The sequence below is a fragment of the Triplophysa rosa genome, linkage group LG18 (genome assembly GCF_024868665.1).
Source record: "Triplophysa rosa linkage group LG18, Trosa_1v2, whole genome shotgun sequence".
Taxonomy (NCBI): domain Eukaryota; kingdom Metazoa; phylum Chordata; class Actinopteri; order Cypriniformes; family Nemacheilidae; genus Triplophysa; species Triplophysa rosa.
The window spans coordinates 19692662-19764750 of NC_079907.1; the positions used below are offsets into that span (position 1 = coordinate 19692662).

At 39.8% G+C, this 72089-nt stretch overlaps 2 protein-coding genes across 2 annotated transcripts in view; one reads left to right on the forward strand and one right to left on the reverse strand.

Moving 5' to 3' along the window:
• Positions 1–13518: 13518 nt before the first annotated feature.
• Positions 13519–43444, reverse strand: ace (angiotensin I converting enzyme (peptidyl-dipeptidase A) 1). The gene is given in 25 exon segments (XM_057358694.1): positions 13519–14017; positions 16219–16406; positions 16494–16616; positions 16887–16985; positions 17069–17213; positions 17356–17579; positions 17788–17960; positions 19527–19624; positions 23488–23679; positions 23810–23953; positions 26799–26886; positions 28517–28675; positions 28749–28885; positions 28984–29195; positions 29473–29595; positions 30025–30123; positions 30204–30348; positions 30424–30647; positions 31929–32101; positions 32178–32272; positions 32774–32965; positions 33056–33199; positions 34900–34987; positions 35066–35233; positions 43090–43444. Coding segments are annotated over 25 exon segments (3846 nt in total). The 5' UTR covers positions 43300–43444; the 3' UTR covers positions 13519–13814.
• A 20366-nt stretch (positions 43445–63810) lies between these two features.
• abi3b (ABI family, member 3b) overlaps positions 63811–72089 on the forward strand; it is a gene marked incomplete at its 5' end in the record, with an annotated part of 8285 nt that continues 6 nt past the window's right edge. Inside the window, 6 exons of the mRNA XM_057357826.1 lie at positions 63811–63960; positions 65648–65815; positions 66101–66301; positions 66554–66606; positions 67529–67636; positions 71334–72089. The exon at positions 71334–72089 is cut by the window's right edge and continues 6 nt beyond it. Coding sequence (XP_057213809.1) covers positions 63811–63960; positions 65648–65815; positions 66101–66301; positions 66554–66606; positions 67529–67636; positions 71334–71991 — 1338 coding nt within the window. The remainder of the gene's footprint in view (positions 63961–65647; positions 65816–66100; positions 66302–66553; positions 66607–67528; positions 67637–71333) is intronic.

Here is a 72089-nt window from a genome sequence, read left to right on the forward strand (position 1 = left end):
TGTCGAACCGACAGATGGGGTTCGTCCTTGAGAACCAATCGCTTCCGACTTCTCTAGAAAAGGCCAATGAAAATTGGCGAATGAAATTTGCATACCGGACTCCGCCCCCGGATATCCCGGTATAAAAGGGAGACGGCGTGCCTCATTCATTCACCTTAGTTCTGAGGAGCCTGAGACCTCTCACAACTGCTGCAGTGGACAGCACGTGTTGTGGCAAGAGGANCACAACGTCTCGTTCCCTCCATCAGGAAACCGAGGTTACAAACGTAACCGAGACGTTCCCTTTCTGTCGGTCTCTCGACGTTGTGTCGAACCGACAGATGGGGTTCCAATGGAAAACGCCATAACACTGTGCCCTGTCACAATCTCAACGAAGCAACGGTGACTGCCTATCACCGCGAAATTGTAACCTACCAGTGGGTAGGTAGGGGGTCCCAGAGCTTTCTTGAAAGGTGGGAAGGCCCCTACCTTCGGCCTCACAGGCGGCGGCCTTGTTTCTCTAACAGCGAGAAGCCGCCCGTAACCGTAAGGCCACTGGGTAAGCGCTACTTCCTCAAGCGGGGATGCGCTACAGAGACCACTTCCTACCACAGGGAGGAGACTAGTGGAGATACCAACATGGTCTCACTGATGGGGGAGAACTCATGGGAAGAAAGTACGGACTGAAGGAGTTAACCGCGAGGTGGAGGTCCACCTAAAGAGGTCATGGGTTACCAAGGTGGGAACCAGCATGAGGATACATCAGACGGAAACGCCCTGCTGGGGGGTTGCAACGTCTGGTAGCACTAGGTCCGGTTAGAGCTATGTTGCGAATAACTCAGGTGATACCTGGCCTAAGGGGCAGGGCTGCTCTGCCCAGCCCGCCCGCAGGAGGTGCTTGCTAGTGATGGATGGAGTGCCTGTTCTTCACCCAGTGGGGGAAGAAGGGAGGCTAGTAGTACGCTGACCCCCTAGGGTGAGATACTGTCATAGGCGTACACCCTACCGGTCGCCGGTCTTGCCTGATGCCCGCAAGACTCGCCGGCCGGTTTTACGCGAAGGCTGTAGGACCTCGCGAAGGTGATGGGTGTAGCCCAACCCGCAGCTCTGCAGATGTCTGCCAGAGAGGCGCCTCGAGCCAGTGCCCACGAGGAGGCTGTACTCCGTGTGGAGAGAGCTCTCACCCAGTGGGCGTAGGTGAACTAGGACAGGTACGCCATAGTGACGGCGTCCATGATCCAATGCGCCAATCTCTGTTTCAGACAGCCCTCCCAGCTGATCTCCAAAACAGACAAAGAGCTGCTCAGAGCTACTGCGGCTCTGCATGCGGTCCAAGCAGAGGCGCAATGCGCGTACTGGACACAACACAGATGGGTTTGGGTCTTCCTCCCCGGTGGGGAGCGCCTGTAAGTTCACCACCTGGTGTCTCGGGGGAGTGGTGGGAACTTTGGGCACGTAGCCAGGCCGGGGTCTCAGGATAGCGTGAGAATAATCGGGCCCGAGTTCTAGGCAATCTGTGGACACGGAGAATGCCTGTAGGTCCGCTACCCTCTTGAGTGTCCTCCCGAGAGCCGTCTTCATCGTGAAGTGAGAAAGAGCGGCATCTCCGAGGGGCTCCAGGACTGCATCAAGGTCGTAAGAGGGTACGGAGCGTAGGTGAGGTGGTAGCCTTCCCGCGCCCCTTAGGAACCAAATGATCAGGTTGTGCTGTCCTAGAGACTACCAGCAACTGGGTCGTGATGAGCGGCAACAGCGGCTACATACACGTTCAGTGTGAAAGGGGAGAGATTATTCTCGAATCTCTGGAAGGACCGCACCCACTTGATCAAGCAACTCCACGGGTCTTCTCTTCAAGAAGAGCACCAGAATGAGAAGAGGCACCACTAGGCGTATCGTCACCTAGTGGCCAGGGCCCTAGCCTGAGTGATGGTCTTAACCGCCGCAGGGGTTAGGCCACTCAGGATCTCCTCGTTCCATCCAGGGGCCAGACATGGAGGTTCCAGAGGTCTGGCCTGTGATGCCATAACGTGCCCTTCCGCCTGGGAAAGCAGGTCCTTCGATCAGGGGAATTGGCCAGGGGGGGGGAGGCTGTCGTCAAGAGCATTTAGCTTCCGAGAACCAAGTCCGGTTGGCCCAGTATGGCGCCAACTTATTACACTTGATGCTTCTCTTCCGTTGACCTTGCACAGGGTCTGTGCAATGAGGCTCACTGGGGGAAAGATGTACTTCTGCTTGTCCCACGGCCAGCTGTGCGCTAGAGCCTCCGTGCCGAGGCAGGGAGTACCTTAGCGGCAATGGGTGGTGTCCAGGGAGGCGAAGGGGTCTACCTGAGCCCGCCCTGACTGTCCCCAATGAGCTGGCTACGCGGGGGTGGAGTCGCCACTCTCCGCGAGGCGTCAACTGACGAGAGAGCACATCGGCTGTCTGGTTCAGGTCATCTGGGATATGTGTGGCCCTGCGGACTCCACAGGAGGAGGTGTCGGGCGAGTCGTGTTAGCTGCCATAAGCGAACGCCACCCTGGCGGTTAAAAACGCTACGGCAGTTGTGCAGTCCGACAGGACCAGCACGTGCTTGTTCTGCACGAGAGGTTGTAACCCCTTCAGTGTGGGTAGCACATCCAACAACTCTAGGCAATTTGATATGCCTGCGCAGGCGGGGGCCCGTCCATCGCCCCGACAATGCGTGCCCATTGCACACGGCACCCCAACCCTGCAGGGAGGCGTCTGTCGACCCTGACGCGTCTCCTGCCCGAGAGGGACAGCCGTCCGTAGAAAGGTCATTGAAGACCAAGTGGTTAGGGTGCGTTGGCAGAAAAGCGTATTCACCATCCGCCTGCTGCCGGTGTGCCACGCTCTCCAGGGAACTCGACCCTGTAGCCAGTGTTGGAGCGGTCTCATGTGCATCAACACGAGGGGTATCACCACCGTCGAGGATGCCATTTGCCCAGGAGCCTCTTCCCGCTGACTGCTTGAAATATTCCAGGAAGTTCAACACTGACTGAGCACAGTCGCGCTGTAATGGAGACAGAGTTGAGTTCCATACCAAAAAAGAGGATGCTCTGCACAGAGGAGAACTTGCTCTTTTTCGGTTGACCTGTGGTCCCAATCGATTCTAGGTGGCTGAAAGCACTAGGGTCCGTGTGGTGTTACATAACAGATCTCACGAGTGTGTCAAAATGAAGCAGTCATCAGAGATAGTGTTTAGTTACCCGCAACACCTCTCTGCCCTGAGGGGGAGTGAGGGGCGGCTTCCACGATCTTCGTGGAAGACTCGTGGGGACAGGGGACAGACTCGCAGAGGGAGGGACCTCTGGTAATAAGTATGCCTGACCCTCGAAAAGCGAACCCGTAGGGAACGGAGCGATGATGAGGGGAGAATAGAGACATATAAGTAAGCGTCCTTCGGGTCGATTGCCATGAATCCATCTTGACATCTGACAGATGCCAGGATGCGCTTCTGCGTGAGCATCCTGAACGGCAGCTTGAGTAGGTGCCTGTTCAGGGTACGCAGATCTAGCGACCCCCGCTCTTTTGGGGACGATGAAGTACGGGCTTGTTTCTGTTTTAAAAATACAGATCATCTTTTCTGTTTCTCCAGTTCATTTTCTCCAAATAAATAAAAAGAAATTATATGAAATTTGGGAGAAATGTTGTCAGAAGTTCACAGAAATAAACAAAAATGATAATTTTACCAAAACAGAAAAAAAGGAAAATACTTTTTAAATGGACTCTTAATTTTGTCTGCAGCTATACTGTCTGTGTGGTTGGGGTATATTCCCACCCAGGATATCTGCTAGTCCACCCATCTGCACCTGGCAGGAACCGGGCCTGGTTTATATGTCAATTTTTTAATAAGATTTCAGTATGGTATTCTGCGCTCTTTCTGAGATGCGACTCGGTTTTTAGTGATTTTTCTGCATGAAAGTTGCATTGATACATATGTTTGATTTTTATCCATAGCAACTCATAAATAAAAAGTATTTAACATTATGTCTAAACACTATGGCATTAGTAGAGAGTTTTCTAGGCTATAAAAGATGAAAAAGCAAATAAATCGTCGTGGCAGTTGATTCAGTCAGTCGTCTACATTGTTTGGTTACCATTAGTGTCAGGGTTGCGGACAGAGAACCCAGACGCAGACAGCTAAGTAACCAAAAAATACTTTTATTAAACGTAAACACAAAACACACAATGGGGCAAAACAGGAATTCTTAATAATAAAACAAACAGAACACTTCCCACGAGGGGGAATAAACTCAAGCACTCAAAAAGAAACAAAAACGTATACTTCACGAAACACGACAGGGCAGAATCACAGCAAGGACAAAGTTCCAGATGAGAGTAACGCAGGGCAAGACAAGGAATGGCAAATACAACAATGATCTGACACAGGACGAGGAATTCACTGGGCTTATAAAGGGGAACACTAACATGGGATGATGACGCAGGGAGGGTGACGGCTAGGTGACGGGGATAAACACTAACGGGGAGATTACCGGGAAACAAGGGGGGCGGGGCCAAGGCAAGAGACAGGAGGACACACGGCGCAATGTCAAAACAAACTGCCACGTACCCCCACACAAGACGTAACACACACAAGACATGGTACTGTCACGACCCTGTCCACAAGGCTCGAAAACACCGGACAGGATCCTGACAATTAGCCTATTTAGGTTTAAAATGAATGCTGCTATTTTTTTGGCCATTTCAAGCTAATTGGGCAATTTTTTACAATAAAATAAACCAGCACAAAAAAACTGTAATATAAATGTAAGTCAAACAATTGAACTATCTGCTGTTTTGGGAGAAGTTGCATAAGTGAGAAAATCTGCACGATCACATTTGTGAGAAAATCTGGACGTCACGTTTGTGAGAAAATCAATCTGAGAGAATCTCATAAAATGGTGAGACTTAAACAGTACATTTATATGTTACACCTTTGCATTTTCTCTCGAATTTTATTATGTATTTGTAAAACGCTTTCTGTTTGTTTCAGAGTTTAGTTTCTTTTGCAAAAAAGGTTGAGTTTTTTTGCAAAACGCTTGATTTTGTTTGTTAAGTTTTGGCACAATTTTCGCTCCATAGACCATATTAACAGGTACATATGCTGCATCATTTATAATTGTTGTTTGTACTCTGTAGATATACAGTTATAAATCGTCACAATTCATTTTTTATATTTCAGTAAAGTTCTATTCTGACGCCCAATGTAGTTGCGTGTTTTTGTATTTTTTTATCTTTAATGGGGGAACCACAAAACAAGTTCGCTTGGGGCTTCCATTTGGTCAGCAGCAGCTCTGCATATCTCTCACATACACTGAAAGAGCGAGTGGGAGTCAAAAAAAGACTCATGAAAACAACTTTTTGGGTCTATATTGTGTTAATTGACATCTGACTGTTGCAAGTCAATCTAATCAAATAATCTTCCTGCATCTCTGATTTGCCATGCTCATAACTGGTCTAATCAATGTGTACAGCAATGTCTGACCGCTGTTTTTCTGTTTTGCTTTTGTTATTCTGTCAGCAGCAGCTATAAATTCACCCCAACGTTTTTTTTTTAGAGCTACAGTATAAATAATAAAACAAAGTAATTTGAAAAGAGCCGGACTTCCCATCACTAGCTGACTGATAAACCCTTCTCCCAAACATCATAAAATAGAGACTGTGTCTGTCCCCCGGATTAAGCACTTTTTGTTAACGATATGATAACAAATGCTCTGTTTGATAGAAACATGGCTAAAACCAGATGATTATATTACTTTAAATGAAATTGTCCCCAAGATTATTATTATAAACATGAGCCTCGTCTAAAAGGCAAGAGGGGGAGGTGTCGCAGCACTTTACAATAACTCTTTTAGCATTTCCCAGAAGTCTTAACTCTAAATACAATTATTTTTTAGTCATGGTACTTCATGTTTCAACACCTAATACTAAGGATAAAACACTTTTAAATGTATTCTGGCTATTGTATATAGGCCTCCAGGGCACCACACAGATTTTATTAAAGAATTTGGTGGGTTCTTATCAGAACTAGTTCTGGCCGCAGATAGACTCCTTGTCGTTGGTGACTTTAACATCCATGTAGATAACAATACAGATGCCTTAGGAATGGCTTTCAAAGACACTCTTAACTCCATGGGCATTAGTCAACATGTGTCAGGACCCACTCACCTTCGTAATCATACTTCAGATTTAATACTGTCTGACGACGTTAAAATCCTTCAGCAGAGTGAAGACATTTCGGATCATTATCTGGTATTATGTTTGCTTCACTGGCCTACGGCTGCAGATCAAACTCCTTGTTACAAATATGGTAGAACAATAACTGCAACTACCAAAGATGCGTTTCTCGATAAACTGCCTGAACTGTCTAAAATCTCTAGCATTAGAAATAACGTTGAAGATCTTGATATTACCATTGAAAATTTTAACTCCACTTTCTCGGAAACACTAGACACAGTCGCTCCTCTGCGTTTAAAGAAGATTAAAAATGGCAGCCAAAAACCGTGGTATAATGAATACACTCAGGCTCTAAAGAAAGCGGCCCGAAAAATGGAGCGCAACTTTAAGAAAACTAAATTAGAGGTATTTCGTACAGCATGGAAGGATACTATTCGAAAATACAGGAAAGCCCTAAAAACATCTAGATCCGCCTACTTTTCATCACTAATAGAAGAAAACCAGCACAACCCTAGGTTTTTATTTAACACAGTGGCTAAATAAACAAAAAATAAATCGTCAGTGACTTCTGATCCTGTATATCAGCATAACAGTGATGAATTTATGAACTACTTCACATATAAAATCCAAGATATTAGAGAAAAAATTATAACAATGCAAACAGAAGTTAAACCCACTGAACAAACTAACTACAGCGCCCTTAAGGAGAAAATGCAATTATTTTATACCGTAGATCACGATGAACTGTCTAAAATCATTAGATCATCTAAATCAACAAAATGCATGCTAGACTAGAGGTCTGCACGGGCTTTAAACGAAAGCCCGAACCCGGCCCGTACCCGAGATTGTTTAACCCGGCCCGACCATTACAGTTACATTTTAAGCCCGAACCCGAAGTGCGTTTAACAGCAAGCTTTGTTGAAATGTGCTGCATTTTATGATTGCTTGCGATGATAATTAAACAAATACCTACATGTAAGCAAACACAGTTTCATCAAGGCACGGTGGCCCCCTCAGCAGTGAAAACACAAGAAAAAATAAGAAATAGCACAGACTTACCAATAACGAAACTTTGCTGTGGGTGAACAGGTGTAAAAGTCAAAAATCTTTTTTGAACCCTCTGGAACTGTTGGTTTAAGTGCCGTCCTCCTCTGATTAAAAGTTAGCCCAGCTACACTGAAGTTCCTCACTTGCAGGGATGCTGAGGATACAACGGGCCAGTCTTGACAGTAATGACAAGATCACTATTCTCCCAGAGTGCAGCTTTCCCTGCATCATTTAGAACTGTAATACGTTTTCAAAAGCAAAAAATAATATTTTGCTTTATCGCACTCATTTTACCATCACCTGCTGTGTTGTGACAACGAGGACAAGAGCAGGAGCACATGCGCAGAACAGTTTATGCGAAAAGTGTGTGTTTTCTCTCGTGTTTTTTTGTGGTCACAACGCAGCAAACACGCAAGCACACGCCATGGCACGCAAACTTGTTTGTATATAGCCTATATATTTTTTTAGTTACAAACCCGACCCGAACCTGAGGCTATTCATTAAACAATAACCCGACCCGAAGCCCGCAAGTTTTTCGGGCTCGGGTCGGGTTGCAGACCTCTATGCTAGACCCTATACCTACAAATCTACTGAAAGTGATGCTCCCAGAAATTATAGATACCTTCTTAGTATTATTAACTCATCTCTGACATTAGGACATGTGCCTAAAACATATAAGGTGGCTGTTATAAGGCCCCTTGTCAAAAAAACCCAACTCGACCCTAGAGAACTAAGGAACTACAGGCCTATATCGAATCTACCTTTCATATCTAAAGTTCTGGAAAAAGTAGTTTCAACTCAATTATGCTCCTTCCTCCAAAGGAATGACATCAATGAAAAATTCCAGTCTGGATTTAGAGCATGTCACAGTACAGAGACTGCTTTGATCAGAGTTACAAATGATCTGCTATTGGCGTCTGACCGAGGTTGTATCTCGTTATTGGTGCTGCTAGACCTTGGTGCTGCTAGACCTTAGTGCTGCATTCGACACCATTGACCACAGCACACTCCTACATAGACTCGAAAATTACATCGGCATTAAAGCCACAATATGGAATATTTGGACCGCTTGGCGCACTTTCGAAACAACAACAAAAGGCGAAGCTAAATGACGTTATGTAGGAGAGTGGAATTATGAGACATGTCATCCAGAGGCGTATGGAGAATGAAGATCGCCCATCATGTTCACGGATGAGGTAATGAATTAATTGTATTTTATGTCATCGTAATGAATTAGCTTACAAGAAACGTGGAATGTAATGCTACGTTAGCCTGCGACTGATATTGGACTTTCTCAATTGATTTGGTAGTCAATGCTACACAGTTTTAAGTGTTTAAAACAGTCATACAGTCGTCGTTTAAACAGCATTTACAAGTAACGTTATTGGCTACATATTTTTGTGCGACATATACTGTATTTCATAGGGTAAATGCATTCTTATAAAACGGTCAGTTCTGGTCCTTGATTCTGATTGGCTGAGCGGAGTTCTAAGCCGTTATAAAATACCTCATTATAAAACGGTCAGTTCTGGTCCTTGATTCTGATTGGCTGAGCGGAGTTCTAAGCCGTTATAAAATACCTCAATATATAACGGCTGACCGCACCACATAGCCTAAATATCATTTTATTTACTTTATTTTATGAAACCTTGCTAAGCATATGGAATAACCGTTTTATAAAAGCAATAAGCCCCACGAAGCAGTGGGTTACAGTGCATTTTATAACAGCTAAGGGTGTTGTGGCACGACGCGAAGCGGATCAATCAACTTTGATAAGAGCAATAAGCACTGTTTCGCGGGGCTTATTGCTTTATTAACTATTCCAATAATCTGCATTATCTGAGTATTTCGTGTACAATAAAAAAAATGTGCTTACCTTTCTATTAAAACACATGCGAGAGCGGAGTCTCTGTCGAGTCCAAGTTGGTCGCGAAGCTCTCTTCATTTAGAAAACGCTTTTATTTATATTAAAATTATATTTCTTTGTTTGTCCATAAGCCTGCTTGCCTCATTTGGACTATGTTTACACTTTTTTGGGTTTCATTTACTCGCCGAAGAGTAATCGTGATCCATAATAACAGAACAACAGGTGCTGCGTCCCAGATGCTGTATAACCACTCCCGCATTAGCGTGTTGCCGTAGTTTCTACAACCGGAAACTGAGGGTAGTGCGGAGCACCGGATATTAAGTCACTTGTATGCGACAAATACAAGGGAGACAAGGGACGAGCCATTATTTTAAATAGGAATTTCTCTGGATTTGCACATTCTTGGGAACATTTGCGATAATGTAAGTACACAACTGCATGAAATATATCACACTTTGCAAGTGATTTTTGGATATTTCATGACAAAATTCTTCCATATTGTGGCTTTAAGGGAATAGCTTTGAAATGGTTTAAATCTTATTTATCTGACCGTTTTCAATTTGTAGCAATAAACAATGAGGTGTCACGCAAATCGCAAGTTCAGTACGGTGTACCACAGGGCTCAGTCTTAGGGCCTCTGCTCTTCGCATTATACATGCTACCTCTAGGAGATATAATAAAGCGACACGGAGTTAGCTTTCACTGTTATGCTAATGATACTCAACTTTATATTTCCTCGAGGCCTCATGAAACACAGCAGTTCCATCGAATAATGGAATGCATAGTAGATATAAAAAACTGGATGAGTAACAACTTTTTATTACTGAACACAGACAAAACAGAAGTGTTACTTTTTGGACCGAAAACCGCCATACGTAACAACCAAGAATACTGCTTAACTATTGACGGATGTTCCATAAAACCCTCGTCGTAAGAATTTTGGTGTTCTATTCGATAGTAATCTGTCATTTGAGAGCCATGTCGCCAACACATGTAAAATTGTGTTTTTCAATTTTAAGAATATATCTAAACTACGTCATATGCTGTCAATGTCAGATGCAGAGAAGTTAATTCATGCATTCATGACATCAAGACTAGATTACTGTAATGCACTGTTAGGTGGTTGGTTGCCCTGCAGGCTTATTACAAAAACTCCAACTGGTCCAAAACGCAGCAGCTCGAGTTCTTACACGTACAAAAAAGAATGAACATATTAGCCCGGTTCTGTCAACCTTGCACTACCTATAAAGCATCGCGTTAACTTTAAAATCTTGCTTATTACCTATAAAGCCTAAACTTTGGAATAGTCTTCCCTGCACTGTCCGGGAGGCAGACACACTTTCAGTTTAAATCTAGACTAAATACGCATCTTTTTAATCTTGCATACTCTACACTTCCTTAATATAAATCCTCTGAGGGTTTAGGCTGCATTAGTTAGATCAACCGGAACCAGGAACACTTCCAACAACAACTGACTTGTTGCATCAAAGAGTGCAGAACAGTACTCTACTCTCAGATGTCTTGTCTCAAAGGTTACGACAGCGAGCAGGATGCAGTTCATGCCCAGACCTGATGGTTGAGCGGAGAATGGGAAGTGGCGACCTGACAAGAGCTGAGATGATAGAGCTGGATAAAGAAGGATGCGGCGACTTGACACGTCTTCACTACAAAATTTCAAAAGCTATTAGATTATTAATGATAATCTTAAATCTATAATTTACCTTATTAGTAAGTTTATTTATTTTTATTTAGCCTTGTTGTGCAAGAACTGTCGAGCTTGTGCAGAGGCAGCAGCTTTTGCCAGAGGGGAACTGGAATCCCCTGGTTGGGCCTGGGTTCTCCTGAGGTTTTTTTTCTCCATTGGAGTTTTGGGTTCCTCGCCACCATTTGCATACTGTTTTGCACCAATTGCCTGGCCGGGGGGCTGCTTTAGAATTAGAATTTTAAAGTTTTACTTAATTAATATTGCATATAGGAATTTATAGTCAGTTTAATATTTGACCTGTGTTTCTCTTTCACTCTGCTTTCACTGTGTGTGCATATGCGTGTGTGTGTATGCATGCTTGTGTGTGTGTGTGTGCATGTTTGCGTGTGTGCGTGCGTGTCCGTGTGTCTGCGCGTCCGTGTGTGTGTCTATGTGTGTTAGTACATGTGCATATTGTGTGTGTGGAGTGTTTTGTATGTGGGTATGTCTGTCTCCTGTTTTCACCTTTTTCTTGTTTTTACAGGTATAACTTTAATTGTTTTTCTTATAGTCAATATGTCTCATGTACAGCTGCTTTGTAACAATGAAAACTGTAAAAAGCGCTATAAATAAAGTTGAGTTGAGAAAGAGAAGGTAATACTGGTCGTGCCCTGTCAAAGCAAATTTTTCAAATCACGCTTAAATGGTTTAAAGGGCTTTACATGAATAAGAGTGTGATTATAAAATGTAACGCTAGACAAAGGATGACAAAATAAATGGATGCTGCGTTAATTGCATTAAATATTTTAACATGTTAATCTGAAAAAGATAATTGCATGTGTTAATGCGTTAACGTTGACAGCCCTAATTATATTGTAGTAATACATAAATTATGAATCAATTCAATAATAAAGTAATATTTTAAAAGGTGCAATGACACATATCGCGATATTGTATTTTGGTCGCCACCCCATCCTAAGGTTACAGTAAAACATTAAACATGAGTTATTGAGTTATATCCCAGATGTACATGACTTCCTTTCTTCAGCTGAACACAAAGTAAAGGAAGTCATGTACATCTTGAATTACATGAGGATGAGTAAATTACGAGAGATAATTCATTTTGGGGGTTTATCAGGTTTATTGCTGTAGGAATCTTTCTTCCTGTATGTAGACATCATTATGTAAAGTTGCACCCGTGCACAATAGTACAGTACAGTTTTAAAGACTTACATTATTTTTTATTTATTTTTGTTTTCTTGAGCAGTGCTGTTTCTTCAAGAGGGCTGTTTACTACAGGATAATGCCAAAGTACCACGGTGTGAAGGTTCGCAGAGAGCAGCGCTTTCAGCCCGAGCAAGAACTCGGAACTCTGGGTCACCAACTGGACAGAAATGCACCAATAATATTACTACTGAACTTTTCAGAAAGAGAGCCTCTCTTTCTTCACAGAGCCAGGGGCACGAGCCATTGGGAAGATTTATTTTATTGCCTTTAACACTGGATGTTGGCTTTCAGAGATGTCGATCGCGCAATGAGCTCTAAAGAACAAAGTTCAATATTTGTGCAATATCGCCTCTGTTTTACAGATCAATCAACTTTGATAAGAGCAAACATGTTTTTGATGAACCTGGGACATCTTTGATTTAGCTGTAAAGAATTGCTTTATTTTCCTATTGCCACAGTACACTTAGTAAATATTTTTTGGCCTTTTGAGGTTCCATGTGTGTGTTCTGTTGAATCAGGATTCCTCATTACACTGTTAAACATTTTACACACATTTAAACAAGGTGATTTTGACTCATCAGCATACAGAGATGATGATACACTGTGTTTAATACTGATCTGAGACCAGCGCTGAGGACATGCTTTCCAGTTCAGTTCAGTCCTCTCGTGATTTTCAGGTACTGAAACGGTCTGTGTTGACTGGGACATCCAGCCCTCCCATGGAGGAAGTGTGATATATTCAGCATTATTCATTATGACTAGAGATGCACCGATATACCGCCCAATAATCAGTATCGGTCGATAAAAGCATTCTTTCACGTAGTTTAAAAACAGCCGATATATCCTGTCAATCAAAAGACAGGAAAATGAATTTGTTCTTTGTATACAGAAAATCGCCAGTTTGATGTTCAATGTTAATAGTCATTATATGAATTAATAACATTCAGAAAGTAAAGAAATATTCATTTAATCTTCAGGATCAGTATCGGCAGATATCACTCTTGAATAATTGTATCGGTGGAGAAATTTAGGATCGGTGCATCTCTAATTATGACCCAAACATTTCTTGATCATTTTACTGTAATTCAATCACTCATGTTTACCAGTGTGTTGAAACTAACAGTGTTCTTGGGTTATTTTCACTTTTGATGGTTAGTACTGTATGTAAAATATGTTTCTGTCTTGTGGAGCTTCACTGTTGCTTTAATCTCAAATGACTCCACTTACATGTGAAAAATCAGTCCTGTTTTCCTCAGGTTTGCAGTCGACACACTGGACAAACTGCACTTGTCTCTTAATCTTAATCCAGCATTGGTCTATTTTAATCAATGATCAATGATGTCAATGATGACGTTTGTGGGATGGTTCAGAGAGCTGAAGGGCTGGAAAACCACAAGACTTCATGTAATAAAACTACACAATGAGTGTTTTCACCTCAGCAGAGAAAAAGAGATTTTCATGAGCTGTTTTTTATGATGTACTCGCATTAAACTGTTTTGTGAAAGCAGAAGGCCACTGTTTTTGTGAAAAGTCAAACCAAGACAACAAGCGAAGCCAAAACGTCAGATCGTTCGTTTATATTCTAAAAAGTCCAAAGCAGTAAAATTAGTCATAAATGCACAAAGTACAAATACTGGAAAACATTCAACATCTGTCAAACAGTTAAAATTTGTACAAATAAATTACAACAGTCACCATTCATTGCATAGTCAAACAAATTTGACCAGAAATAAATATACATTACATTCAAAAAGAATTTGATTTTTTCTTTCATAAGATAGACCCAATTTAATGACTGCAAGGTAAGAATAAAACACTCTTTTTTTTGTTTTACTTGAGCTCCATCTGAGACATGGATTTGTCCTGTAAGCGTCTGGATTTGCTGTATTTGTATGCCAAAGATATGATGGCGATGAGAAAGACGACAGACAGCACGAGGAGAATCCACTGACCGGCGGCCGCACCCGATTCACTCGCGCTTAAACCCAGAAAGTTGACTGGCTTTGGCGTCTCATCCTCCACTACGGTCACTGCTGATGACGAGACACAGGAAAAAGAGTCTGTTAGTGCTTGTGTAAATGTAAATAATATTTACAGGTAATTTTACATTCAAGGACAAAGTTGTCATAATAAGCTTTCCTGTGGCTCAGTGGTTAGAGCATGGCACTAGCAATGCCAAGGTCATGGGTTCGATCCCAGGGGATTTCACATACAGTGCATCCGGAAAGTGTTCACAGCACTTTTTCCACATTTTGTTGTTACAACCTTATTCCAAAATGGATTAAATTCATTATTTTCCTCAAAATTCTACAAACAATACCCCATAATGTAAGTTTGTTTGAAATCTTTGCAAATTTATTAAAAATAAAAAACGAAAAAAGCGCATTTACATAAGTATTCACAGCCTTTGCCATGACACTCAAAATTGAGCTCCGGTGCATCCTGTTTCCACTGATCTTCCTTGAGATGTTTCTACAACTTGATTGGAGTCCACCTGTGGTAAATTCAGTTGATTGGACATGATTTGGAAAGGCACACACCTGTCTATGTAAGGTCCCACAGTTAACAGTGCATGTCAGAGCACAAACCAAGCCATGAAGTCCAAGGAATTGTCTGTAGACCGCCGAGACAGGATTGCAGCGAGGCACAGATCTGGGGAAGGGTACAGAATCATTTCTGCAGCATTGAAGGTCCCAATGAGCACAGTGGCCTCCATCATCCGTAAATGGAAGAAGTTTGGAACCACCAGTACTCTTCCTAGAGCTGGCCGCCCGGCTAAACTGAGCGATCGGGGGAGAAGGGCCTTAGTCAGGGAGGTGACCAAGAACCCGATGGTCACTCTGACAGAACTCCAGCATGTCTCTGTGGAGAGAGGAGAACCTTCCAGAAGAACAACCATCTCTGCAGCACTCCACTAATCAGGCCTGTATGGCAGAGTGGCCAGACGGAAGCCACTCCTCAGTAAAAGGCACATGACAGCCCGCCTGGAGTTTGCCAAAAGGCACATGAAGGACTCTCAGACCATGAGAAACAAAATTCTCTGGTCTGATGAAACAAAGATTGAACTCTTTGGCCTGAATGGCAAGCGTCATGTTTGGAGGAAACCAGGCACTGCTCATCACCTGGCCAATACTATCCCTACAGTGAAGCATGGTGGTGGCAGCATCATGCTGTGGGGATGTTTTTCAGCGGCAGGAAATAGGAGACTAGTCAGGATTGAGGGAAAGATGAATGCAGCAATGTACAGAGACATCCTCAATGAAAACCTGCTACAGAGCGCTCTGGACATCAGACTGGGGCGAAGGTTCATCTTCCAAGAGGACAATGATCCTAAGCACACAGCCAAGATAACAAAGGAGTGGCTACAGGACAACTCTGTGAATGTCCTTGAGTGGCCCAGCCAGAGCCCAGACTTGAACCTGATTGAACATCTCTGGAGAGATCTGAAAATGGCTGTGCACCAATGCTCCCCATCCAACCTGATGGCGCTTAAGAGGTCCTGCAAAGAAGAATGGGAGAAACTGCCCAAAAATAGGTGTGACAAGCTTGTAGCATCATACTCAAAAAGACTTGAGGCTGTAATTGGTGCCAAAGGTGCTTCAACAAAGTATTGAGCGAAGGCTGTGAATACTTATGTACATGTGCTTTTTTTCGTTTTTTATTTTTAATCAATTTGTAAAAATTTCAAACAAACTTCTTTCACGTTGTCATTATGGGGTATTGTTTGTAGAATTTTGAGGAAAATAATGAATTTAATCCATTTTGGAATAGGGCTGTAACATAACAAAATGTGGAAAAAGTGAAGCGCTGTGAATACTTTCCGGATGCACTGTAGATAGAAACAAAATGTATAATGCAATGCAACGTAAGTCGCTTTGGATAAAAGCGTCTGCCAAATGCATAAATGTAAATGTCATAATAGTTCAAAAATTCAATATAATAAAATCAATTATATTTCTGATCAATCTGATCTTTAGTTGTACAGTGGTAATAACAAAAGTGGAATTTAAAACTGTAGCGATAAATACCAAATAAATATAAAGTACATTTTAAATCAATCCATTTCAACCTTTTTATACATTTATAAAAGAGTTGGAATTTCCCCATTCATATTTGATTCAAGAAATAAGTCAAATGACTTCCGCCAGACTGACCTTCTATTCACTGTATTTTATTTTCAAACAAATACCAAAAATGCACGCAAACCAATACATTTATTCACAAACTTATTTACATTTGTATGGTGTCCAGTCATATTCAGGCCATCCCAGGACTTCATTGTTCTTCTTATTCTCCGCCTCCAGCCACTCAATGAGCGGTTGGAAATACTCCATCAGAGGCTGGACGGACATCTTGGGCTGGCCGGTGATCAGAGTCATGGCTTCTGGCCAAGGCTTACTGAAGCCCATCTTCATCACATCACTGCGGGACAGATCAGAGACGTCAGACACTGCTCATTCATTCCTCTGTGTGCATGTACAGAACAGAGAGAGAGAGAGTTCCACTGACCCCAGCAGTTTTCCGGCTTCTTTGGATTGGTAGATGTCACAGTTGTGGAGTGGACCTGACTGACCCGCGGCTTCACACAAAGACTTGTGGAACTGGAACTGGATTACAAAGCTCACAAAGTACCTAATGCCAAATGAGATCAACGGACGATCAATGTACAGTATCTTTAGAAATATCCCGGGATTAAACATTCTGAGGTAAAAACAACCTCATTAATGACTGATAATATCAAATGCTAATGTAGATGTCAACTCTGTTAGACAGTTTGGTTTCGGGGTGGGACTTCATTCTTCTTTCTCTCTACATTATTGTACGAACTCATACAAAATCGGCACCTCGCTTTCCTGTAAAATCAGACTGAAATTCATTAATTCTGAGCTATTTGTACTGTACCTGACATAAGGCACATTAGCTGGAATGTGGAACTTTGCGCCGGGATCGAAGTCTTCCTCAGTGCGAGAAACAGGTGGACACAATCCCTGGTACTTCATTCTGAAAGAGCAAATATGGTTCAAGTTTGAGAAAATACAAAACCGGTGCTTGTTTCTTTCAGAAAGCAGCAGAAGAATTGTTACCGGAGGTTCCACCACTCTTTGTTGTATTCTGTGCTTGAGATCCGGCCATCAAACACTTTCCACCTCCACTGGTCCATCAGGTAACCGAACGGCAGGAAAGCGATCTTATCCAGAGCGATGCTCATCAGAAAGTTAATGGTGCTCTCTACAGACGCAGTGAAGACCAGTTACTGACCACAGGGCTTATGCGCAACATAATCATGCGTAATAACAATGTTATTAACAACCAGGTGTCTGAAGAATTCATTTGAACATGTAAGCGTAAGTGGATTTGGGGTTGGCGGTACCTTTGTTGTCCTCCACCTTATCCAGCAGGCCAATGCTCTGAAGATGTTTGGGTGTGGACACTGACAGGGCCAGAACATCACCGATGGCCTCATGGAATCCAGGGTTGGCGCCGTCACGGAAGGAGATGTGTTGATCTTTATACTGCAGGAAGTACTGAATGTGTCCCATCTCGTGGTGGACGGTGATGAGGTCGTCCATGGTCACCACCGTGCACTGCTTGATCCTAGAAATGACAGGAGGATGGAAAGGTTCACGGTGAGGTTGGCAAGATAACACGTGGGAAGGAAAAGGCTAGAAGCGGTTGTTGTTCCAGTGCTAACATCCTCTGTTTATGATATGGCCAGGAGACATGAGATTGTGGCAGGCGGTTAATGATGTGATCTGAAACACAGCGAGCTGGTGTGTGGGACAGTCTGATACCACACACACACCTGAAGTCTTTGCGGTTGTAGAAGTCCCAGGCAGAGGCGTGACACACCACCTCACGGCCGTCTGTTGGTTTCTCCAGCATAGACTTCTCCCAGAACTCAGGCGGCATGGGCAAAAGACCCAGAGAGGTAAAGAACCGGTCGGATTCGTTGAACATGCGTAGGGGGGTCCAACCCTTGAATAATGAAACATCACATATATAACAATTAAAAAACACCTTAATTTTACACAAATTATACATATGCCACAGTATTAGAATTTGAGGTTTTGTCTTTCTGATTTTAAAAAAGTTGGCATAATGTATTATAACAACAATACAAGACATTTGTGTCTAGGTTAACCCTGTTACCATCACATTTAATTTTTGCATTACTTCAAAATCAGGAGACATCAGCCTTAAAATAAGGAGAAGGTAAAATCTCAGTTTGTCACTGTCTCTAATGTTTTGTCAAGTGATGATCTTCCAATGTCAACCCTGTTACTATAATTTAGTATATTACACAGGGTTGGGAGGGTTACTTTAAGAATGTATTCCGGTACAGTTACAAATTACTCAATAAAAATGTAACCAGTAACGTAATCCAAGTATCACAATATAAAAGTAATGTAGTCCGACTGCTTTTGGATTACGTTAGGGTCACATATGTAAATAAACAGAAAAGCAACATGATTTTAAAAATTATTTTCATTTACACAGAAGCAAAGCAGCATTAGAATAGTCTTGAGGTGGCTCAAAGAAGAGTATACAGTAAAAAAACGGATATACAGTAAAAACAGGAACTTATTAGAAAGGGCTGCAAGATTAAAATTAAGTAATTATTGTTGATTATTCACTTTTATAATGTAATCATGAATATTAATGTCAGTTAACACAATAAATGATAAATGTCATATTTTTATAGGCTATGTAGATAAAACAAGCTGAGAAGCATTTAAGAATGTTTTATGCATTAGAAAACATTTAATTGTATATAGAAATTGGTTGCAGAGCACAAAACACCTAACGCTTCCACATTTTAAAACAATTACTTTAGTTTTGAAACAGTTATAATCCTGATAGTAATCTAATTTTTTACTAATTGTAATTGTAATCTGATTATTTTGTTTTTTCATGTAACTGTAACGGATTACAGTTACCAAATTTTTGTATCCTGATTACTGTAATCCTGTTACATGTAATCAGATACTCCCCAACCCTGATATTGCAGTAACGATCATTTCAAATAGTAAACGTAGCATTAAATTCTCCTTTTAATAGACATTTTGCAGTTTCAAGACTTGGTCACAAGCCAGTGTGAAAGCTATACAACATAGGTTTACCTTTCTGAAGGTATATTATTTGAAGAGTTTGCAAAAACAACTCTATTTTTTAAAATGTTCAAAAATCATGTTTTAATTGTTATCATGTTTTTTGTGTGTTTTATTGTGTTAGTTACTGTAGTTGTATTTTTTTGTTATTATTACTTAATAATAATAAAAAACTGCAGTCTGATTGATATTACTCTAAATGCACAGTAAACAACACGATTAACAGAGTTATCTGTTTTGCAAATTAACTCTTTATTTCAACGTATTATATCAATATACAATGTCATTTTAACAACACAGAGACACAATTTAGTGTATTAACTTTTAAACATTGTCAATATATTTAGCAAGTTATTATTTTTCACATTTTACTTTAATATCTTGCAGCCCCACTAAAGATGATAAAAATTGTGTTTTTTCATGTTGATCTTACTTGGGCAATCATGGCTGGTGTGGCATCTACTTGTGTAGCATCAGGGTACGGGATGACAAGGTCCATGATACTGGACCATGTTTGTGCCCACATGTTTCCTGAAAAAAGCAGAACAGAGATTTCTCTGACCACTAAAGAAAACCATTGCGCTTGATTACAGACCATTTCCTCTCCAGTCATGTGGAACCATCACAAACACACATATACAACAACACCCAATTTCCAAGGTGTTCTTCACTGAACATACACACTAACACACATTTAGTCATGCCTGGTGATTTTGAAAGCACATTAAATTGATTAAAAAGATTATTTTGGAGTTGCCACAAACAACAGCAGAATGTCTAAGCAGATGAGAAGGAGAGAGAACCGCACTGTTCTGTACGACCAAAACACTGTCAACTTTGCTTTGCTCAAACAATATCACATATCAGGTTTGTGTTACTTTGCCACAGTCCAATGAGCAATGACAGGAGGATTTAGGTAAAGGATTGTGGGATCTTTGATGTAGCAAAGATAATTCAGAATTGCAATCCTATTTCAGCAAAATAACATTCAAAAGAATTAAAGTTCAGAAAGTTCACATCAGCAAGTGCTGTGCACTCATTAATACATCTAATTATAAATTACCCATAAACATAATGTACAGTCTTTTTACAGCCTGGGTTGGAGAACTGCAATTTATGTGGCAGTGTGTGAATTTATTTAAATTAAATCCTGTATATTTTTATTTTTGTATAATACTTTATTTTTGTTTTATTTCAAAATCAATTAGCCAACTCAAATCAAATTCTATTTTAGTATCCTGTGGGGTGTGGCCAATTGTATGTTAGTATCCTGTTGGGCGTGGCCAATTGTAAGTTAGTATCCTGTGGGGTGTGGCCAATTGTATGTTAGTATCCTGTGGGGTGTGGAAAATTATATGTTAGTATCTTGTGGGGCGTGGCCAATTGTAAGTTAGTATCCTGTGGGGTGTGGCTAATTGTATGTTAGTATCCTGTGCAGTGGCGGAGCCAGACAATTTTCATAGGCGTGGCCAGACTGAGACCATAGCTCACACAGGGGTAGCACAGAAACTGATATCATCTTTTTTTTCCCTATGTGGCAAGTCACTGTGGATCTAGTAGTGTTTCTTAGTCACTCACTCATTTACTTAATCAGGCAGTGATTGCCATGTAGAATTACATCATGAAGATCCACATAAGCTTTTGAATGTATTACTAAACGGATTAAAAAAAAAGATCTGAAACAGTGTGGCATTGCAGAAGGTGGTGTCTTTTTAATTGGTGATAAAGCTCACACCATAATAAACAAACATTACAATATCACAGAACACACTCAAACTTACATAAGTACTACACTGACTGACGAAGTAGGAAGTAATTTTCCTCTTCATTTTGCCTGAGAGGTGCAAAACCAAAATGTAGTAACCTTATCATTAGGGCTGGGCGGAATGACGGAATATTCCGTTAACGCGGAATAAAATGTCAACCGTAAGAGATTTTTCTATTCCGTGTATTCCGCGGAATGTAAATAAGTAGGCGTGGTTAACTCGGCAAATTAGGCGCTATTCTGAAAAAAAACTAATGAATTAAACCACCCGTAACAAATGAACGTATCAAACATTCTTTTGACCTTCTTTCAGTCTGTAGTTTAGTGATGCGCTACAGTCCGGCGCTTCTCTCACCCGCAGTGCTCGTGCAGGGATATTTAAAAAAGCTCATTCTCAACACGTATTTCAGAAGTCAGGTTGTTTTGAAAACCTGTTAATAGTTTTATAAAGTTTAACTTCAGGAGAGCCAAGGCGAAACTTGCGTTGAAATGCGCGATGATGCTCGCGAGCGCGTGAGCGTGTGAGCGCTTTGTGACGCGCTTCTACCTCCATTTGGGAGACGCGTGAGGAGTCACCAGAGACTTGCAGTGCAAAAACAAGCCCAAGAATAAACAAACCTGAAGACAGAGAGTCGCAACACACTAAAAGTGCTCATCTAATAGAGAGTGAAGAGCGATAAAGACCCACACAGACCCCATGAACACCAGTTTATAACACTAGTCATACTGTACTCTCATTGTTTTGCATATTCATACTTTATTGTTATATATGTTGTCTATCTTCCTACTGTATACATATGATATAGCCAGAAGATAAATATGAATAAATAATACAACTGATTATCAGAACTTAATTTGATATCTTTAGTACATTTTCATAACTTGCCTACATTTTAACTATGGTGAGCATTTAAATGAACTGTAATAAATAAATTAGTTAAATCAATCTAAGAAAAATGAGGTATAAAATATAGAATTTTAATGGCAGATTGTTTCATGAAATATATCGTTACCATGAAAAAAAATTACTCATTCCGTGAAATAGATTTTTGGCCATTCCGCCCACCTCTACATAACATTATGGGCAAGCATTTCAAAAATATTCCTTTGCAATACTTTGCATATTATCATTTGGCTGCCAACTGCCAACAAAACATTTTAATTCCCTTTCAAGGATATATGACACAGACAGACCACCACCATTAAGCTAAGTCAGCACTGAAAGTTGACTTTACTTTTAATGGCCTTCTACAACGCTCTTTTAAATGACACTGACACAGTGAAACTGTTCATAGCTTGCGACTTTCATACTGCTAAGTTATCAGCCTAAATTAACTTAGCAAACTTTACCATGTCTGTTTCAACTTCAGCACGCCAGCCATAATATACATTCATTAAGACAAGAAACATTTCAAACATAGCGAATAAACTTAATTCTTCTTGTTAACTTACCTGTGACCTCTTCTCTCGCGGCGGGAAACAGACAGTCCTCCTACTGCACGCGCAAAGTCCGTTGGAGCACACGCGAACAACAACAACACTACTTCTTCTGTAATTGTGTTGGTGGTTGAAATTCAAGTTGAGTGTATTACCGCCACCTTCAGTTTGGGTGGAGAAGTACTTCTTTGAGGTGCGCTGTTGAAATGCGTCCATATGGGAACAACTGTGTACAAAAATGGTTCCGCAAAAAAGTTGCCGGCAAAGCGGTGGTGGGGGGGCCGGGGGTTGCCAAAGATTAATTTATGGTGGCCTTGGCCACCATTGGCCACCCCCTGGCCCCGCCCCTGATCCTGTGGGGTGTGGCCAACTTGAATCAAATTCTATTTTAGTATCCGGTGGGCGTGGCCAATTCAAACAAATTCTATTTTAGCATCATGTGGGGGCGTGGCCAACTCAACTCAAATTTTATTTTAGCATCATGTGGGGTGTGGCCAACTCGAATAAAATTCTATTTTAGAACCATGTGGGCGTGGTCAAATTGAATCAAATTCCTTTTAGTATCCAGTGGGCGTGGTCAACTCAACTCAAATAAAATTATATTTTAGCATCATGTGGTGTATGGTCAACTCGAATCAAATTCTATTTTAGCATCCTGTGGGGTATGCCAAGTTTAATTAAATTTGATTTTAGCATCCTGGGGGGTGTGGCCAACTCGAATTACATTCTATATTAAAATCCTGTGGGCGTGGCCAACTCAAATCAAATTCTATTTTAGCATCATGTGGGGTGTGGCCAAATAAAATAAAATTCTATTTTAGTATCCTGTGGGGTGTGACCAACTCGAATCAAATTCTGTATCAGAATCCTGTGGGCATGGCCAAATTGAATCAAATTCTTTTTTACTATTCCGTGGGCATGGCCAACTCAAATTACATTCTATTTTAACATTATGTGGGGTGTGGCCAACTCAAATCAAATTCTTTTTTAGCATCCTGTGGGGTGTGGCCAAATTGAATGAAATTCTTTTTAGTATCCTGTGGGCATGGCCAACTCAAATTAAAATTTCATTTTAGCATCATGTGGGGCATGGCCAACTCCAATTAAATGAGTTGGTTAGCTGTAGATTCACATATAAACTTTCCTTGAGGACAAACAAAACAAATCAACGCAATATTGTTTAAATTCTTACCAAGAAGATGAGCTGGAATGGGTGCTTTAAGATTGATGTGCTCCGCTCCGTATTTTTTAAATAGGGATCTACGCACGTAGGCATGAAGATTAACGTAGAGCGGTTCTAGATCTTTCCACAAAGCTTCTAGATCCTGCTCAAAAGTAGGGGTCTCATACAGAGACCGCCAGGACGCCCCGTTATCTGTGTGACCTGAAACACATTCAAAGCTCTCGTGAAGTTTCTGAAAGTGACTTTTAACACCCACAGAAATATGAAAGATCTGCCTCTTGTGTTGCATCAGATCTTCATACACAAAGTGCTTTTATCAGGAGGCATTTACCATTGCTCTGTGCAGCTAAGTTGGCGAGCTCCACATATCTTTTGTAGCTGGAGCGGAGTTCTCTGCCCGAGGCGTTACGCCAGCCCTGCCAGGCGAACAGCAGCTCACCATAGTCCCTGGACTGTGCCATGATCTTATTCAGATCTGCCAAACACAAGACACATATATGAAGACAGGCCAGTAAACATGAGCCATAGACTCTGTGAGAGCTTTCATTCTTTACTGTACCGCTGTCAATCCAGCACAGTTAGATACAACACAACAGGGAAAAAATGTAAAAACAAATACCAGTTTTGTATACTTTTAACTTTCACTCTGTACTGTATGATCTTCAACACATACTTTAATATTGTCGCTGCTGGGCGAACACTTTGTTTTTCCAAAAAGACTGCCTTTTATGATTTTTTTAAAGGACCAGTCTGGGAATTTTAGCAGCATCTAGTGGTAAGGTTGCGAATTGCAACCCATGGCTAGAAGCACTACGGTGGCTGACAGAGAATTAAGATGTTGTCACATTTTAGCTTCTTTGACGAAGGAGATAACGTATTTAGATTAACGCATTCTGTAGAGCAGTTTGTCCGTTTAGGGCTACTGTAGAAACAACATGGCGAATTCTATGCAAGGAGGCCCGCCGTGTGTGTAGATAGAAATAGCTCATTCTAATGTAATAAATTCATAACGCTTCATTATGTAAGGTCTTTATACACCTCTGAACACACAGTTATGTATATTAGATTGCATTTCCGTCAGTAGATCCTCCCAAAAATTACACATAGCACCTTTAAGAATTGAACACACATTAAGGATGACCAACAATAAGGATTTCATCCAAAAAATAATGTAAGTACAAGGTTTTTGAAGTTGAGGAAGGGGATTTCAATTTCCCAGAATGCTTAGCTGAGGACCGAACGAAGTAAGTTCATTCAGACTGTAAAATATTATTTTTAAAATAAACAAGACAAGACTATTTAGAGGAGTTTGTAACAGTAATTGTTTTACTAACATTTATCATGCCACCTCAATGTTTCACCTCAGTGTCCTGGTACAGTTGTCAGGGTATCAGTACAGTACAATGCCTTGAGTCAACAGAGCCATTCTCATATTCATGCTCAGGTACTTAGATAAGGCTGGGTAATGTTAATATAAGTATAATGCCCCATTTACATTACAAGCGACGAGAAGAATCACATTAGCTCCCATCTTCTCTCCTGTCGGCTGTCGCTCCTGAAAGTTGCTCCTCATTTGCATAAAGTTAAACTTTGCTCAACTTTGTCGCATCGCTAGATGCGAAGAATCCAGTGCCAATGATGGCTGTCTCTTGTGTCGCCAGCTCTCCATTGAAACGAATGGTATCATGTCGCTTTGTCACTTATAGTCTGAAAGCGGCATTAGGCTACTCTAACTGGTTGATATCTAAGGAATATAGAACATTTAGACAGTTGTTATTGCTAAATAAACCCTGACATGGTGATCATGACCCCAATATACTCAATATATTGATTAAAACATTTATCAGTTCATTTATAACAAATTAAAACTGGGTAAGAAATAGAGAAGCGATACAATAAACATATAAGATCAAGCGGTGAAGATGACTTGCAGTACCTGGATGAGTCGTGTTATCAATTTTAGCAGTTGTTATCACGTCTGACCAATAAAAAGTATTTCAGCAAGCCATGTAATAAGGTGAGATAGGCAGTTACCAGGGAAATATTCAAAGACTGCTTATATCCATTTGCATTATATTTATTCATTTGGCAGACTAAATGTCATGTAAATGTAACCCTAACGCTAATCCGTTTCAATGTAAGTCTGGGCCCCTGGCAGTGGGTGTTCGCGGCCTCGACCGCGTTCAGGGTCCGGCGTGGACTGCAGAGGTTCCTGTTACAGATTATGTAACCTGACGGGCGACCATTGTACACCTGTAATGATCTGTTCTGTGTTCCCCTGTTATTTTGGACTTTTAGGTTACTTCCTGTTTGCATACCATGTTTGTAGTCTTTTGTAGTGTTAATTAGTTTCCCCAGGTGTTTCTTGTTTCCTTGTCATCCCAGTGTATTTAAGCCCTACTCTGCGTCCAAAATTGCATACTGTGACAGTACAGTATGAATTTAAATAAGTACCTAGCTATCGACCGTTAAAACAGTACGTTCTATATAGTATGAGTGGGTGTAGTATGAATACATTTCGGATATACTGCGCCCGCCATGTTTTATGGTCATGTGATCCGTATGCTCTTTGACCTTATGACGTTTTAACAACAACCTACACGTGAGAGTTGATAAAAACATAATTTAGTCACGAGAAATTAATTTATTAGAACTTACATTAAAAACGGACGTCCGCCTTAAAGTTTTCCGCTATATTTATTTGATTTACTTTTGAAATTTGAACGTTTCTCAGCTCCCGTGGCATCATGGGATAGATAAGTGTCCATCCGATCCGCACTCACGAATCTCGGCGGAAGTAGTAGACCATCCGGGTATTTCTCGCATACTGGTTTTTGCATACTGAGGTTTCGGACATACTATTCATGACTCATACTCATTTTCACCTACTATGGAAGTAGGCGATTTCGGACGCAGCAATAGTGTTTCCTTTGTTTGGTGTCGGTCTTTGTTATTATGTTCCTGTTCAGTTCTTGGATTACATTGGTTTGTTTTTGTCTTTGTTTATGTCATTAAATTCAATACTGAACGTGAATCTACTCTCTGTCGGGTTCTTCTACGTTACAACATCTAATCACTTATACACTTCAGCCCAACTCTTCTCAATAAGCCACATGATTCGAGGCATATTTTGAAGCATAAATGGTGTGGAATCAGTTTTGTCCAGAAGCTTGACAAGCATCTAATAAATTCTGCAATGCAATGATCAGGCTTTTCTATTCACCCACATCCGTCAACACCATACTACAGTATACGATCAGCTCTTAAAACTAATTCAGATCATGTTGTTTAAGTGAATAATTCAACTTAAGTGAACTTACCTGGATCCAAAGGCAGACAGTTCGATTCACTTTTACAAACTGTTGCTACACTGTAAAGCGTCTCCATGGATGCCAGCAAATTGTTGTACTATGAACATAGAACATATTTTAGTCTTTTTGTTTCCAGGTTCAAAACATTAAAATTTGAAGCTGCAACACGTAACTTGTTTACAATAATTCTTCCTTTCAAAAAAACGAATCTGCCACATTCAGCTCTCTTTGTTTTTTTTATCTTATATTATAATTCAAGTTTGTCGAAGCATATTTATGTACGACACTTTTTAAATGTAACACTTTACAATAAGGTTGTATTTGTTAACATTAGTTAACACATGAACTAACAATGAACATTATAGTTTGATAGCATTTATTCATCTAGTCATTTTAGTTAATGCCAATACAATTGTCCCTGTGTCTTAACTAATGTTAATTTAAAAAATGTATTAGTAAATGTTAAAATTAACATGAAGTAAGATCAACAAATGGTGTAGAAGTATTGTTATTATATTGTATTGTATTGTATTAACAAATACAATATTCTGATGTTACTATACAGTAGTGTGTCATGTCTGCACCACTAGTGTCACCAAATGAAACTGCAAAAAAATAGGCCGTTGGATTGCCCATTATTAAAAAACGTTAAAATTTTGGCGAACTGACAGCACTACAGCTCAGCATTGTTGAGTGCCTCTGTGATCAAGCCTCAAGTAAGTGCAAACGTTTACTTTGTTTTTTTATCATATTTGTGGATGTAGCTTGAAACGGATAGCCTGAAGCCTTTCCCCTTTTTGGTTGTCGATGTATGATGTAGTGTTTGGATAATTTGACTCACGTCACTGACTGTAATCCTATGTGTATCTTGATTGAAAACGTCATTGTTCCCTATGAACGCTACGTGCACCGGATGTAACTGTGTGGACTTAGACAAAATGCGGAAGCAATCGTGCATAGAGTCTATTAATTGCATCTAGAATAAAAGTTTGTGTTTACATAATATGTCTGTGCACTGTGCATATTTATTTTGTATTTATAAACACGTACACATGCATGTATATATTTAGGAAATATTTGCATATATACAGTATATAATAATGACTGAGAAAGTTCTGGCATGAAACTCTAGATGGCGCAGTCCTATAGTCTAACATATATCTGACATAATAACTTCACCACACGGCGCAGCTGATTGGTTCCTTCTGTATCAGCAGCCAATGAGCTGCTGCTCAACGTTTAAATCTTGGCTAGTGATTGTCCTAGCAGTGCAGCGCGTTTCAGAAGCCCTCCTCCTTCCCCAGCTCCACCTGAATAGATCTGCTACAAGGTGATCATGTGCGCTATACAGGGGTTATTCATTCCTTACATACACACAGCAGCATGTTGTGGATGTATTGGCAGTAGCAAGTCGCTGTACAGCATAGCAGATCTATTCCGCCAACACCAAATACATTTATATGTCATGTACACTACCATGCTAAACCCTCCGAGAGTTGTCATGACAGAAATATTTGTATGTAATTTAAATGATATACAGTATAAACATTTATTGATTTTTATATTTCTTAAATATATGCATGCATGCGTATGCTTTTATAAATACAGAATAAATATGCACAGTACACAAACATATATTACGTAAACACAAACTTTTATTCTGGATGTGATTAATCATTATTAATCGCGGTTAATCGTTGAACAGCCCTCGTTCTTGTTTTCCTCACCTCTTTAAGTTGTTCTTCAGGAAGAGCAGCTCTCTCAAGATCGCCGAGTTTCTTGAAGATTCTTTGCACGCTTTCATCCTGGAAGTCGCTGGTGTCAAACTTACGAGCCTCCAGCCCATAGAAATTTGTGTGATTGGCCATCTCCAAGTTCTTCGTCAACTAAAGCCAGAAGCAGCACATTAGAGAGAAACACTGAGAGAAGCTGTAGATTATAGATCAGTTTGTTTCTCACCATCATCTCTTTGTTGGCTTCAGTGATGTCAGTGTTGTAAGTCCAGGAGGCCTCGGTGTAAGCGTTAAAAACCTTCTCCGCTGTGCTGTCGTATTCATCTAAAAACCGTTTCGCCTGAACTTCATCTGCTATCATACCTTCAAAGGGATTCAAGGGGCATTGTGAACAGGACATTCTTCCGTTCTAATGTATAATCTTTAAGTTTAATAAGAGTTGGTAAACTCCTGCATCTTACCGATGTCTTCAGGATAGCCTTATGGTACGGGCGGCACCCAATTAAAGTCAGGCCAACCCAACGTCTCTCCAGTCATCTCGTTCTGTTCTCGCAGCCAGGTAGTAACTGGCTCAAAATAGTTCATGAGAGAGCTGGCGTCCATTTTGTTTGTGCCGACAGCCTCTTGTAGCACCTCCGTCCAAGGCTTTGAAGATCCAGCCTTCAAGACTTTCCTTTCAAAGAGAGAAAAAAAAAAATTACAAACTGCTTCATTCATTCACCCTTATGTCCATCTAAACCTATATGTGACTCTTTCTTTAGTGGAACACAAAAGAAGATATTTTGAGAACTGTTTCAGTGGTTTTGTGTTCATGCAATGAACGTCAATGGGGGTAAATGTTGTTTGATTACCAAAGTTCTTCAAAATATCTTCTTTTGTGCAGAAGATAAGATTAGAGAATTTTAATGACGCAGTACTATGCAGAATCAGTGTTTATGTTCGACACATACTCCAAAACAGCTCCGGCCTTTGTTGACCTGTAGATATCACACTTGTGCAGAGGTCCCGTGTGTCCGGCTTCCCGACACAATTTCTCCTGGAACTGAAACTGAAGGATGAAACTCACAAAGTATCTGCAAGAGAAAGACATGAGGTAAAATTATCTTTGTTCATCTATCACAGCTGAGATATCTTTGATGTCTCCTTGGAAATCAAGTCTGATCTGTGTCTCAGATTTTTTTCCTAAGAATGAGGAAAACTCACAAATGTCTCTGTTAGAGTTTCAGAAGAGATGTCAGCAATGTCTCAAACTGACTCATGTTTGTGATCAAAAGTCAATATTGAAGATCTCAATACATTTCTCCTCAAATATACTCAAATCCAGATGATTTTACCTCTACAATCTACATTCTTTTCACACCTCCATGCTCTTCTCATGTATCAGAACAGTTTCTTTATTTTTTAGGAGAAACTCTGGAGTCTACCTTAAAGTCTCTGTGTATATCTATCAGATGCATTAAATGTCATGTCGATGTGTATATCACAGGTCATGATTATATCACCTGATGTATGGAGTGTTTCCAGGTATGTGGTATTTCGCTCCAGCATCAAAATTTTCTTCTGTTCGTCTGACTGGAGGACAGATTCCTTGGTACTTTGTCCTTATATAAAAACATAGAAAGTGGTCTTTCATTTTTTATTTTTCTACATTCATCTCCTAAAGTAACTGCTGAAGGTTTACCTGAGATACCACCATTCTGAATTATACCGCTCAGGTGGTGTGCGTCCGCTAAATACACCCCAGCGCCACTGATCAATGAGGTATCCGAACGGCAGGAAGGCAATCTTCTTCAAAGCCATTTTCAACAGGTAGTTGATGTCGCTGTCTACGCAATATCAGTTGCATTAGTCATCAGTATTTATCAGTTTGGTATAGTTTACGGACTCGCTCTTGAACCTACCAGCATCTTCAGTCAGTTGGTCCAGAAGGCCAATGGTGTGGAGATGTTTCGGTGTTGATACGGACAGAGACAGAACATCTCCTATGGCCTCATGGAAACCAGGATTAGCTCCTCACCTGAAGCTAACCGGCTGGTCTTTATACTGGAGATAATATTCCACATGACCCATCTCATGATGAACTGTAAACAGCTGCTCCATAGTCACGGTGGTGCACTGTTTGATTCTGTCAGCGACAAACATACATGTTACGTTATATATAATTGGATGACAGCCACGGCTCAACTAATGGCGCAATAAGATCTGACTAGAGTCGCACTGATTCAAAATTTCTCGATAGCCGATTATTCGGAGTGATATCTGCCGAGACCAATACCGATAGTTTGGTGGTTATATTAACTCGCATGAACTAAATTCTAAAGATTAAATGAATATTTCTTAACTTTCTGAATGTTATTAATAACATTATTAATAACTACTACCAATTACTATTAATATTGAACATCAAACTGCTGATGTTTCTTAACATTTTCTATATACAAAGCGCAATTTCATTGCATTTTCCTGTCCTCTTTTGATTGACAGGATATATCGGCCCTGACCATCGTCTGTTTTCAAACTTCGCCCGATAGCTGATAGTGTGAAAAATTGCTTTTATCCAATATCGATTATCGGCCGATATATTGGTGCATCTTTAGATATAGAACTATTGAGATTAATAAGAAAGTACACTTTCTGGTTACTTTTTATGTATTTCTCTGAAACATAATTAATGGTACACTTAAAGGGATCCTCCGCCGAAAAATAAAATTTTTGTCATGAATTACTCACCATCAAGTCGTTCAACAAGCCTAGGACCTCCGTTTATCTTTAGAACGCAAATTAAGGTAGTTTTAGATATAAAGCGCACTGGAAACTAACACGGAAGTCTGGAATATAGTTGAATGTCTGTATTTTTGTTTGTTTGCACGCAAAAAGTATCGTCGAAGGCTGAACCTGACATGGACTATTTCAACAATGTCTTTACTCACTTTAAGCAATTAGAAATTTGATTGCGTTGCAGTCTATGGGGGAGTCAAAAAGCTCCCGGACCTCTTCAAAACTATTTTAATTTGCATTCTGTAGATAAACAGAGGTCATAGGGTTGTCTTACAATTCAAGTACACTTAAAAGTATACTTTCATAAACTAAAATGTGGGCCATTTTAGTCCCAAGTAGTACTGAAATAGTGCACTTACAAGTACAATACTAGTAGTACTATATTGATATTAGTATACTTACTATGTAACATACGGTATACTACATACTGTATAATATACAGTACTTGACCTTTTGCTTAAGCATACTTAATGAAATGAACTTGAAGTATACTACTTATTTTTCTAAAGGATGACACAGTAAGGTAAAGGTTACACACTAGCGGCACCAAACAGAATGGCAATCGTTTGTTTGACGTAAAAACACGAAAACATGTCTGTTTAGGGTGGGACTGCATGAGACATCATACCTGAAGTCCTTGCGGTTGTAGAAGTCCCAGGCAGATGCATGACAGACCACCTCTCTCCCATCGCTCGGTTTCTCTAGCATGGCCTTGTCCCAGAACTCATCCGTCATAGGAATCAATCCCAAAGAGGTGAAGAACTCCTCAGCCACCCGAAACATATGAGTGGCATTATAGCCCTATGGGCGAAAAAAGCACTTGATCACTTCAGGAATGCATTTTTGAAATTCAGTTAACTGAGTTACCTGAGCTTACCTGAGTAACCATGGTGTCAGTCACATCTATATTGGGCTTGTCAGGAAAAGGGATCATCATATTATAGATGTTCCAATTCTGTGACCACATGTTCCCTAAAACCAAACATATCAGCATCTTCATAAACGTTAGATATTAACCATCAGACCCCACAAAGGTCCCACAGAAACCGACCGTCTGACGGTGATATCACACTCAGATGTGACAAGATCTGGATGACATCATCAGTTACAAAAGTTTTTCCATCAGTCCGTTTGGACACAACGTTGTGTTTACGAGGTACTGTGTTTATGCAATGACTTCAATCTGAGGATGCACAAATCCACTAGTAGAAGCAAACTAAATGGCATTTGACGGATACACACATTTTTTCGCTATTTTTAAGTGTTTTCTGTATGATATTTGTGGAAACTGTCAGTGCATTATTCATGTTCACTTTGAGTGTTTGAGCTGCAGAAAGAAAAGAAATATGGACAATTTGTAAAAGGATCGATTTCAAATGTCTGACTGTATGAATAATACCATTATTACAGTAATGAAACCCAGTTGCTGTAAGCGTGAGAAAAGTAGAGTTTTCAGAATGTAATGTTCATTACCCAGGAGGTGGGCTGGGATTGGACCCTTGAGGTTGATGTACTTAGGGCCGTAGAAATCATAGAGTTTGCGGCGGACGAAGGCGTGCAGGTTCTGGTAAAGAGGTTCCAGCTGTATAAACAGGTTCTCGAGGTCTTGCTCGAAGGTTGGAGATTCGTACAAAGAACGCCAGTATGCTCCCGTGTCTGAAAAGCCTGAGGAGAACAGATGAGAAGGTGAGGTCAAACCTTGTTGAATCTTTATATTTTCCCCTCTTTATTCATGCAAAAGAATGATGTGCTCACCATCCATCCTGGACGCTTTGTTGCTGAGCTCTACAAACTCAGGGTAGAGAGATCTGAGATGATCTCCAGATTCGTTGTGCCAACCCTCCCAGGCAAACAGAAGTCTCTTATAGCTTCTGGAGTTAGCCATGATGTCTGTGAGCTCTGAGACGACACATGAACAACTGTTTAAGCCAACTCTACACTAACAGCTTTCCGTTGTGAGGTATATTTAGCCTTGCAAATGACTCAAAAACCCCAGATAAACAAATGCTGTGTGTTTTACAACTGTTTACCGGCTGTGTTCCAACGTAGATGCAGAGAGAGATTTAAGTTTGTGTTTGCGGAACAGCACACACCCATTTCAGGGGTAAACAAGTTGAAATGATAAAACCATGCAATAAACAAACAACCGTGTGCTTTAAACAAGCAGTGCACAGATTTTTTTGATAATGATGTCCTTTTTTATGTGACTGGGATTATGGTGCACTCTTTGGGGTGATTTCCCGGACAGGGCTTAAGCCTAGTGCCAGACTAATTTAAATGTTAGAGGTGTTTCAATCGAAAACAACTTGCACTGACATGTCTTAAAATATATCAGTGGGATTGTTTTGTCTCAAGATGCCCACCAGTAATGTTTTTTTTTAAAAACGATATCCTAATTTAACCAAGGCCTAGTCCTGTTTTAAACTAATCCCTGTCCGGGAAACCGTCCCTTTAAAGTTTATTTTAAGATGAATATTACAACAGCAATGTTCCAGACACACCTAATTGTGAATGTAAATAAAAGTGAGGTGAGTGTGGTCTCATACTGTTTACATTTTTACATAAACTCTTTACTTTACTTGCAAATTGGCCTTACACGTCTTTGCCACTTAATATTTTACATTTTAAAATGTCTTGACATTAATTAAACTCATCAAAATAAATTTGACGATTTTGACTTATTTTATATTTTAAGTAACAGCAAATCACCACTGGTCAAATATGTAAAATAGTAAGCTGAAATAATTTACTGCCTCAAAAATTGAAGGCAGTATTTTTAAAATTCAAATTTATATACTGAAACATATGTACTAAAATTCTCACATTTATATACTGAAAACAGTGACGTGCACAGGGGGGGGGGGGGTTGGGGGGTGGGTCATGCCGGGGGCTCAAGCCCCTGCCCCTTTTGTGTCAAAATGTGAATGTGCCCTTCTGGTCATAATAAAAATATTTATATTCATTTTAAAAATAATTTTACTATCTTTTTACCATTGCAAAAATAAAAATAAATACAAAATAAAATTTTATGATCAAACTTGAAACAGCGTTATTGTGCAGTAACACCATACGGCTTCTTCAGTGTAAAGAGGACTTTTGTTGATGTAAATAGCATAAACGGTCTGCATGTCATTATTCTCATATTTTGGTAAGTTGATGAATCACTTTGAGGGGAAAATATTGACCTTTTAATGAAAAGTTAATTTCTGACACTTAGTAATTATTAAAATTCTGTACCGGACATCATAACCTGTTTTATTGCGGGGTTCAAAGTAATTTTGTATTACATTCCAAATCATCTGTGTAATTGATCCTCTTTTTTGGCTACACATCTTGTCGTGTGTGCGTCTAAATGAATCATCTAGCGGATGCAAAAGATGAACACAAGTCATGTGTTTTTTGAGCACAACTGAAAGAAAATAAGACGTGTGTCTTCACACCAGTTCATCTAAACCCTTAACACAGAGAGCTGGCATATCCTTCAGGAAACACACATCTAGTTTATTTGATATAATATATGTGTGTAAAACAAATTCCTTTCCGCTGTTATTTTGACCCTTTCGAACACATATCAACACAGTGTTGGGAAGGTTTCTCACCAGGCTCCAAAGACCAGCATTCCTCAGGGCTGCGGCACACCTTCGCTGTCGAGTAGATGCTATCCATCTGGCTCAGAATGGTGTTGTACTGAGAAAACAAAGATTACAACACATCTGTCATCAGGAGCTCTTTCCACCGCTGACTCGATGGGGTATGAGAACTCACTCTCTCTCTCTCTGAGGTTGGGAGGTTGGCTGGTCCCAGAACTTTAATCTTGCTGAGGATTTTTTGCACTTCAGGATTTAACGTCTCAATGACAGAATCAGGGAATCTGTCCTTTGCTTTTTGACCCCATGCTTCTGTGAATTCCTGCTCTTCCAAAGATGCGATCACCTAAAAGAAGCAGAGAAGAAAATCTTTTATTTACTGCTGTCTGGACCTCAAGATGTAAATCTGATGTGCTGAGCTTACACGAAACAATCGCCTTGATTTTATTGAACGGTCCTGTCTACACATGTGTATTTGATACAGATTTACAAACAGATGATACATAGGGATGTTGATTAAGAGAATATTCACATTTAAAACGAGAAAAACAGAGAGATAAAAGAGTACTATTAAGCTAGTCTTTGAATGTAAATCATTTTTATTGTAAAATGTTATTATTGTTTTGCAATGTTGCTTGTGGAGCAACCCAGCTAACAGGGAACATTCTTATAATACTCTGAAAAGTTATCAAACTGTTCCTGCATAGCATTAACAAAAGCCTTTCATTAACGTAGAGTCATTGAGAGATGTTCTTAAAAAGTTTTAAATACGTTATCCTTACATTGTTAGTGGAAAGTTTAAAATGATCAGAAATAATGTTTTCAAAACATAATGGGAATGTTAGCACCATGTTTTTAGAACATATTTTTGATAGCTGGGGATAGGAATAGGGGTGTCTGCTTTAGCATGCTCATATTTATACCTTACAAGCCAGAATGTACGAATGTTCTCTAAAACTTTTCTCAAAGTTATCAAATATGTTCTTGCAGTGACATTAAAAGAGCATTTCACCAACACTATGTCAATGCTAAATGTTCTTAGAACACTATAAAAACATTATTCTTACATTGTTAGAAATAATGTTTTCAGAACGTAATGGGAATGTTAGCGAAATGTTCTTAGAACGTACTTTGGCTAGCTGGGAGCTGTGTTAGCATGCTCATATTTATATCTTAAATGCCAAAGTTGGCATGATGCACCTTTAACGGCATTTAATGAACTGGCTACAATACAATTTAGTAATTTTACCAAAGTTGGGTGGGAACGCTTTCTAGAAGTTTGAAGGTGTGCTGTTGTGACCCCTTTGACCCCAGCATCCCTCCTCTGTTATGATAATCGCAGGAGCTCTGTCAGTAGTGCTGAGGTGATGCATCTGTTGACCTGAGCTCAACTTTCAGTTTCCACCGTCACAGATTAACACGCTGTTGACTTTTATTTCTCTGACATCTGCAGCCTTCGCACACATGCAAAAACAGCAAAGATAAAGACGCTTTTCACCTCTTCTTCCCAGGTCCCGTTCCACCCGTCATGATTACGCAAGAATGTGAAGATGATATGAGTGTGTGTCGTAACAGGGCACCAGGGTCAAGGCCCAAGGTCCAGCTTGAAAAATAAACGCATGAAACCTAATGGCATATTGAATTACAGTCCAATTTAAAAACTATTTATTTTCCGATATTGCTCTTCTAAGAAATGACCACAAGAGGCTTTACCTTTGACACCGGTAAGGGCAGCAGGCCTATCATAAGCCCAAAATATTACTTGATCATTTAATTTGAGATGGCAAAATGTAATGAATTTTAGCACTTGTTCCAGACATTCGTTGTGTGATAGAATCTTTCAGAAACATACTTGAAAACTGAGCTTTCTCAAATAAAAAGGCACCTGTTTCGTTGAAGCATTTCTCCTGGATGTCTGTATGAGTGCTCTGATGAGAGAGACCATTAACTCCCCAACACATTCTCTAAGTATCAGATGTTTGATGGGGTGGAATGTGAATGTTCAGAAAAGGCTGCACCTGTTTTTTAGCCTGTGATCCAAACAGTTTGAGATTTTACATTTTTAGAAGGAAATCTACAGGAAGCTTTCCAGTAGCTCAGTGGTTAGAGCATGGTGCTAGCAACACCAAGGTCGTGGGCTCGATCCCAGGGGATTGCACATAGATAGAAACAAATGTATAGTATAATGCAATGTAAGTCGCTTTGGATAAAAGCGTCTGCCAAATGCATAAATGTAAATTAAAAGAGCTATTGAATGGTGATTGATCGGACGCTCTGACAGGCATTACAATGAAATTATGGGCTGCACGTGAGTCGTGACCACAGACAGCAGCTGAAAAGAGAGCTTCTGATATGGGAGCTACACCAAAGTCTGTTTACGGATGTCTTGCCACTCGGCGGCCATGTTTGCAATGCCTCTGGGCAGTTCATAGCAAGTACACAGTCCTGTCAGGATTGGTGAAGGTAGAACCCAGGCACAGACAGCGGATAGCAGACTCAATTTATTTAAATAAAAAACCCACGATGGGGCAACTTGACAACAGAAAGATAATCAAAACATCAAACAAAAACTTCCCACAAGGGGGCAAAACAAGACGTTGCTTCCACACAAAATACGTTGGACTGGCACGATCTTGACACAAGACCAGAAAAGCATGACTGAGCGAGGCAGGATCGTTACAGAGCCGCCCGCACCCCTCCCTTGGGCGTCCCTCAAGGGGACACACTACACACGGGACAAGACTGACTGAGACACAGACAGGAACCGATAGAACTTAGTAAATAATAACATTGGTAGACACGAGTAAACAATAAATGGGTTGGGATGCAATAACAAAAATAACAAACATGGTAGGGGGGAAGGGTCCAGGAATGTCCGGGGGACCAAACAGGTGAGGGTCTGGATTCCAGGGCAGATGAGGGGCAGGAGATGTGGGACCGGGCAGGACTGAGGGCAAGGGCCACGAGGCAATGGGACATGAGACAAACGTGGGGAGGCCCAGGCTTAGAGAGGGACTAGGGCTCCCAGGGTGAAGGATGGAGTCTAGGGAGAGCAGGGAGACCGTAGTCGGGGACCTGGCTGATGACCCGGGCGACGACAGCACAGAGGAGGGTGCAGCTGACTTGGTGGTCGGCACAGGGGAGGCAGCAGCTGACTCGGTGGCCGGCGCAGGGGAGGCAGCAACTGACTCGGTGGCCGGCGCAGGGGAGGCTGCAGCTGACACGATGGCCGGGGCAGGGGAAGCTACAGCTGACACGGTGGATGGCACAAGGAAGGGCGGAGGCTGAGGAACAAAGGCTCCTTTCCTCCTCTTCTTCTGCCTCGATGGACCCACCAGAGACATGACAGGTTGGGGAGATGCAACGGGGAGCATGGCTGGCTCCGTGATGGAAGCATCGGATGCTGACTCATAAGACTCCCTTTTCCCACGCTTACCACGGAGGCTGGCCGGTGGGGCAGGATCAGCAGGGTTCGAGGCAGATGGCGCAGAGTCCCCCAGGGATGCGACGGTCAGGACACAAACCTAACGGATTGTGGTTAATGGGGAGGATGACCTGACTTGGGCTGAGGCCCTGGACTCGTCCTGGTTCTCGATGAACCTAACCATATCGCCGATGCCCAGGGGCCTCAGCATCTTTGTCTCCCTGGGCTCGAGAGGCTCGATGAGGCAGCTGTTGAAAATGAGCATTAACTCCGCCTCATTAAACTCTGTCCCCATGGCAGCCACCAGGAACCTGGGCAAAAACCAGCATGTCCAGATCCCTTTGTCGTAGGCCGAACAAAAGATGGGCTTGGCGGGATCGCTCCGGGCATAGAGCGCTCTCCATCTTACTGTCTGCTGGTTTCAATATAGCTGGTTCCTTCTGTCAGGATTGGTGAAGGCAGAACAAAGGCACAGACAGTGGATAGCAGAGCAGACTAAATAAAAAACCCACGAGGAGGCAACCCAACAACAAAAAGATAATCAAAACATCAAACAAAAACTTCCCATGGGGGGGAAACAAGACAGCGTAAGAACCAACTTGAACAACAAAAAACTTTCAGGAACTTGGCAACAGGAACAAAGACACAGGGTAGAAACAAGAACGAACCAGCACAGGACAGGAAACACAAGAGCATTAAATAGGAGATCTAACAAGGGATAATTACAATAGGTAGGTGTGGGGAATGAAGCACAGACAGGAAGCTAGACGAGGAGACGAGGGGGGCGGGGTCAAGACGTGATAGGAGAGCACATGGCACATCACAATAATCGATGGCCATGTGCTTCCACACAAAACACGTGGGACTGTCACGATCCTGACCCAAGACTAGAAAAGCATGACTGAGCGAGGCAGGATCAATACCAGTCCTATCTACTTATATGGGGGAAGGCAGATATTTTTAAAATCGCTGTCAAAAATAACAATTAAACAGCATATGTCCTATCAATAATTAAACCTGACCTGTACCATAACTTGGGTTTGTTAAAGAGTACATTCCTCAATATTTTTAAGGGCTTATTTTGGTTTATGGAGTGTCCGACAACAAGTTTATGTACATACATGATGTAAAAATACTATTATTTCGTAATAATACGCAGTTTTTATTACCTTACTTCTTGACTGACTCTCAAATGATTCGTTCCGCGATTCATCTGTGTAATCTCCGCCTTTCCGCCAGCGTAGTCTGATCTGATTGGTCAGATAGTGTAGTCTGCTGTGATTGGTCAGATGGTCTAGTCTGCTGTGATTGGTCAAATGGTCTAGTCTGCTGTGATTGGTCAAACGCGTTCAGCATGTGTCGCAAATGGACCGCCTATCATTACTGCTGTATTACGGTTTGCAGGTGGTTGGATATTAACAGTGTATAGAGAGAGATGGCGTCGATTTTACCTTACCAGTTCGAGCCCGAGTCTGACGAATCATTCTTTAATCCTTATACAGATGCCAGTAAGAAAAAGGACTGTTTTAGACACTTCTCTTGTAACAGTTAGTTATCACGGCATACAGTGTACGGTGTTCGTATCTTCAGATGTTATTATAACTATAGTACACCACGCAGTTCTTGAAATAAAGACTTTGCGAGTTAATATGGTTGAACACTTACATTAGCGCAACGAGTTTATAGCTAACGTTAGGTAAACAAACAGTAACAACCCCAAAAATAACGGTAACGTTAGCTAAACACAGACATGAGATAACGTCACACAAATTTAATTTTAAGTAAAGACAAAAATAAAGAGTCACACTTACAGGTTGTGATTCGGTGGAGCTTACAGGTCCAAATAAAGTTGGTATTGCAACATCTTTTAAGGAAAGACGTTTAATGTATCCTGCAGTAAAGGCGCCAAGATTGATGAAGCAATCTTCGGTAAAATGACGCGCGCAAAGTAAAACGTTCGGTTTATACTCCTTTGGTGTCGTTTGAAAAATAAATAGTAACCATTTTTTCCTCAGAAGTTCTTCCTTTGGTAGTGAAAATAAGACTGACTTAGTTTCACTACATAGAACACAGCTTCTCTTAGACATGATGCACACGTCACGAACGAGCTAGTACAGTGTTTGGGGAGGAGAGAGTTAAGTTTTCGCAGTCAGTAGGCGGGGATTTTTCTAGTGACGTAGGTACATTGTGGTTAAAGATTCGGACAGGTCATGGCTTGTTCGCGTGATTCAGAGTCGATTACCTTTTTTATAAGCTAATAACTTTGTTATTCGTTCACCTTCGGATTTACAACTTGGCAGATTGCTTACATTCAAACACGGCAAAATTAAACACTTCATGAAATGTATTTTTTATGATCTCGAGGAATGTACTCTTTAAGCTTAAAGTGTGCTAAAAATCACCTTTTTCAAGATCGTTTCATCTACTGTGCATGCACACATATAACTAGGGACTTTTTAGGTCCTACTTTGGTTTATGGAGTGTCCAACAACAAGTTTATGTACATAGAAGGTGTAAAAACACTATTATTTTGTAAAAATAGCTAGTTTCTTTTACCTTACTTCTTAACTGATTGATTCCGCGATTCATCTGTCTAATCCCCTCCTTTCCGCTAGCCTAGTCTGATGTGATTGGTCAGATCGTCTAGTCTACAATATTTCTCCCAAATTTCAAATCAAAATATTGTTTCTTTTTGCATTTATTTTCAGAAAACGAAAACTGGAGATAGAGGTGAAAATAACAGAAAAGATGCTCTGTACTTTTCAGACCTCAAATATTGCATTTTATACTTTTCTAAAATAAATGCATTTATGTGTATGTGTTCATAAATACAAAATTAATTAGCACAGTATACTGACAAAAATTACGTAAACACAAACTTTTATTCTGGATGCGATTAATCACGATTAATCGTTTGACAGCCCTACTTTTAACCAATACATAACCTTGCATGTATTTATGATTAGGAAAAGTTTAAAAATGTTTTTATCATGTGATAACCTGGATATTTCTCACAGTTTTCATGTGTCTTGTCATGCTGGCAGTCTTTCACATTGCTGTTGGATGACTTTGTCACTCCTGAGGTTTGATTTTGTTGAAATTTAACAGACAATGGTGATTAACTGACCATTTGGAATGGTCTCTTATCTTATCTGAAACATGAGGTCATCTAATTCTCATTCAGTCTCATGACACGGATATTCTGTTGTGCAACATACTCAGATTAATATTTCTACTGACAACCCCCACTTGACACATACTCACAAATATTTATATCACCAATATAATCATCCCAACATGACAATTACTCAACCTGTAAATACATTCTCAACAATCTAAAGTTAAAGCAAACAAACATCTGCATGTGTCAAAATATTCAATCTTTGCACTAATCCTTGCAAACCATCAAGAATAAGAACAGGTACACATCGTCTACACAAGGTGACCTCTCCGGACATCATGATCATGGTCCTTCATGCCCTGCGAGTCTGCTGGATTGTGTTGCTTTAACACAAAGCTGCTCTCTCATCATATGCCGTCAGGGTGAGTCCTGGCCCATCGCCCACCACCTCCAAAAGAGACGCCCGAAACACTTTGATCAACCCGTTTGATGTGTCTGAAATAATAGACATCACCGCAGGCATCGCTCGGGTTCTGTCTGGCTCGCCGTCGCTCTTTTCACCCTTTTTGTGAGGTTTGGTTCAGATGTTGCACGGCTAGTTTGAATGGTTAAGTGGTGCCAGGACCCGTTCTCTAAGCTGTGAGAGTGTTGAGACAGCTGTGAGAGAATGTTGAGACAGCTGGGACTCTGTTGTGCAGAACTTATCGGAGTGAGCATGGATTCACCAAGCTGGGATGGTGTTAGCTGTTTCAACACAATCTCATGACAATTCAAAACTATTTTATAAACTACATGAATTTGTGTGTCTGAGTGTGATCTGCTTTCGCATCAGTGACAGGTTTAGGGGTGGGGCTTCATTGCGCTTTTGTTTTACGTTTCACTTTATACACATTTAGACGAATAGCCAGAATGTATATTAGGTACAAATTCCTGTGAGTCAGAATGTTCTTTCTTATCAGTAACTTACTTTTATACTTTAAGGGAAGCTTCACCCCAAAATTGTGAAAATTCTTTCATTTATTCAGCCTCATGTTATTTCAAACCTGTATGAGTTTCTTTCTTCTGCAGAACACAAAAGAAGCTATTGTGAAAAATGTTGGTAACCAAACAACACTGACACTGACTGTGAATAAATGTGAATGTGAATAAATAATGACAGAATTTTTATTTTTAGGTGAAATCACACGTGAGATCTCTTTAAAATCTCAGTTGTTTCTCTAAAGACAGCAGTGAGATGAAAAACAATAGGCCACGCATAACCTCAAATGAACTTGTCTCTTGAACTTTTCCACATGTAATGATTAGTCATGTTGGTTAAGATAACTGTTACTCTTTGCAGAATGTTATTACTCTAAGCAATCACATGATTCATGCGCTCTCCCCTTCGACTTTACTAGAGAACTACAAAATCATCATAATAAAACTTAAAAAAGTGAGTGCTGTTAAATGATTCCAAAGAGCAGCTCATGTGTCACAGCTCACATTCATCACAAGTTCAACAGCAGCGAAATGCATGAATTATATTACACAAGCTTTGTGCGATCGCTACTCACCGCTGCATGACCAAACACCGTGCCTCGAGTTTGTGTCCTCAAAGCTGAAATCAAACTACATTCCTATCACGTAGCCGGTGTGTGGAAAGGAAAAGCGCATGTACCTGCTGCTTGGAATTGTGCTCAGTCAGGTTAGTGTTGTAGTTCCAGCTGGCTTCTGTGCTGAAGTAGAAGACTTCCTCTGCCGTTGAGTTGTAATCTTCTACAAACGTCTGAGCCCCGACAACTGTCTGAGAGTAATCTCCCGGCATCCACTCGGGTCTGAGAGCTGCGCTGGCGCTGATGAGAGTCAGCAGGACCGCTGCCCGCTGCATGACGGAGCACAGCTGAGGTCTGAGGAACAGCAGAAGAAATGAATGAAACCGTGCTCAGTGCTGGATGCTCCCGTCCAGCGGTTTCCCCCTCTCTCTGAGCGCTCGCTCTCCTCCCTCTGTTAATCACCAACAGAAGATCACACACAATCACACACGGCTCTTTTAAAGTGAGAGAGAACCCAACCCACACGCTCTTCTGAAACACATACACCTATGTTAGGTTTCCATGTTTTATGGGGACATTCCATAGACGCAATGGTTGTACAAACTGTATATCATATTCCCTACCCCTAACCCACCACCTAACCCTAACAATCACACACAACTGTCTGCTTTTTTAGATTTTCACAAAAGTTAATTCTGTATGATTTATAAGCTTGTTTCCTCATGGGGACAAAAAAATGTCCCCACAAGGACAAGGGTTTTGGATATTGCCATCTTTGTGGGGACATTTTGTCCCCATACCGTAGGGTTTACCCTTCCCACACACACTCACACACACTCTTGAAACACACACTTTCCTGAACCATACACACACTCCTAAAACAAACACACACACACACTACTGAAACACACACTCTCACGAAACACACGCATACACACGCACACACACACACACACGCACACACACACACACACACACACGCGCACGCACGCACACACACACACACACACACTCTTCCGAAACACACACTTTCCTAAACCCTACACACACTCCTACACACACACACTCCTGAATCACACACTCTCTACTGTATCAAATGAACACACACACATGCACTCCTAAACTATACTCTAGTCTAGTGTAGTAACAATTCTGGTAACAAAAAAGTCACAACTGAAATCTCAATGAAATGTATCTCACATTCTTCCAAGAATTTTCTAGCTCTGCCTTCCTACCAACAATTGTCATATTTGTTGTTGCAGCATTTTGCATTTACACGCAGGCCCGTGGCAGGTACTGTTAGACAAACACAGTGAATACAGGCGATGCATTTGATCGGTTCATATTCTCTGTAAATCACACGCTTGACCTTCATGTGGCTACAGGAGCATCATGTGACATGAGTTAATCTACGGGAACAGTTTAAGAGCTTTATCTTCAGAAACAGTAGATTCACCCCAGTGTAAACACACGGCAGCCACAATCACTTACGTAAAACACACGACAACTATTTTCAACTTGTCTGTCCCACTATCTCGCTGATGGCCGATGACTTTGTCAGTTTTTGCGCTGATGAAGTGAATGCCATACACTGCACCACACATCCCAGAGCCATCACTAACTCCACTCCATCCTCAGCTCTCCTCTTTCCTTCCCTTCATGTCCCCAAAATACTCCATGCTTTGACAAAATGTTAAATCCTCTCTCATTCATAAGTCGTTTAAAAGTGTTAGCTAAATGAATCAATGTTAATGCAGCACACTGCACAAACTGAAGCGTTGTGTGACATCTCCGTCAATCTCAGGCTCTTCAATCCCTGATCAACAATAGTCTATGGGGAGTAAATCTCTAAAGTGCTGATTAAGAGAAATGATTGAAATACTATTGACAAGTGGGACTTGCTGTCGTACACCCGCCATATTCAGCATTATTTGTCCGGTTTAGTTTTCCATCCCTCCTCCACATACTGTCTCTGCCTATAGGAAACTGAATTGATATAAAAAGTGCTAGATTTCTCAGCACTCGCTCAACTCTACGCATTATTGGCAATGCAGTGCAACATGTACGAAGAACACATCACAGGTTTTTTATCCATTGCAGATGTGGGAAAGAGAGACCGTGTTACATAAGCAGCGGTTGCCAATCTCAAAACCAAAAGTCTGTTCTGTCAAAAATCTTCTCATGTTAGGACTGTGGAACACAAGCTGTGAAAGAGACCGTATAAATATAAATACATTTAGTAAAATGTGATTATAATTTACCAATTTTCTTTTGTATTTAGCATTGTGAACCTGCTGAAAGTAAGGATTTCTGTTAACTGCCACTATTGTTGCTAAAAGTATAGTTGATAAACATTACATCCAAAGGTGAAACTGATAAGAGTTAAATGGATAACATTAGCTATGACAAACAGCAGCGGTCCACGCATTCATTAACAAAAAATGTATCATAAATTCATTTATAATTGCATTAAAGTGTGAAATAAATTCCATCTCATCAGTGTAGAAGGTCAGCATAATGTCTGAAATAACATCTGATGAATGAATTATCTGATCAGCGCTGATGAGCAATAAATCACAAGGTTAAACATTATCATAAAAGAAAGCCAAAGTGTCATGCACACGTCTACAGTGAAGGAATACATTGTATCTCAGTCCTCTGTAAAACAGTCATTCCATGCGACAATTCTAGCTTGTGTATCTCTGGAGAGATTATGTCTGTGATGTTATACCACTGTTATCAACAACAACAAAAAACATGTACCGTTAAGAGATAGACTCACATCTTAAAGCTGGAACATAATGTAACATTGTCACTTTAATATTAAACAGGGCTCTGGTCTACAAATCATCTACAGATGGTGTGGCCTGAAAGCCTCTACATGGCCAAAGAAAATAAGCAACATTTCAATGACATCACTGTTCACTACCATAGAGAAGAACAACATCCCTCAATGGGGAAGCAGGGATTTCCTCTCACGTCTTATACCAAAACAACCTTCTTGAACATTTGAAAACAATACCTTAAGGAGAGTGGTGTGGTATTGAATGTCATCTCTTTTACTGGACACACATTAGTGGGAGTGTACACTATGTGTCAACATGTGAAATTGCTAAAAGTAATACTAATTCACTACCGCAACTATTTTAAACATGACGTAATTATCTGTGCATCTAAAACCACCAAAGACTTTAAACATTATTCTATTCTGCTATGTAATGACCACTTTTTTCAGATTGGATCATATTGTTTTTTCTACAGGTTAAAGGTGCAAGGATTTTGTTCATCAGCTATAAATCTTAAGGTAAGATGTTTTTTGTATAAGTTTTGGTATTGGAATATGGTCATTGCACTAGTTTTGTTAAAGGGATATTTCAGAGGCAAAACAAAATTTCCCCATGTTTTACTCACCCTCTAGGCACCCTGACTGAATATGACGTTCTTCTTGAAGAATAATGCAGTCGGAGTTATAATACCACGTATCATTTTACATCCAAGTAGTAGAATGGGAATGAATGAGCGTCGATTTTTTAAAGCTCCAAAAAGTGCATCCATCGATCAAAGACTGCTCGACACGGCTCCGTGGTCTTAACAAAGGTGTTCTGAAGCAAATCGATGCGTTTGTTTAAGAGACATGTCCATATTGACAGCGCTATTAGCAATGATGTCTAGCTTCTGTTATCCCTCATCTGCGCGTGAACCTGAGGCTTGTTTTTCATCACCGGATCTAACGACACGCCTGCGTCATTTGCCGGAAAAACAAGCCCCAGGTTCGACTGCATTATTCTTCAAGAAGAAAGTCATATTCAGTTAGGATGCCTTGAGGGTGAGTAAACATGAGGAAATTTAGTTTTGCCTCTGAAATATCCCTTTAAGCAGATCTGGCAACCCCACCAAGCCGGTCCATTAACATTCAAGAGCAAGCATCAGGGGCGGATTATCCAATGTGCATTATGGACACAGCCCTTGCGCACTTGGGGCCCAAGCAAGGGGAAGACAATTTCACATAACAGTGTTTCCGCTATATTCATTCTGCCGTGCGCTTCTCTGGCCCGCCCTGTTGCACACACGCAGATGCACACACAAAACAGTGTTTCTAGTTTAGGAAGTCTGTCTCTTGATTTAGTAACTTTTACGAGCCCTCTAGTGGCTTTTGTTCAGAAGAAGTGCATAGCGACAAATCTAGCGACTTATTCAGTGGGAAAATGTCACCAGTGCTGCCCCGCGAGATCTCTCTTTCCTGACGCAGGGATCCTTTCTCTCGACATTACTCTGTACAGTGAGTGGCAGGAAGAAGCAGCACATCCAATTCACCGTATACACGGTGAATATATTTTATATTGATATTATGATGATCAGGTCTAATTGCCTTACTTTGCCAATATATAGCCTTCATTATTAGAAAATCCACATTGCTTTTACATACATTGCAAAACGTTTCTCTTACGGAAAAAAAAGGGAATATACTGCAAAATATAATGCAATATGTTGCATAATACATTTCCATATATTGGAAGCTGGTGCTAATATTTTTCTATATACAGCAATATATGCATTGACAATATGTGGCTATATATTGAACATATAAATATATTTCGAAACGAAGACAAAAAATAAATCTTCTTTTATTGAGTATATATTGCACATAGATGTTCCCATATACAGTAAATGTGATTGTATATTATACACGTATACATGTATGGACACATTCACAGAATGAGTTAAAGCATTTCTAGTTCCCAGCATGCTTTGCTTCTGACTGCTAAAAGAGAGTAAAAATGTTTAAAGGTAGGTGTAATTTCATGTCTTTTAGCTAAATATTAATATAGGAGGAGATCTGGTAGTGTTTAATGTTGTATTACTTGTAACCAGTGTTGGGTAAGTTACTATGAAAAGTAATCAATTACTAGTTACTAATTACATATCAATAGTGTAATTAGATTACTGTACAAATTACTCTCTCCAAAAAGTATTTAGTTACTAATTACTTTCTATATCCTATATCCACATTGATTAGTTAAGTGATTCAAGGATAGACATGAAACGGCTCTTAATTCATTCAGATAAATAATAAAACTACATAAAGTAGTATTATTAACTGACCAAAGTAATACAAATGTGAGAATTAAACATTAAAGCACAGATTTTAAAGTTAGACTTTGAATTTTGATGTCAGTTACACTATTGCACACGCATATATACACAGAGTATTTAGTTTAATTACAACAGAAGTAACTGTAATTAAATTACAGTTAAATTAAATGTAATGCCTTACTTTACTTTTTCAAGGGAAAAGTAATTAAATTACAGTAACTAATTACTTAGTAACTAGTTACACCCAACACTGCTTGTAACAACCTCTGCCTCGCCACCGGCCACGCCCCCTGCATCATCGCTTCCTCATCGCTCATCCGCTCACTTTCGACTCTCACTAAATCCTTGGTGTTTCGAGTCGGACGTCATCACGCAACAGTGTTTTATTGGCGATTTTAACAATCATAGGTAGTTTAGATGGTTAAAGTAAGGTTAGGGTTAGGGTGTGGGTTAGGGTAAAGGTTTCGTAAGTCTTGAAACACCAAGAATTTAGTGAAAACCAACAAGCCATGCCCACGGATCTGACTCGAAACACCATGGATTTAGTGAGAGCCCTCAATTTCACCGGACTTTTGATCACGGACTTCACTTCCCAGAATCCCTAGCACTTCCCGCCATTGTTTGATTACACTACACCTGCACATCATTTGTCTGTCTATTTAAGGTTCTCCTCGTGGTTTCCCCATTGTCGGCTATTGTTGTTGTATTTGTATACCTGTGGTTTGGATTCTCTACCTGACTTGGAATATACTGTAACAGTCGCTGCCAGTCACAGTGTATTTAGGGAGTTGGGGTGATTAGACCATTAGGGGGAAACCTTGAGTTATTTAAGGCTATATAAAACAAGACGGAAGAGAATAAGAAGGAGTTCTAAAGCTGCCGCATGGCAGAGTTTGGTTTGCTGCCTACAATCCCATTTGAGAAACTTTGGAGTTTGCTGCTTAAATATGAGTTTATGTTCATATCTTTGACTGAGTTTGTGACATATAATGTCTTAGCAGACTTTAACAATGGTGGTGGATATGAAAGATATGTGCTTATGTTTGTTTATGTACTGTTTCTTGTACAAATTGATGCTAAATTTAAATCTTGTAATCACGTAATGTCAACTCCAGTTAATTTTTCTTATTCCACCCCTAACTTGCAAAGAAATCTCAGTAGGATAGATACTATTCAAACTCACCAGCTTCCTCTCCAAGTACCCAGTATTATTCCTACTGGTCAATGTAACCCTCCAGTAAAGATTGATTTTCCCCAATTTGGATCAGAAGAAAACCGTGATCCCATTGTTTTTGTTGAACATTGTGAAGAATATTTTGCTCTTAGACCCCTGAGGGATTCAGAAATACTAGCTTCTCTCACCTCTGTGTTGAAAGGAACAGCTAAAGACTGGTGGTTAGCAGAGCGAAGGCATATTTCTACTTGGGTAAAATTCAAAGAGGCTTTTCTACATGCATTCTTATTCGATGACTACGAAGCTGAAGCAGCTAAATGTATAATGGAGAGAAAACAAGCCCCAGAAGAAACAATACAAAATTTCGCATATCACTACCATGCCTTATGTTTAAGATTTAAGAGAGATATGCCTGAAGAGGAGATTAAGGCCATTTTAAGGAATTGTAACCCCCGGTTGGCAAGTTTAAGAGGTTCCGTTAAAGAAGTCAGTGAGTTAGTAAGAGTAGGTACACAGATCGAGAAAGACTTTGAAGAAGCCAAGAAATATTGGAATCAAGTCAACGTGGATAAACGGAGACGAAAAAACCAGACAGGCCAAAGTCCATATCATAGATGTAATCCAACCCATACACATGTTTTACAGACCGTTCATAACATGGATGTTGATGTAAAAGTCCTTACCTTGCCTATGTTGTTATGTGGAAGGTATTTTCAAGTAATGATCGACACAGGTAGTACTCTAACCCTCATGCAAGAGACTTGTTGGAAGACTTGTTGGAACCTCTGAGTTCCAGTCGAGGCCAGGCGTTCAGACAAGGAAATGGACAGGTGTTGACTGCTTTGGGGTTATGGAAAAGTGAATGTGAGGTACAAGGATGGAAGTATGACTTCACGGTATATGTTATGAGAGATGAGGATCTACTGTACCAATTATCTTGGGTATGGACTTCTTGAAGGCTATTGAAATTGCCTTGGATTTCCGTATCACTGTCTCAGGTTAAACTACAAGATTCTTCTACCACGTTCACTTCATTCCCCATTGATTGGTCTGACGTAGCAAAAGCTCAACAGGAGGATAAGGAGATTCAAGAGATCATTACATCTACCAAAGCAGCCAGTAATCCAGATTCTACACGGATTCATTACCTAATGAAGAATGGATTTCTGTTCCGTAGTTGTCCACAAAAGCAGAAAGGACCTAGACTGCAATTAGTCATCCCTACCTGTCTAAGACAAAATTTGCTGAATTACGCTCATGATAACCCTCTCAGTGGACATATTGGACAACTTAAGACTCTGTTGCATCTAATAGATATTTGCTATTGGCCTACTGTACGATCAAATGTATGGAGTTACTGCAAGAAGTGTCAGATATGTCAGCAGTACAAACCTTCCGTTTCAAAGCTTGCAGGTTACATGCAATCTACCCCTGTAGTAGAACCTGGACACATGTTGGGAGTAGACCTAATGGCACCCTTCCCTAAAAGCCCTAAGCAGAATGAACATCTTTTAGTGATTGTAGACTATTGTTCCAAATGGGTGAAATGGTTTCCTTTACGAGTTGCAAAGACACCGCAAATTGCACCCATTCTTGTGGATGAAATGTTTACCAGATGGGGCACTGTATTTAGTTTCTGACAGAGGAGCTCAGTTCACCTCTCAACTAATGCGGCAAATCTGTAAACAATGGAACGTAATTCAGAAATTGACCAATACAGCTCACCCTCAAACTAACCTCACTGAACGAGTTAACCGTACCCTTAAAATCATGATTGCTTCCTACGTTCAAGGGCATCACCGACATTTGGACAAATGGTTGGCAGAGTTTCGCTTTGCCATTAACTCAGCATGGCAACAGGATTCTCTCCGGCCGAAGTCATGTTAGGCAGGAAGCTAAAAGGTCCTTTAGAGAGAGCAGTTCTCAGAAATTCCGACCCGGACAGTCCAACTTATCCAGTAATGGAGAAACATAAGGAGTTAATGGAAGACGTGAAAAAATGTTGAACGAGCCCAAGAAAAGCAACGCCGTAACTACAATCTCTGAAGACGTTCAGCTGTTCTTCAGGTTGGAAACATGGTTTGGGTTCGTACTCATCCTCTTTCAAGAGCTAGTGAAGGTTTCATGTCAAAACTTGCCGCGATGTGGAAAGGGCCTGCTAAAGTGATTAAGTGTCTTGGTCCTGTAAATTATGTGGTGTCTTTCTTAGATAACCCAGATCATTCTGATTATTTTCATGTTCAAAATCTGAAACCCTTTTATGGTAATGATGTTACTCTTTCCAAATGAGAGGGAGGGTATGTAACAGTCACTGCCAGTCACAGTGTATTTAGGGAGTTGAGGTGATTAGACCACTGGGGGAATACACACAAATATTATGATGTCGTAATATATAGTCTAAAGAAGTATACTTATAATATTCGTTAATGCCGTTTAACACATTATACGCTTACATAAGAACGTGAGTTGCAAGGTGCTTGTTACACAAATAAAGTTTAACAAATGGACAAATTACTCTTATATATAATCATTGACAAAGACTGCCCTTTTATTCTTACAAAACAATGTTCTTAAGAAAATATTTGAGAATTGCACTTAAGAATATTCTTAAGAACTTCCTATCATTTATCTTAAGAAAGTGCTTATAATCCGCCGTGTTTGTGTGTGAATTATGGAAGAATCTGATTGAACTGATTTGGTAGAGGTGAGGCAGTGTGTGCTTGCATACGCCAGTGAGTAACAGTAAGCTGGGAAATGTCTTATGTTGTTGCTGCTGGTCCAGGAAAGCATTGTTGCAATCATGTGGTGTATATCCTGTAGGATTAAGGATGCGTACAGGTGTTGATATTGTCCTTTAGGTTGTGATCATAGTTTGTAACTTGTCAATATAATTCTGTATAAGAAAGAGGTGTTTCCTACACGTAGTATCCAATAGGCTAATTCAAAACTTTGAGCGCACGTGTGTGTATGGGGGGTGGGGGTATGGGTTTACAAGACAATGGTGGGGGTATGGGTTTACAAGACAATTGTGCCCAGAGGCCTCTGCGTTCTTAATCCGGGGCTGGCAAGCATACAGCAACATCTGTAGTTATACAGATAGACAGGACCGGCCCATGAGACACGTAATCAGCAGCCCATTGGCAGTTTTTCATCCCCGGCCCTGCCCTTTGTGAGTTTGCAGCTGTGCCTGTGCCACGAGTGTCAAAATAGTTCATGAAGATCATAAAGAAGAAACGTAAAGAAGGCGCAGAGAAATTACGATAAAAAAAGGAACAGGCCCTTCAGGCAGACGCTGTAAAATGTTAAAATAACACTGATGTTTGCAGCAGCCAGACCTTCATCAGCTCAAGCACCGGCGCGCACAGAGAGGAGATTAGGGATGATGAGACTGGGGATGAAGAGAGAGAGCGAGATGAGGGAGTTCGTGCAGAGCCTGCACTGTTGCGGTAAGCAGAACTGCTTTCGAAACACTGTTACCCCTTGATAAAACTCAGCTAAAAACACAAGTGATAGACAAACCTGTTTGAAAATGATGGCGGTTATGCTTTGTCTTACTTAAACTGAGAATATTCGTTTGTTAAACACCATTCATCAACATCAACAGTGACTCAGCTGGCAGTGTTTTTGTTTTGTTCATTATTTATCATAGGCTCTAGAGTGAATGGTGTAATTTTAGGACCTGACAAAAAGTGTATGTGTGTTAGCTTTTATTTCATTCAATCCTGAACCTCTTCCCTCTTCTCTGACATAAGGTTCTGACATCATTGGTTCTTTAAAAGATTTAATCAAAAGGAGATCATCTGGATGTTTTTACATGGTGAGTTTACAGTATTTTGATGCTACTTTTATCTGGAAGTGTGGAAGACGTTGATCATCTGATCGACAGTTTATCATATATTCTCTCTCCCTCAGCCTTTTTTTGCTTTTAAAGGTTGGTCCAAGATCGCAAGCATTATTTTGACTAAGTAGATTAATAGTTTATTCAAAAAGGTAAAAGTTCTTGAAATGATTATGAAAATTTTCAATATGCAATGTAGCAGCTATCTTATTTCATTGTGAGTTTATAGCAGTTTTGTCATGGTTCTGCCTCACCTAGTCTTGGATTTCCTGGTCCTGAGGCAAAGCCATGACAAGGTCTTTGGTTATGTGTGGAGAGAAACATGTTATTGTCCTTTTGACAATAATATGCGTTCTCTCCAGTGTCTCGTCATTAGCCCCGCCCCTCTCGTTTCACGTATTGCTTCCCATCCGTGTTTCATTACCCTCACCTGCCCTGTGTCATTATCCCTCGTTTGTATTCCCCTATATAATGCCCTCATGTTTCTTTGTCCTGTGCTCTTGGATTGTGTATGTACCGTGTTCCTTGTTCCTTGTTCCTTGTGCTTGTGCTTGTGCTTGAATTCAGTGTCCCGTTCCCCTCCCTAGCCTTGTCCGTGCTCTGTGAGGTTCTTGTGGTTTTCCCTGCCGTGTTTTTGTTTTGTGACGTTGTGTCGAGTTTTTGTATTATTATTTACTTTTGCCCCATCGTGGGAAGTGTTCTGTTCTAGTTTTGTAGTTTTGTTCGTTCTCATTTTTTGACACCCACTCGTGGGTATTTCCTTTGTTCTGTACTTTGTCCCTTGTTATTAAATCCTTGTTTAACCCATTCACTGCCGCCTGCCTGCATTTTGGGTTCTCTTCCACGAAAGTCAGTGACAAGTTTGATCCTGGTCATTTAATCAATCATTTATCGTTCCTCTTTTTCTCACACAGACTTTGGAAAACAATGATCATCTCATCAACTTTTTATCAGGTTCTTTTCTCTTTCGCTTCTCTTTCCCCCTAAAACACACATGTACACACAGGATGAATGTCAGCTTGTTTTAGGATTCATTACTGTGGATTGCAGTTTAATTGTATTAATTAGTGCTGTCAATCGATTAAAAAAATTAATCGGATTCACACATTTTTTCTGTGATTAATCAAGATTAATCGCACATAACAATAATATTTTAAAATATACTTTTACATTTTAATAATTTAACAACATAGAAACAACATATTTCTTTAACAGCGTCATTTTATGAAAGTTAACATTTTGATATTAGCACTGTAACTGATGTCTCTATTAAATTGATTATTTTAACATTAATTATAGCCATTCAACAGTATAATTGAGAGCTATCATGTAGGAAATATACAGAAATTGAAGGACACTTTACAGTCTTTATTAATGCTAAATTATAAATTAAATGCAGAAGAATTCTCATTAAAGCTACAAAATCACATTGATTTCTTCTTTTATTTTGTTCTTTGATTAACATTAGTGACAGGGGTCACAGCAGCACGTTTAAGAACGCGGCCCCTTTAAGAGCTGTCTCAGTACGCAGATCTGACCGTCACCGCACCCCCACTTTCACAACTCTTTGCATTCATTTAAGATTTTATTTTACACTTTGAAGTCTGTGCTTAAGAAAACGCTAGACAAAACGGGCTTTCTGACATAATCTTGTGTGGTTTTATCCATTCAAGCACGAAAGAGAACTAAACACGGATGCGCTGTCTGACAGAGATTCACCGACGCAGCCTTCAGCCCATGACTGTTTACACCAGACTGGACTTCGCGTTGCGTTTTGCCGCGTCCCACAGTTTAGAAGCTGTCTATCTTCATTGAAAAGCAACTGTTTCAAATCTCGCTTAAGTGGTTTAAAAGCCTGTACACGAATAAGAGCGTGATTACATAATGTAACGCTAGACAAAGGATGTCAAAACAAACGGATCCTGCGTTAATTGCGATAAATATTTTCTCACGCGTTAATTTGAAAAAATTAATCGCATCCGTTAACGTTGACAGCCCTAATATTAATAAATGACACTTTTTAGAAGTATTTAATGTGTCAGCTCTCACACTGTCCTATTTAATATATAGCTTTAGTGCTTTTATGGAATAGGATAGATGGAAAACAATAGTTGGAATACATAATGCCAGGGCCGTTTTTTTGTCCGAATCCAGCCCTGGTTATATTACTATGCGCAAGTATGAATCAAATGCTGCCCCCAAACATTATAATTGTTAAACAATACAACAAGATGAAGGCGAATAGCAAACATGACATTAAAATGCAATCATAGTTTAAAATCCTGTAACATTGAGTCAGTTTATATTAAAAACAACATATTATCATCTGTCAAAGATTATCCCTTTTTTATTCATTTAAATCTCACTAACGGGCTGCACGATGCCGTTTTACCTGTGAGTGATGTCAGCAACTAAAATGCTTCAAAACAGCAGACACAACATGTCTACCCCTACATCCTAAAATGCCTGCTTCCATACTATAAAGTAGATAAGAAAATAAGTAGGCTATATGTAATGAACAGTATGTCTAAAACCTAAGCATGCAAAAAACTATTCTATCCCATGAGGCCTCCAATTGCACGTCAAATATATTTTTGCCAAAGATGGTTTCTGTCTCCAAATGACACCATCAACGGCCATATCTCATTTTGGCTCCATTTTTCTACAATTGAAGAGAATGGGAGCATGTCTTTGTACCAGGAAGCTGTGGCGTGATGTCAAACGTAATGAGCAGATAATGGTAATAAAATAAACCTACTGTGAATGCATAAATTTGCCATACTGTACTGCTCTTGTTTAGGCTACATTTATTGGCATAGCACATATTATTCCAAATCCAAAGCAGAATTTGAAAAACAGTGCTATATAAATCCTCCAGTGAGCAGATAAAGGCAATATGATTATACAGTAATTGTATTGATTTTAATATAAACAGTCTATGAAGAGGAATTTCAGCAGGTTTATGGATGTAAAATGTGTCGTGAGCAGTGTTTCATGTTGACTTAACATTGGCCATATGTGGAGGAAAAGACGGTATTGTTGCTCCTGCTGGCATTTGGCTGAATTGTCTCTTATCTCATCTCACTTGGCATTAAAGCTTAAGCGAAGGATTCACGGGCATGTGAACAGAATGTCGCTCACAGACCTCAGTTGGGTAATTCAATTCTAGAGCTGTAATGGAACTCTGTGAAGTGTGTCAGAGCTGTGATTGCTCACAACATCCAATCTTCAGAGATAAGAGAAGACCAGGACAACACAACACAGCCCATGTGATGGAGAGAGAAATCCATCTGAGCAGATTTATCATAAAGCTATCTATTTACAGCATGAATATTTCTCATTTCTGCAGCCTGTAGAAGTGTTGCTTTGTCTCCTTCAATCGTCTGATTCACGTTTTTTGCTTCTGTGGTTCTTCCATTCATGAGGATTTTTGTTCTCACTTTTATCGTTCAAGAGACTGAATGATAATCTTAGTTATGTTTTTGTTGGGTGCATGTACAAAGTGTCTTGGCATCAATACAGAATACATCAGGATGCATAAACAGACCTAAATGTAAATAATACAGTAAGAGTATAGAGCCCTATATAGGATGCTGTATAACTGCATTTTGGGATCTGGCCAAACATAAGCAAGATGTCTCGATTCGAGCAGTACTTAAGATATTATTAAGTATGTTTTTTTTTGTGGGAGTCCCCCGTATTTATAAACAATTACAAGTAATGTTTAATTAGCTAAAAGAGGTGTAACGGGGAGGTTTATTTAGGATACATAAGGAAAGTCAATTCAGATTTAAGTCAATAAACTCACATTAACTTGCTGTCAAAGTCAGAATTAGAAGCAGAAATGTTGATATTTTAAACCCTGTAGCTGTTGATGATCTGTGGCCTATTGGCATGAATTCACATACTTTAATATAGTCCTGTTAACAGTGTTGTGTGTAACTAGTTACTAAGTAATTCGTTACTGTAATTTAAATACTTTTCCATTGAAAAAGTAAAGTAAGGTATTACTCTCATTTTTTTTGTAATTTAATTAGTTACTTCTGATGTAATTAAACGAAGTACGTTGCGTAATATATGTGTCTACAATAGTGGAATTGACATCAAAATTCAAAGTCTAACTTTAAAATCTGTGCTTTAATGTATAATTCTCACATTTGTAATTAATAATAATACTTTATGTAGTTTTATATTATTTATTTGAATGAATTAAAAGAGCCATTTCATGTCTATCCTTGAATCACTTAACTAATCAAGGTTGATGTAGGATATAGAAAGTAATTAGTAATAAGTAATTAAATACTTTTTGTAGAGAGTAATTTGTACTAGGGCTGCACCGAAATTTCGGCTGCCGAAAATTTTCGGCTGAAAATGGCATTATCAGTTTCGGGTGAAAGAAAAAAACTGGCCGAAATACCCACGCTTCCCTTCAGTGCTCGCGTTCACTCTCTCACTAGCTGTTATCAAAGGACGATCATGTAAGCGCGCCGTAAAGTGACAAGGAAAATGATATTTGTTGTATTGTTTTAAAATATGTTCTCCTTAATTTTTGTGGTTTTAGTGTGTGTTATTAATAGAATTCAATANAACTATTCTATCCCATGAGGCCTCCAATTGCACGTCAAATATATTTTTGCCAAAGATGGTTTCTGTCTCCAAATGACACCATCAACGGCCATATCTCATTTTGGCTCCATTTTTCTACAATTGAAGAGAATGGGAGCATGTCTTTGTACCAGGAAGCTGTGGCGTGATGTCAAACGTAATGAGCAGATAATGGTAATAAAATAAACCTACTGTGAATGCATAAATTTGCCATACTGTACTGCTCTTGTTTAGGCTACATTTATTGGCATAGCACATATTATTCCAAATCCAAAGCAGAATTTGAAAAACAGTGCTATATAAATCCTCCAGTGAGCAGATAAAGGCAATATGATTATACAGTAATTGTATTGATTTTAATATAAACAGTCTATGAAGAGGAATTTCAGCAGGTTTATGGATGTAAAATGTGTCGTGAGCAGTGTTTCATGTTGACTTAACATTGGCCATATGTGGAGGAAAAGACGGTATTGTTGCTCCTGCTGGCATTTGGCTGAATTGTCTCTTATCTCATCTCACTTGGCATTAAAGCTTAAGCGAAGGATTCACGGGCATGTGAACAGAATGTCGCTCACAGACCTCAGTTGGGTAATTCAATTCTTGAGCTGTAATGGAACTCTGTGAAGTGTGTCAGAGCTGTGATTGCTCACAACATCCAATCTTCTGAGATAAGAGAAGACCAGGACAACACAACACAGCCCATGTGATGGAGAGAGAAATCCATCTGAGCAGATTTATCATAAAGCTATCTATTTACAGCATGAATATTTCTCATTTCTGCAGCCTGTAGAAGTGTTGCTTTGTCTCCTTCAATCGTCTGATTCACGTTTTTTGCTTCTGTGGTTCTTCCATTCATGAGGATTTTTGTTCTCACTTTTATCGTTCAAGAGACTGAATGATTATCTTAGTTATGTTTTTGTTGGGTGCATGTACAAAGTGTCTTTGCATCAATACAGAATACATCAGGATGCATAAACAGACCTAAATGTAAATAATACAGTAAGAGTATAGAGCCCTATATAGGATGCTGTATAACTGCATTTTGGGATCTGGCCAAACATAAGCAAGATGTCTCGATTCGAGCAGTACTTAAGATATTATTAAGTATGTTTTTTTTTGTGGGAGTCCCCCGTATTTATAAACAATTACAAGTAATGTTTAATTAGCTAAAAGAGGTGTAACGGGGAGGTTTATTTAGGATACATAAGGAAAGTCAATTCAGATTTAAGTCAATAAACTCACATTAACTTGCTGTCAAAGTCAGAATTAGAAGCAGAAATGTTGATATTTTAAACCCTGTAGCTGTTGATGATCTGTGGCCTATTGGCATGAATTCACATACTTTAATATAGTCCTGTTAACAGTGTTGTGTGTAACTAGTTACTAAGTAATTCGTTACTGTAATTTAAATACTTTTCCATTGAAAAAGTAAAGTAAGGTATTACTCTCATTTTTTTTGTAATTTAATTAGTTACTTCTGATGTAATTAAACGAAGTACGTTGCGTAATATATGTGTCTACAATAGTGGAATTGACATCAAAATTCAAAGTCTAACTTTAAAATCTGTGCTTTAATGTATAATTCTCACATTTGTAATTAATAATAATACTTTATGTAGTTTTATATTATTTATTTGAATGAATTAAAAGAGCCATTTCATGTCTATCCTTGAATCACTTAACTAATCAAGGTTGATGTAGGATATAGAAAGTAATTAGTAATAAGTAATTAAATACTTTTTGTAGAGAGTTATTTGTACTAGGGCTGCACCGAAATTTCGGCTGCCGAAAATTTTCGGCTGAAAATGGCATTATCGGTTTCGGGTGAAAGAAAAAAACTGGCCGAAATACCCACGCTTCCCTTCAGTGCTCGCGTCCCACTATGGCGTTATTATATATGAGCAATGTCGGGTGCGAGCGCATTATTATGCAAGGCGAGAGCCATTCTTGTCATACGAGCGCGCGAATCTCTCCGCTGCACGCCGATTTCCTTTGCTCGTGCACAAAACTGGACGCGCGCTTTCAACTATACGCTGCTCTCTTATGAATTTTCTGTCCTCTCGCTCAGTGAGCGTGTGCGCACTCAAAATGCGTTCCGTGCGTCCACGAATCCTTCGGTACTCTTGCTCTCGAGAGGTCCTCCTGTGTGTTCCAGGCATTATAGGCTGTCAAAAGTAGTCAACCAATCAGGGATAGGCTTCCACGGCGGGCCAATGAAAACGCGACCTCTTACATGGCATCTTATTGGTTGAAAGTGACTCGACGTTTTCAACGAAGCAGATGGATCCACCACGTTCTCAGGTAACAATATTAATATATTTGATGCAACATTATTAGTCAAATGTGTATTAGAAATGAACGGGGCATTAGGATGCTTTGTAGGCTACATATAAACATCAGTTTAACTACCATGTTATTCAGACAAAACAGGCCAACACCCTCAAGTTCATGTGGTCCTCATGCATGTCATACACTAAACATAATATTGTCAAAATAGTACTAAATTGATTACCGAACAATTTAGATTGGTGTCTTAAGTTAGCTTTATTTTAAAATAATATTTACTACAAGTAACGGTACATATCAAAACAATAATAGCACTGGAGCATTTGGAAAATCATATAATATTCTATACCTATTTGGTTATGCATTTAATGCGTTTGCAGACAGACACTGTAAGTGTTCTGCATTCAGTGTTCCAGAAGTTCAGGGCACAAACTGAACTTCTATGCAATATACCAAACGCTCCCTTACCGTTCATTTATAATATACATTTGATTAATAATGTTGCATCAAATATATTAAAATTGTTACCTGAGAACGTGGTGGATCCAGAGGCGTATTAAGACCTCATGGTGCCCCCCATCCACCCACCTACCCACACGCAAGAATCCACTCATTAAAAGATTTATATATTAAATGATTTTATAAGAATGAAACTCAGCAATTTACAATTACTATTTTACAAGAATTACACATTAACATGACACTTTTGTAGAAAAGAACACGAAAAACAACTCTTCATCAAGCATTTTTAACAATTAGGCCTACTGTAGTTAAGAGGTCGTCATTGCGCGTAGCCTATCCGATTGGCTCTTACGCCATAAGCTGGACAGCAGGAGCCCTCGGCAAAGTCCAACTGCCGAACGATTTGTGCGCAAGCACGACAGAGAGAAATTCATAAGAGAGCAGCGTATAGTTGAAAGCGCGCGTCCAGTTTTGTGCACGAGCAAAGGAAATCGGCGTGCGAGCGGAGAGATTCGCGCGCTCGTATGACAAGAATGCGCTCTCGCCTTGTAATAATGCGCTCGCGACATTTGTCATTATAATAACGCCATATTCACTCTCTCACTAGCTGTTATCAAAGGACGATCATGTAAGCGCGCCATAAAGTGACAAGGAAAATGATATTTGTTGTATTGTTTTAAAATATGTTCTCCTTAATTTTTGTGGTTTTAGTGTGTGTTATTAATAGAATTCAATAAAAACTATTTCAAAGTTTTTGAACCTAATTTTCGGTATCGGTTTTCGGCCTAGTGCATCCTGAATTTTCGGTATCGGTTTCGTCCCAGAATTTTCATTTCGGTGCAACCCTAATTTGTACAGTATTCTAATTACACTATTGAATATGTATTTAGTAGTAATTCATAACTTTTTTTAGAGTAACTTGCCCAACACTGCCTGTTACATGAACCAACGGCTGTCTCGACACATCACATCAGTGTTTTTCTCATAAAAATGCAAGACATTGCTATCAAATGTATATTGTACTTTTGTTCATGACTATGTTATAGCATAATGTACATGTGCTATATATAATATATATAACGTACTATGTTAATATACTGTACTGTACTGTACTGTACTATACTATACTTGTATATACTGTATGTGTATACAGTATGTATCACTCCTCAAAGCTAAGACTCGACTTATTCTGGCATCTCTTATTTTCCTTTGTTGTTACACACTGAGATTTACCTTTATGCTTGTGCGGGACTGTGTTATATTGCTGAATTCAACTCCCGAATGTAATTACATTTAAAGGTCAGATGGATCATTGCGCAGCACTTGAAGAGCCTTATTAAGACAATATTATTGTTTCTGTCTTTCTATATGCTGGACTGTTTTCCTGTGGAACAATGAAGAGCAGATTTCCATCTGATTAAATATAATTTCCAATGACATAAGCATGAATGAGAGCCATCACAAAAAAAGTCTTCATGTCATGTTTTGGTCCAAACTGTAACACATACAAAATAACCCTGCTGAAAACAGCAATAGAAAATTGAATGGTTTCCATTACAAACACCACGAGCCATCAGATGTGTACCAAGTGTTTCGGATCTAATTGCAGTAGGATTGAATTGTGTTCTATTGTTCCCATCTGTCTGAACCCACCAACAGAAACAAACACATTACCAGCAGAGACCCACAGAGACCATTATACTGCAGTTTTCCAGTAAAATTTGTACAATTCCTATTATAGCCATTGACCCAAGTACAATTTCTGTGATGCTTTCTATTGTTTTTCCAGCAGGGATTATTGTTATATAGTCAATATGCCGTTGGGAGGCTGATGTCCTTTAACTTAGCGTGACAAACAAATTCCTTGTGTGTGCAAACTGGCAATAAAGCTCTTTCTGAGTCTTATTTTCTAAAGTATACTTATAGGCATAAACAGAAAACAAGCTATATATTTGAAAACATGCCACAGATAAGCCATAGGGGTAATCAATGATCAATTAACCATCATTTTAAAAAGACTTTGCCCATAAAATATCAATAAAGAGAAGATAATTATGAATACATCGGGCCTTTGCTTTCATAACAGCAATACGCTTGAGGTTCTCAAAGCGCAAACATCACCGTTATGAGACTCTAAAAATGAACTCGGACCCTCTGAAAGTATCCGGTACACAGTGAGCTTATCGCTTATTCTGATTGGTATCAGCCATAAAGGTTTCATAAACATTTAATATTTAACTTGGATAGGCTGCAGGTCACTGCTGAGTTAAAGGACTAAACAACACATGAGCTTTTAACAGCTCTTAATGTAGTTAAAACTGTGTCGAGTGGATTACAAAATAATTACTGTAATTCAATTACTTCTCCCCTCAATGGTTGCAATTTTTTGAGTATAGATAATATTTGTAATCAAACAATTTTTGTGATCAAACGATTTTTTGCAGTGGAGTGACAGTCACAGAGCCTACAGCTGTATTCTGCCCTCTTGTGGCCAAACCTTGACATTCATTGAACTTCAATTCAGTCATGAGTTCAAATTTTATATTCCACGTGATGTCCCAAACTAGTCCTGTAATTCTATAACTATATTGTTTTTTTCCTGTGATACATTTGATGTATTTTGCTACCGTAGTTGGGTATTAGATATCCTCTCTTTTTTAATAACTCTCTTAAAATGTTTAGCATGTACGACATCTGACACTGTACAACAGAATAAAATAAAAATACCTCAAACCTGTTTGACTGACTTTCTGTGGCGCACAAAATGAGAAATCTTCAACATTTTGGGTATGCAGTGGTAAAAGTGAATGGTGGACTGTCTGCGTTCTTTCGACGAAGTCCCGCCTTTCGTTGTGCGCATGCGCAGTCGCTGCAGCAAGCTACACGTATTTATTATTTCAGCCTAAGCAACAAAATGTTGTGACACAGTGTTAAACACAATGTTAAACGATGTCAAGTGTCATTTACCAAACCAAAATTGATATAACGACACGTAATTTTCTACTAGCCTATTAGCACAATTTTCCCGAGGAGAAGATGTTGAAGTGATGGCTTCTTGAAATAGGGCCTGCGTAGATGAAAAATGACTCTTTTCAAGTAGTGATGGTGCTGTTATGTTACATAAGTAAAGTCCTGAATGTACATTGCAATCAGCTAAATGCCAATTTGGTGAATTAAAGTACAAATTTCCTTCCGCAACAGCAAAATCTTTGGCTCCCATATAGTCTGCACTCAATGAATACTATCTTGTGCGGTCTGCGAGTATGCGCAGATATGCATTACACACCCACTGTCTCAGCATGTTTGTGCCTGTCATCTTCATTTTAGTCACTCAGAAGTCCAGCGCAGGAGTGAGCGGAGGGAATCCATACCCAACATCTCTGATATTCACATATAAGCTGCACAATGCGGGACAACAGTTGCAGAGAGTCCATAGACAAAATTCTTCATGACGCTCTGACTGCGAGGAAGAATCTTCTAGACAACCACAGCAATCTGCACAGGCTGGCCGATTACTGTCAGAACAAATACTTCAGTGTGAGTTTTCCGCTTTTCACATACTTTAGTTTGACTTTTTAAGAGATTTGACATTTTGTGATAATGGATATTTACATTAGGCCTCAATATGCTGCATTTTTATTATGAAACATGGTTCATTGATTTATTTTCTTTATTGCATATGAGTGATGCTTGAAGACTGAAACCAACAGCAGAATTCAGTTCATGACACTCATTTATGATCATTATTTGTTCTTCGTATGGATTACTGAAACTTTCTTCAGATTCGATCCTTTGTAGCCTTCAGCTTACTTCTGACTGGACTGATGGCATACGTGCCTAAACAGGGCTGTGGAATGTTTCCATTCTTAACATGTTTATCTAGAAATCTCGCTCTCTGTGTTCCTGGTGGTCTGTTGTATTGAACGCATGTGCAAGAGTCCTTCACATTCCTTTACTCTGTAGATCTTAGGTTTTGTATGAAGTCTACATTATTTATGCAGAGAATGGTGATAAAGTACTTGGGCTAACATTAGCCACTCATTGAAATTACATTCAAGGAAATAATGGAGTTGTAGTTTGTAGACATGCTCCTGAAGCAAGTGTCCAAAAAAACCTTCTGCCAGAAAAGAAAAGGGCTGTTTTTTTATCCGCAATGCAATATAGTAGTAAAGAAATGTGTGAATTTCAAAACTTGTCATTTAGTTATTATTTACTCACCCTTGTGTCATTCAAACACCCAACGGCTTTCTTTAATTTTCAGAACGAAAAAGTGGTATTTTGACTATTGGTTCTCATAGCAACAGACATAGCCTACTTGACCGTGTCGGTTTTTAACTCTCAAGAAAGTGCACACAAAGAAAAATGACAGGTTAAATAATTAATTATATTTTCATTTCTTTTACCAAACTACTTCGTATGCCTACTTGAAATATGTGGCCCGAGTCATGGAGCTACCATAAAAAAATCACCAAAAACCCCAAAACACCACTTTAAAAGATGTGTTTTGGTCCTGAAGTTTAAAGAAAGCCATCAGAGTTTGAAAACATATGGGCGAGTAAATAAATGCTAAATTATCATTTTTAGATGAACCAATCCGTTGCAGGGTTTCCAAACTGGGGTTCATGAACCCCTGGTGGTTCATGAGGGAATTGCAGTGGGTTTGTGAGGTACACTGTAGCAACGGAAAAAAATTCTGAATTTACTATTTTAGGTACAGTATGTGTTTAAAATGATAAATGGTAAAATGGTTAAATGATCCATTTTACTATTACTAAATGGTAAACTAATAATATTTCTCCCAAATTTCAAATAAAAATATTGTTTCTATTTCCATTTATTGCAGAAAATGAAAACAAAATGTGAAAATAACAGAAAAGATGCTTTGTATTTTCATATTCACTTTTAAGCGATACAACAGTAATATTGCTTTAACACTGCATCGGATGCCATGTTGTGTTATTTTTCAACAAACTGCTGAGCAGCACACACAAAATTGTAGGATATTATAAAAAGCGGGGAAATGATCTATGCCACATTCAAAAACAAACCTGAAAACGGCATCAAGACCCTGACTACAAACTGTCTTGGTGCTTTTCTTTTAAGTAATTTTTAGCTTTGGAACACAATGTTTTAAGAGTTTAATTCAGTGATATTCAGACAGTTTTTTTTGTCTATAAACAATAAAATGGATTCAGATTGTGTGATTTTTTTTATTCACATGCAGGTGGAAAACACCAGAAGCGTCATTGAAGAGTCGAAAGCTTTTACCACTCAAGCCCTGGCCAGTGTCACATATCAAATCAACAATCTGGCCGCATCCCTTCTGAAGCTTTTAGATGCTCAGACCCTTCAGCTGAAACAGATGGAGTCCTCCGTCAACATGCTGAGTCGCGTGAGCTTCTCTGAATTTACCAAAGCACCAGAATCTCTTGACTTAAAATACCTATATTTGACAGTCATTACTAGAACAACACTAGATGGATTACACAATACTTACACAATATAACAAACTCACAAGAACAGAACATAATAATAGCTGCCAATCTTCATGCACGGAATTGTGGGATGTCACTTAAAACCACATTTTAAAAACTTGAATCCTCTTGATTATTAGACCTGTGCACAATGATGTCAAAGTATCAGACAGCAAACTTTGCCTTTCAATGTTCACTTTCAGACAGTTGACATTTTCAAGGAGAACATAGCACGCAGAGAGATTGGAGTGCTGACAACACAGTCGAAAGGTCCCCGAACTCAGAAGATGGTTCTTCCAGCAAATGGACTGGAACCGCTTCGCATGTACAGACGCATCCCCATATCATACACCCGATTAGACAAACTGGGCCACAGCCACTGGGAAAGCAACAAAACTGGAAGCGTATGTATTCACATTTCATACTGTTCTTCATTTCTTTTGATTGTATTCCTGATAAAACTGAAGGCTTTTGTGTCAAAACATCATTTAACAGAAGCACAAATATAATTAGACATGTTCAATTTTATATGAGGGATTATGTAAATGATATAAGCATAGCAATATAATACATGTTTTAAATCACCTTCTTTTAACCACTCACTGGTGATGTCAAATAATCATTTCAATTCATTATTCCAATCTCTGAAATCCAAGGAAGAGTCAACGGAAACAGAAAACAGACAGTCTATGCACAGCTCCTTCAGCTGGTATGTACTGCACGTATTTTATAGTATTTATATGATTGTTCCGGTGTTGATGGGATGGCCCAGTTTTCATGTGATGGTTCCAGTATTGATGTTATGGTTCCAGTATTGATGTCATGGTTCCAGTATTGATGTCATGGTTCCGGAATTGACGTGATGGTTCCAGAATTGATGTGATGGTTCCAGTATTGACGTGATGGTTCCAGAATTGATGTGATGGTTCCAGAATTGATGTGATGGCCCAGTATTTATGTTATGGTTCCAGAATTTATGTTATGTTTCCAGAATTGATGTGATGGTTCCAGTATTTATGTGATGGCCCAGTATTTATGTTATGGTTCCAGTATTGATGTTATGGTTCCAGTATTGATGTGATGGTTCCAGAATTGATGTGATGGTTCCAGAATTGATGTGATGGCCCAGTATTTATGTTATGGTTCCAGAATTTATGTTATGTTTCCAGAATTGATGTGATGGTTCCAGTATTTATGTGATGGCCCAGTATTTATGTTATGGTTCCAGTATTGATGTTATGGTTCCAGTATTGATGTGATGGTTCCAGAATTGATGTGATGGTTCCAGAATTGATGTGATGGCCCAGTATTTATGTTATGGTTCCAGAATTTATGTTATGTTTCCAGAATTGATGTGATGGTTCCAGTATTTATGTGATGGCCCAGTATTTATGTTATGGTTCCAGTATTGATGTTATGGTTCCAGTATTGATGTTATGGTTCCAGAATTGATGTGATGGTTCCAGAATTGATGTGATGGTTCCAGAATTGATGTGATGGTTCCAGAATTGATGTGATGGTTCCAGAATTGATGTGATGGTTCCAGAATTGATGTGATGGTTCCAGTATTGATGTGATGGTTCCAGTATTGATGTGATGGTTCCAGCATTGATATGTGTTTGCTGTTTTAGGTCTTTTCAGGGTATTGCAGTTCCTCCTCCATCAGTGCCTGACTTTGTGGGTTCGAACATCACAGCTCCTCCTGGATGTTTGCCTGCTTCTCCTTCTTCCTGGTTCCGGTTGATCTAACTAATGCAGCCTAAACCCTCAGAGGATTTATATTATGGAAGTGTAGTGTATGCAAGATTAAAAAGATGCGTCTTTAGTCTAGATTTAAACTGACTTTTTAGATTTAAAAGAGTGTGTCTGCCTCCCGGACAGTGCAGGGAAGACTATTCCAAAGTTTAGGCGCTAGATAGGAAAAGGATCTACCACCTGCACTTGATTTTGAAATTCTAGGTATTACCAACTGACAGGACGCCTGAGAGCGTAATGCATGTGAAGGACTGTAATACAAGAGGAGTTCACTCAAGTACTGAGGAGCTAAACCATGTAGGGCTTTATAGGTAATAAGCAAGATTTTAAAGTTAACGCGATGCTTTATAGGTAACCACTGCAAGGTTGACAGAACCGGGCTAATATGTTCATACTTTTTTGTACGTGTAAGAACTCAAGCTGCCGCATTTTGGACCAGTTGGAGTTTTTGTAATAAGCCTGCAGGGCAACCACCTAACAGAGCATTACAGAAATCTAGTCTTGATGTCATGAATGCATGAATTAACTTCTCTGCATCTGAAAATGACAGCATATGAAGTAGTTTAGATATATTCTTATGATGGAAAAAATGCAATTTTACAGGTGTTGGCGACATGGCTCTCAAATGGCAGATTACTATCGAATAGAACGCCAAGATTCTTAGCTGACGACGAGGGTTTTATGGAACATCTGTCAATAGTTAAGCAGTATTTGTGGTTGTTACGTATGGGGTTTTCGGTCCAATAAGTAACACTTCTGTTTTGTGCGAGTTCAGTAATAAAAAGTTGTTACTCATCCAGTTTTTTATATCGACTATGCATTCCATTATTCGATGGAACTGCTGTGTTTCATGAGGCTTCGAGGAAATATAAAGTTGAGTATCATCAGCATAACTCCGTGTCGCTTTATTATATCTCCTAGAGGTAGCATGTATAATGCAAAGAGCAGAGGCCCTAAGACTGAGCCCTGAGGTACACCGTACTGGACTTGCGATTTGCGTGACACCTCATTGTTTATTGCTACAAATTGAAAACGGTCAGATAAATAAGATTTAAACCATTTCAAAGCTATTCCTTTAATGCCGACATAATTTACGAGTCTATGTAGGAGTGTGTTGTGGTCAATGGTGTCGAATGCAGCACTAAGGTCTAGCAGCACCAATAACGAGATACAACCTCGGTCAGACGCCAATAGCAGATCATTTGTAACTCTGATCAAAGCAGTCTCTGTACTGTGACATGCTCTAAATTCAGACTGGAATTCTTCATTGATGTCATTCCTTTGGAGGAAGGAGCATAATTGAGTTGAAACTACTTTTTCCAGAACTTTAGATATGAAAGGTAGATTCGATATAGGCCTGTAGTTCCCTAGTTCTCTAGGGTCGAGTTGGGTTTTTTTGACAAGGGGCCTTATAACAGCCACCTTATATGATTTAGGCACATATCCTAATGTTAGAGATGAGCAGAGGTGGGACCAAGTCATTGTATTGCAAGTCACAAGTAAGTCTCAAGTCTTTGCCCTCAAGTACCGAGTCAAGTCCCAAGTCAAGACCGACAAGTCTCAAGTCAAGTCCCAAGTCCTACAGTTTGAGTTTCGAGTCCTTTCGAGTCCCTTTAAAGCGAACCCGGTGTATAGAGAGATGTATGGCTTAATGCGTTGTAATAGCCTTACACTACTAGCATTTGTCGTTAGAAACACATCAAATATTTTCAGTTCTTAAAAAAAAACTTAAATGTAATACTCATTTTAACCTAAGGAGGCTGCCATGTTCTTTTTCGATGACGTAAACTGGTTGCAAGCACAGCTAGGCAGCCAAACTAAACACCGACACACTAATCAGTTCTTCAGTAAATATAAGGTTCTGTAGGATAATATATATATATATATATATATATATGTGTGTGTAACAATGTTCACAGCAAGGAAGGAGGAGGGAACCGGAGAACGTTGAACAACAAAACTTTAATAAAATAAACAAACAACAAAACGAAAGTAAATTATTGTCTTCTCTCCCTCGGTCATTAGCTGACGGGGGCTAATATTCACGTGTGCTCTAATACAGAATAAATAACCAAACCACAAGCATTATTATTGTGTTTATCAGTATATTCTCATAATGTATAAAGTATACGATTACGGTGGATGCTGATGTCTTAAATAGTCTTAAATGTCTCAAAGGCGGTAGTTTAAAACTATGATTTAATGCACGCTCACTTTGAACAGACGTCTAATACTGAACGCGTTCTTTTATGGCTGGCAGGCTGGCTTGTGTCAAGAGGACATACCGCCACCTACTGTCCCTGTGTGTTTGTATATCTGATCTTATGTTTTACGTGTCATATTTTACTGTTATATATGGAAAACGTGTGTGCTTCGCTGTTGCGAAAGAGAACAGGTTTAGGTCGCAACCATTTGACATCACGGATTCTGACGCAAAAAATAGCGGCCTCCTAGTAAAAATATTTTTTCAAAGTTTATAAATACTGTGACAGTTACACTGTTTTTTTTATTTCACAATTATAAAGTCAATGCCATTGTTCATATATTAAGCCATACATTGCTCTATACCCAAGGATCCTTTTAACGTGTTTGCAATGTAACGTTAACAGTGAGTTTACAGTCTCATTGATTTAACTATGCAGCTAGCAAAGTTACTTAGCCGATAAGCTAACGTTAGCGTCATTCAAAACTTACCGTTCTTTGTGCAACTTCAAATGTCGAACAAAGTTAGAAGTTGTTGCGTCTCCATCTGTAATCTTCGCCCGTATGTTTTGCATATTGCAGTTCGTTTTTTGTTGACCACCTCGTAGTTTTTATAGCCGAACGAAACTATCTTTGGTATCATTTTTGCCAACTGACGCGTTGTTTGACAGTTCTTCTTCATTGGTTGTCCTGCAATTTGATTGGATGGATACTGTCGGATCAAAACAACGTGGATCAAAATTGATTGGATGTTGTGCCGACAACACACACACACACACACACACACAGATGCACATAAACACAGAGAGAGATAGAGCGGTCCACGTCAACATACTTTTTAATCTTTGGGTTTTGGGGAAAGTAGCAAGTCTTTTCAAGTCAAAAGGCTCAAGTCCAAGTGAAGTCACGAGTTACTGATGTTAAAGTCCAAGTCGAGTTGCAAGTCTCTTTACATTTTGTCAAGTCGAGTCAAAAGTCATCAAATTCATGACTCGAGTCCAAGTCATGTGACTCGAGTCCACACCTCTGGAGATAAGTTAATAATACCAAGAAGAGGATCTATAATTTCTGGGAGCATCTCTTTCAGTAGATTTGTAGGTATAGGGTCTCGCATGCATGTTGTTGATTTAGATGATCTAATGATTTTAGACAGTTCATTGTGATCTACTGTAGAATAATAATTTCTTGCAATATTGATGAGATGGTTCCAGCATTGATGTGATGGTTCCAGCATTGATGTAATGGTTCCAATATTGATGTGATGGTTCCAGTATTGATGTGATGGTTCCAGTATTGATGTGATGGATCCAGAATTGATGTGATGGTTTCAATATTGATGTGATGGTTCCAGTATTGATGTGATGGTTCCAGAATTGATGTGATGGTTCCAGAATTGATCTGATGATTCCAGAATTGATGTGATGGTTTCAATATTGATGTGATGGTTCCAGCATTGATGTGATGGTTCCAGCATTGATATGTGTTTTGCTGTTTTAGGTCTTTTCAGGGTATTGCAGTTCCTCCTCCATCAGTGCCTGACTTTGTGGGTTCGAACATCACAGCTCCTCCTGGATGTTTGCCTGCTTCTCCATCTCCACCCCTCATGTCTGTCTGTTCCCCGTCTCTGCCTCCATATGCCTATCCAGATTTATCAATGCTGCCTCCTCCACCTCCCCCAGAGGATGAGATAGGAGACGCTCTACCTCCTCCTCCTCCACCTCAAAGCAACATGCCATCATTTCCACCAAATACATCTGTGACTTTAGAAACTCCTCCCCCTACTCAGGCCAACATGCCGATACCACCTCCTCCTCCACCTCCTCCAACTCAAGGCAAGATGTCTATTCCACCCCCTCCTCCACCTCCCCCTACTCAGGGTAACATGCCGATTCCACCTCCTCCTCCACCTCCCCCTACTCAGGGCAACATGGCGATTCCACCTCCTCCTCCACCTCCCCCTACTCAGGGCAACATGGCGATTCCACCTCCTCCACCTAGATCTAGCTCATCGACACCCACACCGCCACCTTTACCTCCCCAAAGTACCCCTATGGTGCCACCACCACCTCCTCCCCCTAATACTAGTGGAAAATTTGTTCCACCTCCTCCCCCTCCCCTCCCTCAATTTAAATGTTGAATTTCAATGTTAACTTTTTATCTATAAAACAGTTTACTTTTTATGGTACAGTGCTTTAAATAAAGTTATGTGTAAACAATATCAGTGATTTTATGTGT